Genomic DNA, 72,089 nt, shown 5'->3' with positions numbered 1-72,089 from the left:
CCTAGGGCTATAGGTTACAGAGATAAACATCACACAAAGGTCCATTATCACCAGACCTTTCCACCACACTGGAAATCTAAGCAAAATTTCCAAATCAGCCTTGGAACAAAAAAGGTTAGATCTGAGGTTAGAGTTTTGTGTTAAGCAGTCTCAGAATTTACCCATATAGCAATAATCATTACTGCATATTATTGATACTCTAATTGTGACTAGCAGTAAGTTGCATATATTTTGTTAATGGAGGTTTACTAAGGTAATGAAAGTCCTGTGATTCAAGTCTCAGATTTACAAAATAAAGAATAGACTGTCCTTACATCCTGACAGCAGAGAAGATCAATAGGCTATGAGACTTCTCTTTAAAAACACTTTTAGCTTTTTTCCACTGTTTCAATTCACCAATGCTTCCTTTTTTGTCTTATCTTAGAAGATGCAAAGAAAGAAGTTACGAAATTATTAGACTAGTATGTGGAAATAGTTCAAAAGTATCATAAAAAAGCTGTGAAGAAAATTCTTATTGAGATAATCCTAACTAGGAAATAAAGGCAGCCAATTCTATCAGTGACAACTAGCTCCATTTTCTTAATGCTGTGGAGGACTCTGAAAAACAGAGGTAGAAATCTTCCTGGCAGTGAAATTTTTGATGAAAAAGAACTATAGTGACAGGCTCCAACAATTACAATTCTTCTCTTAGAAGAGAAAAACAGAAGAACTAGCCATCTTGGTCAAAAATACATCTGGCACATAACAGTGGTGTAACCCAATGTTACCCAAATGTAACCCCAAATCAAGGACAAAAGGGAAAGTAATACCTTGTCTTAATGTACAGCAAAAGGAAGACGACTGAAAGAATGACAGAGGGCCTGACAGTACACTTGAGCAGAATAGGAAGAGTTGCTGAGGGAAGGTGTAAAATCCGTGACTGTTTGTTCTTCTGCACGATAATACTTCTTTCCACTTGTTTGTTTCAGAGGTGGCTCTGCCTGGAGGAACCAAGAAGATTCCAGAGCTGATTTTTTATTACATTCATTACACAAGTTAATACAGTTTAATAAACTTTCAATGTATGCTTCAGATGAGCACAAACAAAACTCTTTGTCCATCCAATATTTATTCAGTGCTTGTTTGCTCACTTTGCTTTTATAGTAATGTTTGACATAGGAACCTTCCTTTAGTTTTCTGAGTTCAAAGATTCTGAGGCACTTCAAACTACGAATCTCATGGAAATAAATGTTCAAAGTTCTAAATAACAATAATAGCATAATAATTAATGGACTTCACTGCAGATCAAAACCAGTGCAACTCCAAACAAGAAAATCACGTAGTATGCATGGCAAATCTAAAGGTCATGTGTCAACTTCAAGAAGCTGCAGTAAAGCACTTGACAAGCTCTTAATATTTAAAGGAAACATGATGAGCGTGTTGCATGACATTGAATATATGACATTTCTCTTTCTCTGCTATTTCACTGTGATTTGAATACATTTCTTTTCTCCTTAAACAAGGTTATCTGTATTGACTGACGTCATGATTTAGGTAGCAATTTAATCTTGCCTTCTTTTAAAAATATCATTATATTGAACCAGTATAGTCACTTTGGTGGTTTTACTTCACTCTTTTTATACTGAAATATTTAATGAACTATAAAAACGTACTGAGAAAAAACATCAGTAACTGATGTATGAGTGTTCACCCTATGAAATGAAAAAGCCCTAGTATAATTCAAAGCCCTAGTATAATCGACAGTATAACAGTGCTCAAGCAACACAAACCTAGGCTACCAGCACCACACGTTAGCCTCAAAACTGGACAAAACTGATATAGAAGCATACATGTATTTATTATCTTAGGAATTCCAATGTCCGATGTAATTGTTCAATCTGAATGGAAAATTAAAGTACATATATTTTCTTAGTAGTGAAAAAGTAGAAGTTCAAGTTTGATCAGGTAATAGAAACATTGTCCAAGTGGAGTTTGTGCTATCAGTTGGGACTTTATTAAGCATATTGTTAAGTGACAGAAAACTGATGTAATTTTGTGAAGAATGAATTACATCTCAAGACTCAGTTTCCATTTTTACTCTTTCTACCCAATTGTGCCTCAACGTTATTTGCATACTAATTTTGTTTTGTAAAGTAAATGTAGCTTGGTAATTAACTCTTGGGGATTTTGGTTTAACATTTATTCTTTCATGGAAGTTTGTTATTAAAGAATTTTGATATCAATGTCTGTAGAGATTTTGTAATAAAAAAGAAAACATGTTATCTATTGATAGCTATTGAACTAATACTGATTTCATTTTACAACTTCTGCTTGCTTACTGTTTTTATTTTCTTTTGGATTTTTTCTTCTTGTGGTTAGTAATAGACAGTATAGTAAAAAGTTACAGTAAGTGTGGTTTACTCTTAGAACAAGGTTTTGTTTTTGTTTTTACTGTTATTATATCATTTCTAATAAAATCAAATATTAACATTTTAAGAGCGACCAAGGAAGTCCTATGAAAACAGTCTTTCAAAATATCCTTTCCCCAGGTTTCTAATGAGTCTTTGCTATCATCTACCCAATTAATTACTTTGTAGGTTAACTTCCTGCAAATTAAAAGTCCCAGCCCTGGTTAGTGCTGGTCACTCAGCAAATTCTGTGCTATGGAATAACAAAATCATTTCAACATTGTACTGGGCTAAATATAATTTTTTTAAGGAAAATTTAATGCAAAACTCAAAGCCCTGTGGCAAATTACAGTCAGTATATTACTTTTCTGAGCTGTTTTTTTACATTATGGGGTTACATACAAATGTGGGGATCCTAGAAAAGTAGGGCTCTACCCCATGCATGCCACTTATTATCTCTATTGCTGCAAGCATATTACTTAATGTCTTTCCTCCAGTTTCCTCATATAAAAATGGACGTAAAATAAGGCTACCTCACTGAGAGGCTCAGACATTAATGAGGTAATATATAAAGCCTATAAACAGGTTCTGAAACATATGAAGCACAAACACTGTGGGGCAATTTAAAAATAAATGAATAAATACAATATACTGTTATGTCATTTTATTATATTATATATATATTCAATACTGTGTGTTATACATTACAAAATATATGTTAAAATATAAGATATAATTTTAATGTAGGTGTTATAAACATTACATTTAATAGGTAATGTTATATGCAGCATAATGTACAACATATTTATAGAAATATTATATATTGTTATAAAATGTTATTCTTTTTAAAAAAGATTTTATTTATTTATTTTTAGAGAGGGGAAGGAGGGGAGAAAGGGAGGGAGAGAAACATCAATGTGTGGTTGCCTCTCTCATGAGCCCTTACTGGGGACCTGGCCCACAACCAAGGCATGTGCCCTGGACTAGGAATAGAACTGGTGACCCTTCGCGTTGCAGGCCAGTGCTCAACCCACTGAGCCACTCCAGCCAGGGCTAAAATGTTATTCTTAATGTTATTTTCATAACTGCTATTCCTTTTCTCTCTGAGCTATCATATGTTCTACCTTAGTTATATATTTGAGAACTAATTGCATTTAAATTCATGTAAACTATTTTAAGGTTTATTAATAATGTTATCTGAGTTCTATGTTTATTTTAAAACTTAAATCACAAGATGATTCAGGGGGTATATAAAATAAATATTTTTTCATTGAAAATATTTTCTTTCTTTTTTTTTCTTTTTAATTGAGGGGAAGGGAGGGAGAAAGAAAGGGAGAGAAACATCAGTGATTGGTTGCCTCTCACACATCCCTTACTGGGGACCTGGCCCACAACCCAGGCATGTGTTTTGACTGGGAATCGAATCAGCAACCCTTTGGTTCACAGGCCGCCAGTCAATCCACTGAGAAACACCAGGTTGAAAACATTTTTCTATTCTGCTACCTTTTAAAGAATTTTTCAACTTCAACTATAACTTGGTAAGCACACTCTATTTGAAGAAGAATGTAAGATAAAGAGAGAAATAGAACCATAAAAGAGGAAAATAATACTATAAAATTGACATATAAAACAATTATTTATCTGTCTCTTCTTTCATAATTTCCATCCAAATTGAGCCATTATTATAGCACTATTGCTGCTGCTTTTACTACTGGGTTTATAATAATAAACTAGTTTTGAATATATACATGTGTAACAATTCTACATTTATAATAAATGTGAAAAGAAATTCAGGAATTCTTATTCTATTTTTCTTTTCTTATTTCCAGTGTCTTTAATATATTTGGTATAATTATAAAATTGTAATTCAAGCTGTCATCCTATAGTGACAAAAGGGGCATTTAAAACGCTCTCTGAACAGGAAGGCTAAAGTGGAATAAATGAGGAAATCCTCCCTTTAAAAAATATTTATAAAACTCCAAACAAATGGAATGGACCTCTCTTCTACCTTTTTCATTAAATAAACAGTCTTCTTGGGAAAGCCACATGCCTTAGAGATTACAGATAGAGCACCTTCCCTCTGTGGAGCTCTGAAGGCAGCAGGAAATGAAAACAAATGAGAAATAAGCCTTAACTTCAGGCAGGAAAGCCATGCATCCGGATTCAAAACTTAATGAAGGACAAAGATCCAAAGAAGATAGTCACAGAGAACAGCTTAAGCTGAGAACAATGTCTTGTTTCACATTTTGACCAAGCTACACAGAAAGGACTCTAATTTTCAAGTACCACATTTTACTTAAAAGAGATAAAATTTTAAGAAAAATATCAAATAGAGGTTCTTCTAAAAATTGGATAACACTTGGCTTCTATCATTATCATCATTCTAAAAATAAAAAAATTGGCTAATTAAAAAATTCTTTTAAGTCTTCCCTTAATGTGCAAATTATAGATAATGTAGCTTTTGTAGGTTTATTTTTGTCATCATTATAGAGGAGAGTACATATGGGTATTATTCTGATGTTTTATAATAACCTGTCCCTCACTATGTTCAATCCCTTTGGCATCTACCTAAAAGCAGGATGGGTGACATTCAGAATATTTATAAACAGGGATGTCATAGGCATTAAAAAATCAGAACAGGCACCAGCTGCAAGCCTGCAGCATAACTTCACCTGTGCCAAATGGATGGAGTGTTCCTTCAGCACCATTTTCAAATACAAAGGAAAAACAAATTCCTGTGCAACAAGATAAATAAGTGTTTGCGTGAAAAATCTGAGATCCAAAAGTATCCTTGAGTTGTCTTATTGTATCAACTGTTAGATTTCACAGAGCTAGGAATAAATACAAATACTGAGTAAAAAGAAGTGCTAAAAAGAGTACAATACAAAGAGGTAAGATAACAATATATTTGAAAAATACTTGAAGCTTGTACTTACCTATAAGCACCATGGAAATGTAAATTTGATGAGACTAATTCTTACAGAGCACATATTATTAAAATTTTGTGTTCAGATCTGGGAACCTATTTAATTCAAAATATGTCCAGAGAAAAATGGTGAGGATTGTAAAAAGACTTGAAGCCTTCTGATGAACAAACTGTAAATATCTGCGATGAAAACAAGAATGAACATTTAGGCAAAATATCATGGTTGCTTCTAAGTATTTGAAAGAATAACATGAGGAACAGGAAGCAAAGTTGTTCTATCATCCCAGGAGATAGAATTTAAGAACAAAATAAATCCTTTTCTATTTAGGAAATACCACAATATTCAACTAAACAAGTCTTTTTATAATAGTTTGAGCTGTTCAACAGAGGTTCGTCATTGAAGGTGTTAAAGGAAGCCTGAGCTATGATACTGAGGGATGCTGCCCAAGGCATCAAGCATTGGATGAGGAATCTTACAAGATGATTGCATTAGGATGATTGATGGCGGTTTCCTTACAGCACTAAGACTATTTGATTAAATCCTGCCAAGTAGAGGAGTGAGTTGGAAGCAGGTTCAACACTATAGCTGGTTGATTGGCTTGGAGATGCATGTCTCCTAATGAGAAAGCCTCTCACCTTAAACAGGACCATTTGTAACAAACCAGCAGGGCCTGTTGTAGTTCTTTGCTCTGCATTCCTGTTTAGCCTGTTGCTACACCCATGAAACTATTTTCTGAGCATCTTGCAAAGCCCATTTAGGCTATTGCTAAACAAGAAACAAGGATACCACAATAAAGGAGCAGAAACAGGAAGTTTATTACAATTTGTCCTTATTCTGAAATAGGTTCTTAGTTAGACACATAAATTTCTTAGAGCTATCTTGATCGAGTCTAAAAGAAAATATAGTATATTATTTTACATTTTGATTTTGAGAATTTAAGGCAACTTAATGCATACAGACTACTTGGAATTCTCAAAAGTCAACTTTTGGTATTAAGTCGTGTAGGAAGATTTTTTAACCCTTGTATTAATCTTCTTCCTCATGCTAGAATGCATATGTTAGTATGTTTCTGTGTTTATCTGCAAATCTAAGAAGCCATTATTCTGTGATTGGTGACCTGGGTCCCACTGTTGAACACTGGCCAATAAAATTGATGGACTAGATAGATATAACTCACAAAAATCAAAGTTCTTTGGAATTCTCTATAATTTGTAAGAAGGTAAAAGGATTTTGAGACCAACAAGTTGAGACATGCTATTTTATAATGCACTTAATGTTGCATACTCTTCCATTGTGTGGCTACATGAAAGTCTTTGAAGCCAGTTTTCTATTAATGGGTGTTTATGTTACTTCTATTTTTATTATAAAACAGCACTGAAAATTATTTCTTTGTACAGATGCCTTTGCACACAATACAAAACAATTATTTAGATAAATATATAGAAGTAGAATTGCTGAAGCAAAAAGTATACAAATTTAAAAGTTAATACATATTTATATGTAAGTTTAGACAAAATGCTTGATATTTTCCTAGCACTTTTCTCAACTTTTGGACACCCTTTGGATTCATCATTACTGACAACTTACTGTCCTTTTCTCTCTTCATCTTTTCTTAATATCTTTAATTTGTTTGCTTCTCTAATGTTCCCTTTTTATTTCCTTTGCCTACACCTGACACAGGCAAAGGCTTTTGAAGTTGTACTTGTCCATCACTTGTCCCCTGAAAACAAATGACCCACTCAAAACTTTCCTGCTCTTTGAGTGGCAGCACCTTCTCACCTTTCAGGATTCTGCACTTAACTATTCCCTCTTACTGGAGACTTTTCCTGTTTTCTTACCACCAATAAGCATTCTTCATGATAAATTGTCATGGTTTAATTTATTTCTGTCTCACTTTTGGGGGCTCTATTTCCTCACCAAACCATACATTTATTCAAAGCAAGAATGTAACCTATCTTATTCAACATTATACCTTCAGCACCTGAAATAGTGCTTCGCAGGCACTCAATAGGTGTTTTTGAATTAATAAATAAATGGGTGATAAAATGAAGGTTTTTCTACAGAAAACAATCTCTATTCAATCTCTTCCTCCACAGTAGTGGGTCACTTAATTAGTACATATATCTTACATGCCACAAACCATATTCCTTTGTCTATTTCTTTGCCATGATGTTTTCATGAACTACTTAATGCTCATTGTAGAAAACTGAGAAAACATTAAAAGTATAAAAAAATAAAAATCACTTCAAGCCAAGAAAAGTCTGTCAGTCCATCAGCTGCTCTCACAGCACTTGCACCCATTGCCATTGTGGGATTTACCGCTTTCCATGCAACAGTTGTAAATGGTCTGTTTGCCCAGCTGGATTCTGACCTTCATAAAGACAGGAGGCCTCTCACCTTCTGCCTTCAGACTTTGCCTGCTCAGATTTGCTAAATGAGTATTACCAAGGTAAATGTAGCTCCACTTTTCAAAACAAATCACGGCCATGTAATGTACAATTGACAAAAAAATAAATTGTGTTATGAGTTGAGTTGTACCTCTACCCACCAACCTCCAAAATGTTAATGATCCTCTCGATGCCTCCAAATGTGACCTTATTTGAAAATAGGATCATTACAAATGTAAGTAGTTAGGTTTAGATGAGGTCATACTGGAGTAGGGTGACCTCCTAATCCAATATGACTGATGTTCTTTTAAGAAGATGGTCATATGAAGACAGAGACACACAGGGAGAATTCAATGTGACCACAAAAAGATTGGAGTTATGCAGCTATAAGTCAAGGAACACCAAAGTTCACTAGCAAACCACCAAAAGCTCAGAGGAGGCAAGGAAAGTGTCCCCTCCGAGTTTCAGAGGGAGTGTGGACCTTCTGATGACTCAATTCCATACTTTTAGCCTCTGGAACTGTGAGGTAATAGATTTTGGGTATGTTAAAGCCATCTGGTTTGTGGCAGTTTGCTATGGCAATGCTACAGGACTAATACAATAAGCTATTATTAAATACTCTTCCTTATAGGTTAGTGCCAAGGTCAGAAGTTGCATCATTTTTTTGATAATTAGCATCAGAATATGGGAAGAAATCCAATAGATGTGCTTTTTTTTCTTTCTGTGCTTGATTGAGTTCAAGAAACATAGTTTTTACTAATTAGAAGATGTACAATATTAGGAGAAGCTCCCTCTCTAAATTAGACAATATTTTCACTCTTTTAACTTCAAAATAGTACTTCTGTGAGATTTTTTTTGAAAACTGGGCAATGGGTTTTATATGCCTATCAATTTCTCATTACACATTTATGAACTTAATGCTCTATAAATATTTATATTTTATCCACAGTGCTTTTGTTTAAAAGTGGAAAATCTAAGTGTCTGGAGAGTCCTATACCCTAAAGTAGCTCAGGTTGGAAGAGTGGATGGATACTTTGGAGGGCTATGGTGGGACATCCTACAGGGAAACCAGTTAGGATTTCCAGTCTCTCTACTCCAGAAAAATGAATGTTCTGAACTTTTACTACCTCCTTAGGAGACAGAAGTGCAAATGTATAATTGATGAAAAGAAAACTACCATCAGCCCCCTCAGGGCTTACTCCAATGAGGTATTGTATGGAGCGAAGTCCTGAGTGGCTCCTTAAAAAGAGGGACAAATCTCTCCCTAAATATTTTAGGGAAAGTTAGAATGTGCTAGCTTGATCCCTGAACAAACGAACTTTAATCACAGGAATCTACAAATGTATGTATCTTTCTTTAATGCATACATGTGGATATCTTATAATGAAAGGTGATGAAAACCTTTGGCATAGCATACCTAAGAGCTGAGGACATAAATGCATCAATGTATTCCCTCTTCCCATAAGACTGAAAAATATCATATGAATAGTAAATAGAGGGCTTGAGCTTACTTATCCATACACCCAATTCACAGAACACTTAATTTGTGACCTTCTGTTTGAGTTTCTGACCTATTTATGATAGTTTTCTGTCTGACAGAAATGTTCCAAACTAAGCAGGATTTGAGATTTATGCTATACAAGATGCTACAACATTTCTTTAAGAAAAACAAAACCCAAACTGGTTGGACCTCTGCAGAAACTGTTAACTTTTAATATTTAAATATTTCTCAAGTCAAGAGCCAATGTTTTATTTCATGTTGGTGTTATATATTTAAATTATGTTATTTTCAAGACACTCTGAAATTACTGGCCTTGGAGCACATGACTTTTTAAAAGTGATTTTATTTATTTATTTTTAGAGAAAGGGGAAGTAATGGAGAAAGAGAGGGAGAGAAATATTGATGTGAGGGAGAAACATCGATTGATTGCTTCTAGCACACACTCTGACCTCTACCAAGCCCACAACCCAGGCATGTGCTCTGGCCAAGAATCAAACCGGGGACCTTTTGCTTTACAGAATGGCACCCAACCAAATAAGTCACACCAGTTAGGGAACATAATTTTTTTTAAGGTGTAAAGAATCAGCACCTTCTCTTTTTCTCTTTGCTTTTCCTGAAGTCGAGATTCCTATCATTTCTTGTTGAGTATGATATTTAGTAAGACAGTTTTGTAATGCAAGACTGCAATAGCTGATTTCCATGTGTATAAAAAGGCATAAAAGTGAGTTAACAAATTCTTAAAATTAAAAAAATTATTAAAACTCATCTGCAAGTTAAGAATAATTTTTTAAAATTGTATACAGAGATACAGAACCCTTCAATTTTTTTTATTAGTGGGCAATGTTTACTAAATGCATGGGATGTCAATATGGGTGCAATCAACTTGCCAAACTACAGAACTAAAAATAGCGATTTACGATATTAAAATTTTAAACTAAACTAAAATTAAACACTTAAGAAATCTTCATTTACAAATTTTTTTAATTAAAATCATTTGAAAAACATATGACTTAAAGTAAAAAAGAAGTAATTCCACATAATGTGTAATAACCTTTGTTCCCAATTGAATGATTTACATTTGTCATCACAAGGTATTGCATTCATACATTTTAGGTCATAATCTCAATACAAAGCTAGCTTCCTATAAACTTTACTTCTTTCACTTTAAAAATATTTACTCCTGATCCAATATCTCTGATAAACAGGTGCAAAAAGCCTAAACAAAACACAAGCATATCAAATACAATACATTAAAGGGATCATACAGCAGAATCAATTGGGGTTCATTCCAGGAATGCAAGAATTTTTCAACATCTACAAATCAATCAATGTGACGCACCATATTAACAAATAAAAGATAAAACTTTTACAAGATACAACATCCACTTGTGATCAAAACACTCAATCAAATGAACATAGAAGAAAAGCACTTCAATACAAGAAAGTCCATCTGTGACCAGCCCTCTGTTGATATCATACTCAAGCTTTCCCTCCAAGATCAGGACAAGAGAGGATGCCCTGCTACTGTTATTCAACATTGTACTAGAAGTCCTAGCCAGCACAATTGGCAAGAAAAAAAATGAAAGGAATCCATATTGGGAATGAAGAAGTAAATGATCACTATTTGTAGATGACATAGTTCTATATACAGAAACCCTAAAGATGCTACCAAAAGGCTCTAAGAAAAAATAGACAAATATGTTAAAGCTGGAGAATACAAAATCAATATACAAAAATCCATTGCATTTCTATATACTAGCAGTGAAATATCAGAAAGAGAAATTTAAAAAATCCATTTACAATTGCAAAAGAAAGAATAAAATATCTACTAATAGCTAACAAAGGAGAAGGATCTGTACACTGAAAACTGCAAGACATTGTTAAAAGAAATGGAGAGATATTTCTTGTTCATGGATTAGAAGAATTAACGTTGTTAAAATGACCATATTACCTAAAGTAATATACAGATTTAATGCATTTTTGCACAGAAATAAAACCAAAAAAATTCTCAAATTTATATGGAACCAAAAAAAGACCCCAAATAGCCAATGCAATTTTGAGGATAAAAGAACAAATCTGGATGCATCACATGCCCTGATTTCAAATTATACTACAAACCTACCATAATCAAACAGTATGATATTGGCAGAAAAAAACAGATAGACCAATGGAACAGAATTAAGAGCACAGAAATAAACCCATACACCTGTGGGCAAATACTTTATAACAAAGAAGCCAAAACCATACAATGGGGAAAGAAAATACTTTTTAGTAAATGGTGTTTGGAAAACAGGAAAGCCACATGCAAAAGAATAAAATTTGACTGCAATCTGATGCCATACACTAAAATTAGCTCATAATGGATTAGATAGTTGATTATAAGACCTGAAACTATATAATACATAGAATAAAACATAGGCAAAAACATATGGGTCTTGGTCTGAGAAGGTTTTTTTTGTGAACTGGAACTCAAAAGCAAGGGAAGCAAAAAGAAAAGAAAATTAATGGGACTACATCAAACTCAAAAGTTTCTGGAAAGTAAAAGAAACTGTCAACAAACAAAAAGACAACCGAGTGAAAGAAGATAGTTTCAAATGATACCTCTGATAAGGGGCTAATATCTAAAATATATAATGAACCCATACAACTCCAACAACAACAACAACAACAACAAACGACAACAACAAAAGCCCCAAAAAATCCCATTAAAAATGGACAGAGAACCTGAATAGACAATTTTCTAAATGAGACACACAGATGGACAATAGATGTATGAAAAGATATTCAACATCACTAGTTATAAGGGGAAAATGCAAATTGAAACCGCAAAAAGGTCCACTTCACACCTGTTAGAATGGTTGTTTTCAATAAGACAAGAAATAAGAAATGTTGGAGAAGATGTGGAGAAAAGGAAACCATTGCTACTGATGGGACTGTAACATGGTACAGTCACAGTGGAAAACAGTATAAAGGTTCCTCAAAAAATTAAGAATAGAGCTACTATATGACCCAGCAATCCCTTTTCTAGTTATACACCCCCAAAATTTGAAAACACTTTTCATAAAGATAAATGACTATGTACCCCTATGTTCATTGTAACATCATTCACCAACACTAAGACATGGAAATAGTCTCTTTCAATGGATGATTGGATAAGGAAGATGTGGTACATATATGCAATGGAATACTGTTCAGCCATAAAAAAGATGAAATATTCCCATTTGCAACAACTTGGATAGATCCTGAAAGTATTGTGCTAAGTGAAATAAGCTAGATGGAAAAGAAAAAGAACCATATGATTTCACTCCTATGTGGCATATAAAATAGGAAGTAAAAAATGAATAAACAAAAACACAACAAACAAACTCATAGATACAGAAATAAAAATGGTGGTTACCAGAGGAGAAGGAATTTGGGGGAAGGATGAAGAGGGTAAAGGGGGTCAAATATATGGTGATGAAAGGAGACTGGACTTCGAATTGTAAATACACAATAGAGTATACAGATCTCATAAAGTTGTACACTTGAAATTCACATAATGCCATTAACCAGTTACCCTAATAAATGTAATTTTAAAGATAACCAAAAAATTGTTCAACTGTTTAATACATAAATGCGTATAAGACTATATCAAACTATACATCTGAAATCTTACTAAATTAAAATTATTTAGCAAGATTAAAGTTTAATTCATATGCACATGCACACAGGCTCACTGAGACTGGAATGGTTGGGTTAAAGCACATCTGTTTCCTAGGGTGTGAGAGAAGTTGCTTTTTAAACCCCAAGACATTTTGGTTAGCAACTGAGTGGTTCATAATTTCTCTTCACTAGACAGCTCAGTAAGACTAGAGCAGCTATTTGTTCTGTAATCACAGAAACAGCTGCACAAGGGCTTGCTCTGCCTGTCTGTGCCTTGTGGAGTTAATTTTTCCCAGCTAGAATTACCAAGAAATGCCCAAGTCTACAAAGAAATTCAGTAAGAACTGTTACTCTAGGCATGCCAATGGGAGTTAAGGTTGTAGGGAGAGAAAAATCTTTTTTTTTTTTCTAATCATTTTAGGTTCATTGGCTGGGGCCCTATAAATTAAACAAAAAAACAGGTTAATGAGCAGGAGCTCATTAACATGGATACTACACATACACAGGGGAGCACCCAGTGATGAGTGACTCAGGATGATTAGGACATGGGTTTAGATGGCATCTTAATGAAAGCAAAATAATTTTGCAGAGAAGTGACAAGACAAAAGAAAAAACTTCAAGCTTCTAGAGGCAGCAAACTGTGGAAAGGCAGATATATGGGGAAACTGTGGTAGATAAGGGCTAGTTTTAGCAAAGTTTGTTTTTATATGATGCAGCCTCTGGACTGAAAAGGGTCTGGAGTTGTCTTCAGTGATTAACTGCTGTTCTTCCTGAGAGAGAGGAGAACAGACATCTTTACAAATGCATGTCCTGCTTTTAGGCAAGTAGTGGGATTGCAGAGATCTTTTCTTATTTCCACTTAATTGCCTTGAGCTCAAAAAAGAAATTCTTTATGCCAAAGGGGTATATTTTGGGATGGCATATTATGCCACCCTTCAAGGTCATCACAAACCTTCTTCAGTGACACAGTCCAGGGCATGTATTTCTTCATTTTATTAAGGTCTTTGCATGGGGAAAAATTTAATCTGTGTTTCATTCATATGCTTAGATTTAAATAAGGAGAAAAATGCATTTTTCTGTACTTCATCTAAAAATAATTTTATAGTATCACCCACCCTGAAAGTCTTGTGTGTTTTATTTTCATATATATTTAAGTATTGAAAACACCAATAATAAAACAAGGTCTCTTGTGATTAGCATATGCTCTGTGGAATAGCAGATGTTACAAAGTACCCTGAGGACAAAAGAAGCTGCCAAAATTGAACACATCAGTTTTAAAAACTCTGCAACACATTTTTGCCAAGTGTTTTAAATACAGGAAATGACTTGAGACACTTTGTATTTTTTTTAATTTAAACTATGACTAAAGGTTGAATCTTTCAGAAGATGTGAGGCAAATAGCCAGTGGAAGCTATGCACAGACCCGTATATATGTTCTCTACAAGACACCCGCCTCAGAACAAAGATACACACAGAATAAAATAAAGGGATGGAAAAAGATATTTTGTGTAAATGGAAAGGGAAAAAAAGCTGGGGTAGCAATAATTACACCTGACAAAATAGACTTTGAAACAAAGGCTATAGTAACAGACAAAGGGGACATAACGACAAAGGGAGTGATCCAACAAGAGGACAGAACCCTTGCAAACATTTGTGTGCCCACCATAGGAGCACCCACATACTCAGAGCAAATCTTGATGGACAGCAAGGGAGACAGTGACAGTAATACAGTCATAGTAGAGGATTTTACTACCTCATTGACATTAATGGATAGATCTTCCAGACAGAAAATGAACAAGGAAACAGCAGCCTGAAATGACACACTAGATAAAATGGATTTAACTAATATCTTCAGGGCATTTCCTCCCAAAGCAGCAGAATACACATTCTTTTCAAGTGCACGTGGAACATTACCTAGGATAGACCACATGTTAGAACATAAAACAAACCTCAATAAATGTAAGATTGACATCATAACAAGTATCTTCTCTGTCTATAATGGTATGAACTAGAAATCAATCACGAGGAAAAAAACTGAAAAACACAAAAAGACATGGAAGCTACATAACATGTTACTAAACAATGAATGGGTTAACAATGAAATCAAGGAATAAATCAAAAGATACCCTGAAGTAAATGAAAATAACACAACAGCCCAAAATCTATGGGGCATGACAAAAGCAGTCCTAAGAGGGAAATTCGTAGAATTACAGGTCTACCTCAAGAAACAAGAAAAATCTCAAATAAACAATCTCACATTATACCTACAGGAATGAGAAAAAGAAAAACAGAGTCCAAAGTGAGGAAAGAATAAAGATCAGAGCAGATATAAACAGAATGAGTCTACAAGAAAATCAACAAAATGAAAAGACACCCTACTGAATGAGGGAACATATTTGCCAACGATACATCTGATAAGGGATCATTATCCAAAATTTATAAAGAACTTACACAAATCAACACCAACAAATAAACAAACAATTCAATTAAAAAATGGGCAAGGGACATAAAAAGACACTTCTCCAAAGAGGACAGAGAGATGGCCAATAGACATATGAAAAGATGCTCAATGTCACTAATCATCAGAGAATTGCAAACTAAAACCACAATGAAATATCACCTCATGGAATAGTTATCATCAATAAATCAACAAACTAAAAATAATGGCGAGGATGTGGAGAAAAAGGAGTCCTCATGCATTGGTGGTGGGAGTGCAGGCTGTGGAAAGTGGCATGGAGTTACCTCAAAAATTAAAAATAAAACTGTCTTATGACCCAGCAATTTCACTTCTGGGAATATATCTGAAGAAACCCAAAACACTAAATCAAAAAAATATATACACCCCTATGTTCACTGCAGCATTATTTACAATAGCCAAGATTTGGAAGCAGCCCAAGTGCCTATCAGTAGATGAGTAGATAAAAAAGTACTGGTACATTTACACAATGGAATACTATACAGCTGTAAAAGAGAAAGAAATCTTACCCTTTGCAACAACATGGATGGACCTGGAGAGCATTATGCCAGTCAGAGAATGACAAACACCATATGCTTTCATTTATATGTGGAGTCTAATCTAATGAACAAAATTAATAAACAAACAAATAGAAACAGAGAACAGACTGACAGCTGTCATAGGGGAGGGGGTTGCAGGTTTGGGTGAAAAAGCTGAAGGGGTTAAGAAAAAAAAAAGCAATCCTCATACAGACAACACCTCAGTGATTACCAGAGGGAAAGGGTGTGGGGGGAGGTAGAAGAGTGTAAAGGGGGCATAAATGGTGATGATGGAGACTTGACTTGGGGTGGTGAACACACAATACAATATACACATGATATATTATGGAATTGTACACCTCAAATTTATATAATTTTATTAACCAATCTCATTCCAATAAATTTTTTAAAAATGCAAAAATAAAGCTCTCCCCATTTTTGCAAATTTCTCTGTGAGATTACTGTGTACAATAATCCAAAATGTTATTTCTTCAATTACCCAAATAGGTTGATGATAAGACCCCCTCCTCATATTTTCAAAGTTATTTGCACTGATCCAGACAATATGGTCTAAATTAGAAAGTATGAATAAGGAATTAGAGGAAATGTCAAAATATTTTTAAAAAAATATTTCAATGTGATATTTAGTTTCACATCTTTCGTTCTTTGGATTATAAACCTTGTATTTATGCTTTCATCCAAGAAAGGATGATTGTTTCTATCCAACTCACATTCATAATTACAGATACCTAAGACACACTTATGGGGCATGGGAATTACAAAACCTTAAATAAGCTATAATTATTTTAATGGATTAATTTTGTTGGAGTAGAAATTTGCTTAAAGGAAAAACCAACAGTACTGTTGGACATGTAGCTTGCATATATATGCATATTTTTATGTTTGAACCACAACCATTGAACCATTTTGACAGTTTATTCTCACATGCAAATGAAGATCTTATGTTTAGTTTTAGTGTGCAACAGATGAATTTCTTTTACAGTCTCTGACAATGCCCTTAATTCTAATCATATTGTTCACCCATTTATTACCAGAGACAGAAAAACAAGTCAAAGTACGAGCAGATTGGGCCAATCATTCATTATTTGCATATTCAAGCAAGTCTTTTAAATTGTGCTTACTTATCTCTGTCACATGTCCAGGTGTGTTGCCAATATAATCCTAGATTATATGGAGGATATAAGGAAGGGAAGTTGTTTTCAAGTGGCTATATACGTGTGTGTACATGAAATGTATGTAGTGTAAATAACCCCTGAAATTGTCAAAATAAAATTTTAAAACTAGGAAATAATGATTCCTTTGTTCAGGCAAAAACCTTACCTATCTCTCAGAATCCAGCTTAGAAGTCATTTGCTTTGGGAACCTTAACTGATCTGTTCTGCATTTACTCTCATCTATACACACTTTGTTTTCTGTTGTGCTACTCTGATGTATTTTTCATGACTCCTATACTTACCCATCTATTGCAATTTATTTATTTACATATTTGCTTGTCCTATTAGCTCATAAGCTAATTATTAGGGATGAATGTCTAGTGTCTCGCTCAATGCTTTGTACATTGAAAGCATTCGTTGAAAGGTGTTAATGTATATTGCTAGGTAAAAGGACCAAGTCTGAAAAGGCTATATACTGTATAATCCCAAATACATGACATTCCAGAAAAGGCTGAACTACAGAGACAATAAGAAGATCAGTGGTTCCTAGGGGTTTGGGTGGAAGGAAAGAGGGGGGAATAGATGGAGCACAGAGGATGTTTAGGACAGTGAGACTATTCTGTATGATACTGTAACGGTGGATATATGACATGCATTTGTCAAAACACGAAGAATTGTTCTACACAAAGAATGAGCCCAGTGTAAACTATGGCCTTAGTTAATAATAATGTATTTATATTTGGACACCCATTGTAACAAACATGCCACACTAATGCAAGATAATAATGAAGGAAATATGCAGGGTTGGGGCTGGGGCTGACGAGTTGGGGGAGGGGAAGGGTACATGGGAGCTCTGCACTCCCTGTTCAATTTTTCTACAAACCTAAAACTGTTCTAAAAATTCAAGTCAATTTGTCTAAGAAGTGTAGTGAAAAATAAAATATCTAGAGGGTATGATTTTGTTTTAAGTTACTGAGCAAGGTAATTTTTTTTCTTGACCAGTACCACCTCCTTGAGAGTATTTAAAAACTCTCAGGTCAGCATACTAAGATAAATTTGGCCAAGCTGTAGTTTTAATTTCTCAGATTCCTTAGATTTCTGACACAATACCAGTAATCATTACTTGGCAATGCGAGTATCTCCTTGAAGAATCTTCCCTACATGTGAACACACTTTCTAGGTGTCAGCAGCCACAGTCTGTATCTGGTGGTGTTTAAAGTGTGTGTGTATCCAAAGGAAGGGTTTTGTGTGTAGGACTGAGGATTTTATGTGGAATTTTTATAGCACAAATTTCTTACACCAATAGACTGTATTCAAATAGTATATTTCAACTCAAAATCTATAATTGCTTAGTCTATTTTCTCTATCAAGATAAAGTTTTTAAATATTGCTCCAATATATTCCACTATTGTGTACTCAATACTGTGAAACTGAAAGAGAATGATGTAATTAAATCTTCTCTAAAATTGTAAGTTAACTAGGACCTCTTAATCTTCCAATAAATGTTTCGGGTTTTTTGTTTGTTTGTTTGTTTTGTTTTTTTACTTACAAAGTAGCTGCCAGGACATGTGTGAAGAGCTACGATACAACAGATTATCACATAGTTCCTACCATTAAGGAGCTTATGTTTTCTTGAGGGTGCAGGTTTTTGTGTGAAAATATTTTCAGCTCCTTTGGGTAAGTACCAAGGAGCATGATGGTTGGATTGTAAGGTAACGTTTCATTTTGTGAGAAAGCACCAAACTGCCCCGCAAAGCGGCTGTCCGTTTAGCTTTCCCAGCAGCACTGAATGGGAGTTCCCGTTGCCTCTGGCTCAGCAGCACTTGCTGTCGTCAGCGTTCTGGATTTTGGCCTTCGAATAGGTGTGCAGTGGTATCTCGTTGTTGTCTTAATTTGCGTTTCTCTAATGATGTGCGCCGATGTAGAGAAATGTTTTATGTGTTGATTTGCCACCTGTGTAACTTTGTAAGTGAAGTATCTATTAAGATTTTGGGACCGTTTTTACCTTGGGTTGTTCTTTTTCTCATTGTTGAGTTTTGAGTTCTTTGTCAGTTTTGGATGACAGTCCTTTATCAGATGTGTCTTTGGCAAATAGTTTCTCCCAGCCTGTGGCTTATGGTCTCATTCTCTTGAAAGTGTCTTTCATAGAGAAAAAAAGTTTTGATTTTAATGAGGTCCAGCCTATCAATTCTTTCACAGATTGTGCCTTTGGTGTTGACTATATAAGGTCATTTGAGTTTTCTCCTATGTTATATTTCAGGAATTGTATAGCTTTGCATTTTGCTTTTAGGTCTCCGATCCATTCTGAGTTCATTTTTTGAAGGGTACTGTAAGGTCTGTGTCTAAATTAGTATTTTTTTCATGTGGATGTCCATCAGCCCAGAAAGGACTTTGGGTGGGTCTGACTGAAGAAAGGGGCCCAGGTAATGAGACATGGTTTAATGTACAAGCAGTGAAGGAGTAACTTTGTGATGAGGCCATCTACCAGAATTGAACCCATGTATCAGAACATACACGGTGGGAGATTTCCCACAAGTGCTAGAAGTGTGGAAAGCTTAAGTGAACAGCTCCGTGCTTTTTAATCAGTCCCGAACGAGGCCCTTGCCAGATCTTTGTCACTGCCGTTGCTGTGGCATAAGCCTTTTCACTTCTGCCACCTGGTGGGTCCCTGCCATGTGTATTAATCACCCCAGGGTAATAAAAGAAGGTAGATGTTTCTTTTTTCTCTCCCATTCCCTGGAGGAAAATCATGAACAGTCTAAGTTCACTGTGGGGGTTCTCATTCCTCACTCTCTGAGTAATTGGAGCAAGGTCTTGAACCCAATTTTGACCAACAATACCTAGTCTGGATGTTGCTGGCACCTTGCAAAGGATTTTACTTCTTCCAGGTTTGGTCTAATTTGCATTGCTGACAAAGGCCATCTAGGAAAGATTACAGCCCTTTGTGTGTTATTTTGTGGCTTGGATTCCAGTATTATTTTGTGGGTGCAGAGGTCCCCCTGAGAAGGAAAGAGTTGTGATCATCTCCAGTGCTTAGGGGAGAAGAAGAACTGATTTTCCCTTTCCTGGGGGGGGGGGCGGGGCGGTGCACATCACTCCCAGCACTACTAAGGAAAAGCTGATCTCCAGGTGCAACCATGAGTCCTGATGTCCAGAATTCATTCGCTGGTGTCACTTGTGGTAAGATTGCCGGGGCCAGGCTGAAACCACAATTGGAACAGAAACACTGAGTGTGATTAATAGGGTCTGGAGGAGACAGCATCTAACTAGAAAGGATGTGCCTCTTCTGAAAGTGCATCTGCAGAAGCGCCAGTGACTATGGCTGCATGAGATGAGTGTGTGCCCTTTGTGCCGGTGTTCTTCGAGCTGAGGTCATTGCCAGAGCAAATGAGGTTAGTTTCCTCCTGTGGCCTCTGAACTGTTCACCTCAAGGCCATTGCTACACAGTCAAGGAAATGAAAACACAGAAAGGGGAAATCCCGTAGGCCAAGGATATGGCTTTTACTACCCAGCAGGAATTTTTGTTGACTTAGATAGAAATGCTCCTTATTGCTTGCCAACACTGCCAGCCACTAATGGAGGGCTGCCCTTCCCAAGGCAAAAAAACAGAGATGGTCAAGCCCATGCAGCGTTGCCAGACCTGGTTTCTTAAAAAAGTAGATCCAAACCTTTATTGAACCATTTTTATAAGTTTTATTGAGATATATCTGACGTGCTCTAAATTGTGTACATTTACTGTGTGCAATAGGATTAGTTCTCACATACATGTAAACCCATGAAACCATCATAATTATACTAATGAACACACCCATCACACCTATGTTTACCATGAGCTCTTTTATAATCTCTCCGTGATCTCATGGGTACTCCACCCTACCTTGTTTTCCTTTGTTTGGCAGTAAATTAGTTTGTACTTTCTGGATTTTTATCTAAATAGAATCATAAGTGTTTGCTTTTTTTATTCTGGTATTCATCATCATGCATCAGTATTTTAAGATTCATAAATGTTACTTATGTGAATAATTCATTATTTTTTGTTGCTGAGCAATATTCCATTGTATGGCTATACCACTATTCATCTGTTAATGGACATCTGGGCTGTTTCTGATTTTTAGTTATTACAAATAAAGCTGGATATTTAAAGTGTACAATCTGATGCTTTAATGCATGCTTAAAACCTTGTAGACAAAAGTTTCTTCTTGCTCTTGTTAATACATTCCTCGTGACATGAAATTACTGACACAAGGACGTGCGCTATCTCGGGAAGGGATATTTTCCGGTGTACACACAAATGGAGAGAATGTGCTCGGGGGCTCTCTGGCGCGTCCCCAATCTCCCATCGCTATCTACTATCTCGTGGCCATTCCTCTCTCATCCGTCTCCACCACATGACTGGATTATTGTATTCATAACCCCAGCCATCATGTCATTTAAGGTATAGCATATTCAGAATGCATTTCTAAAATGTAACTCCATAACTTTAGTAACTATCATACAAAATAAAAATATTTCAAGTATGACAAAAATGGGTAAGGTAAATGAATGAGTAATTCATAGAATAAAAGTAAAATAAAATGATGAATAGACATATGAAAACTATCAAACCCTACTAAAAATAAAGAGGCACAAATTCAAATAAAAACAACTATTTTACTTTGTGCCCACATTTGGCAAGATTTAAAAGTGTTACAGTATTAGAGGGTTAATAGAGAAATGATCACTCCCATATGAACTGGTAAGAATATAAATTGGTCTCATATGGTACAGTCCTTCCACAGAATATTTTGATATTTAAAATAATGCTGTTAATAGGATAGCAATTCCATTTAACTTCATTTGCTAAATTTTTACAAACCATATGAATAACCACATGCCATGGACAAAAATGATAAAATCATTAAAATATGTATGTTTAATTAGGGACCACATTATTATTGTGTAATACAAATAAACCTGCTTCATTTATATGTTTAAATGTGAACAATATGTCTAATATTATTAGCAAAGTCATGCATCTGTTAGCAATATTTTGTAAATGGCAGTATAATTTACACAATAAATGTTCATTTAATTACATTCCCTTTGTAGGCCACAAGAATTTAATAAAAGAGAAAGACTTTTGAAGTATAATATGTTTCTAAGAATATGATAAAAGGTTGCATGTAGTTTTATAACCTTTTTATAAATATTTATATGTACCAAATATATGATAATATTTATGTGCACCAAAATATTTATAAAACTATGATTGGTAGTAATAATAATAATAACAACATAAAGGTAATGCAGTACTTGTAACATGGAGAATCAAAGAAAATATTTTCTGGGGTTATTCTGCAGTGATCCATCACACCGTAGCCCTGCTAAATTTTAATTATGACTGTTATGCTGTACTCACATAAGAGAATGTCCTTCCTTGTTGCCCCAAAACATTATGGGACCATGGGCCATTATGTCAACAACTTACTCTCAAATGACTCTCAGGAAAAAAGTTTCTTGTATTATTTTTTGGACATTCTCTTAAGTTCAAGATTATTTCAAAATAAAAAATACTTTTAAAGTCTTACCAAGGGAACTCATTTGTAAATCATATGTGCAACTTACAGCTCACTGGCACATTTAACAGGCTGTATTCCTGTAAATAATTTTATTTATAATAAATTGCAGTATAATTTTAATCTAAATATCTTGTCAGTATGTTTCAAAGGATGAATAAACTCAGTGTTTCACAAGGTCACATATTGTTTACCAGATGTAAATATAACCATATCTTCATTATAAATAAATTTATCCCATCGTATACTCTTCAAAGGCAGATTTGGAACTTGTTAGTTTATTAAAAACAAAAAAGGGCTTTTCATTTACTAAAAAAACTTTATGTATGCCATTTACCTTGTGCATTTTACTTGGAATGTAAATTTCTAAAAGGAGAGAACTATTAATAATGAAATTCTATGCTATGTTACCATTATACCTTTGCCATTTTTAATGTAGTGTGTATCTTTTTGAAACTGATAGAATTTTACAAAATGTTAATTTTAAAAAGAAAGTTATTAAACCAGAGTTTTTCCTCATGTATGCCTTTCTCAAATTTAGACTTTTTTACGCCTACCTTACTTTTTGGTCTGGGAATTATATTAGGTTAGTTTGGCATGAGAAATTCTTACTGAACCCAGGCTGGCTCCTAGTGGTAACCATTGTGCTTCAGTAACAGCTCAAAAACAATTGGCTCAATATTCAAGCATAAAATCATGCTGGAGATGGATGTCAAATTCATCCCACTACAACTTCTGGAATTTATCTGTGCTAACCTCTCTCCCTACCCCCTGTCCCCTGACTCTCATCTTACCTGTCATTTGAAACAACCATCTGCTCATTTCTGGGCTTTAGGCACCTGTCATGCTCTCCTCTGAGTTTGTACACGGCAGCTCTTCGATCACTAAAGAGAATGCTTAGTTATGGAAGAGTGTGTGGATTGATAATTAACTCATTTGATAAATATCCAGGTGAGCCTTTAAATCTTCCAAATTTGGGGGGATCTCCAGAACAAGTCTGCTTTGTTCTTTCTGGTTCAAATACTGCTCTCCTGGATAAAAACACTACAAACAAAATAGCAGCATAGAAGTATGGATACTTAAATATTCACTATTACCTGTTATATTGGCTACTCTAGCTCCTCTCCATATATATATATATATATATATATATATATATATATATATATATATATAAATATATTTTATATGTTTGTTGTGATTTGTTTTATGTCACCTATTTTAAAGACCATTTTTACAACCTGCCTCATGATTTTGAAATCTCAGTTCATGTCTTCACACAGCAGGCTCTTTCTTATTTCCTTCTCAACTCCATGTCCCTTCCTTAGGGGGCTTCTGCTCACTGCTGGAAATCATAGAATCCTTCTTTTTATGCCACCCTTGTCGCTCTACCTCAATCTTGTTTTATTTATTGTTTTTGTATCTCTTATCACACTCCCTGAAATAATTATTTTTTTGTCTCCTTTGACTAGAAGGTAAGCTCTGTGAAAGCAGGGATACTAGTATTACCCCAGGGCATATTACTGACCCAAGCACATGATCAATGTCATGTAAATATCAGTTTAATGCACTGCTAATATTAAAAACATTAACTGGCACAGCACAGACACTGAACAACCTGAGCAGATGCCAGGTGTGAACTGGGGTTTACACTGCTGATTGAACACTAGCCTTAGTTAATGGAAAAGCAAATCTAAGCTTATGTCACTGGCCTCCTGTCCAGGAACTAATTACTGCTTTCCATATTGGATTTTTAAGTTTAGAATACTTTTCAAATTTGTACCTGTAAGAGTGATCATTTTCAGTTGTAAATCAAAACTTTATTATGGCAAACCTCACAAATATTTTCAGTATTTTTATTGATCCTTATTCATGATGTAATTTTCATATTTTCTCTGACTATTCTATAATCTGACTATTGAAAGATGATTTCCAATTTCACTATTTTTTCTTTAGTCAATATGAATACCAAGACGCCAAATGTATTATGTAGTCCCAGCATACAACTCGGTTCTTCCTTTTGGACTAGAATTTAATACCATTATACTATTCCTTTTTCACTTCGTCTATCTTCAGAGACTCAAAACTGACAATAAGAAGTTAAGTATTTTTCTCATGCTTTTCTCTTTCAGTTGAAATGAAACTAGGCGTGTGCTTTCTACACCCCTGGCCTGCTTCAGATCTATTTCTTTAACACACACGATACCCTTACCCAGCCGTATCCCTGTCTGACTGCCATCTGCTAGTCCATAGTAACAACTGTGAGGCACGCAGGAGATCGTGTTTACCTCTTTATGGTCAAATCTGAATTTGATTTTACTTACTACTCACAATCACTCACATTTTCTGGCGGGTTTTTGTGTGATTATGCTACTACAGTTGTCCTGATTTCTCCCCCCATGATGCCTTCCATGCAGCACCCCCCACTCCCTCAGGCAATCCCACCACCACCGTTCACGTGCATGAGTCATGAGTATTGGTTTTTTGATTACTCTATCTCCAAAGCTGTATTTTACAACCCCATGGTTGTTCTTCAACTACCTATTTGTACTTCTTAATCCCCTCACCTCTGTCACCCATTCCCCTACACTTCCCTTCCATCGGGCAACCATCAAAATGCTCTCTGTAACCAGGATTCTCTGTTCTTATTTGCTTATTTTGTTTTTTAGATTCAATTCTTGCTAGATACGTATTTTTTGCCATTTTATTGTTCCTGATTTTGATCTTCTTTTTCTTAAGTTCCTTTAACATTTCACGTAATTATGGTTTGGTGATGATGAAATCCTTTCATTTTTTCTTGTCTGGGAAACTCTTTATCTGCCCTTCAATTTTAAGTGATAGTTTTGCTGGGTAGAGTAATCTTCACTGTAGATCCCCATAAATCCCATTAATTCTCTTTCTTGACTTTGAATACATCTTGTCAATCCCTTCTAGCTTGCAAAGTTTCTTTTGAGAAATCAGCTGACAAGTCGTGTGGGAACTCCCCTGTGCTAAGTAAGTTCTTTCATCTTGCTGCTTTTAAGATTCTCTTTATCTTTAACCCTTGGCCTTTTCATTGTGATGTGTTTTGAAATGGGTCTCTTTGCATCGACCTGTTTTGGGCTTTTCTGTGCTTCCTGGACTTGCATGTCTATTTCCTTCACCAAACTAGAGAAGTTGTCTTCCACTACTTTTTCAGATAGATTTCCAGCTCTTTCTCTTCTCCTTCTGGCACCCCTATGATGAGAATGTAGGACATCTTGAAGTTGTCCCAGAGGCTTACACTATCCTCATTATTTCTGGATTCTCATTTCTTCTTGTTCTGATTGGTTGTTTCTTGGTGCCTTATGTTCCAAAGCAGTGATTTGATTCTTGGGCTTCATCTACTCTACTGTTGTTTCCCTGTCAATTGTTCTTCATTTCAGTTAGTGTATCCTTTGTTTCTGACTGGGTCTTTTTTATGCTGGAGCATTCCTCACTAAGTTCCTTGAGCATCCTTATGAATAGTGTTTTCAATTCTGCTTGTGATAGACTGCTTATCTGCATTTTGTTTAGCTCTTTTTCTGGAGTTTTGGTCCATTCTTTCATTTGGGCCATGTTTCTTTGTCTCCTCATTTTGGCAGCCTCCCTGTGGTTGTTTCTCTATATTAGGTAGAGCCGCTTGGACTCTGTGTGTTGGTAGTGTGGCCTAATGTAGTAGGTGACCTGTAGGGGCCAGTGGCACAGCCACCCCTATCACCCAAGCTGGTTACTAGAGGTGCACACTTTGCATGGTGAATACACTCTCCTCTTGTAGGAGTCTTGGTTGCTGTTGGCAGGTCAATGGCAGGGATTTACCCAGACCAGTCAGCTATAAGGACTGGCTGTGATCACTGAAAACCACCCTTCACCATCCATGGAGGATCAGCTGTGCAGAGGCAGGGTGGTGGTGCTCTGATATGGTCTGTAGCTGTCCACTGAGTGTCCTGGCCTTGGGGTTTCCCAGGTAGTGCAGGTCAAGGTCAGCCCCCACCTGTGTTTTGCCTGGGGCACCCTGCCTGAGCTATAAAACAATCTGAGAAGGCTGATACTTTTGCTGGGCTTGGAGATTCCCAGCCTGAAGCCAAGATGTGAATCTAATCTGGCTGCTGCTAGGGCTCACTAAAGCCAGCTGGTGTGGGTTGGATAGGATTTAGGAACGTAGACTAACCATTTATATAGAAGAGCTGCTTGGGTGGGCCCATAAGTTGGGTGGGGCAGAGCCTCTGGAGAACTCTAAGGCAGTTCAAACAGTGTTAGCCAGGTTGATGGAATCTCAGATATGACACTAGCTTGCCAGCTCTGTAGGACAAGGGTTTAGCAAAAGGACAATGGCCTCTGCTCACCTTGATGGCAAACACTTTCATTCCTCCCTGTATACCACTGGTGCCTTTCAAGCTGCCACCCTGGTGCTGGAGCTCAGAGGGAGTTAGTCTGAATAGGAGTGAGTCCCTGTGTGAGTTCCTTAAGAGGAACTGCTTGTGGCTCTAGCAGTTTCTTCCACTGACTCAATCCCTGTTGATTTTTGCAGCAGAAGTTGTGGGGACTTATCTTCCTGGCACTGGAACCCTGGGCTGGGGGTCCTGGTGTGGGGCTGGGACTCCTCACTCCCAAGATATCCCTCCTGAGTTTTTATCCACATGGCAGTGGGACCAGCCAGTTCAATGTCTATGCCCTTCCTACTGGTAGGATGGACGTGGTTTCTTTAATTCTGCAGTTGTCAGACTTTCATTCAACTCGATTTTGTGGTCATCAGTCTTCCATTCAGCTCGATTTCTGACATACCTGATTGCAGGTTGTTCTATATTTTAGTTGTAATTTTGATGTGGTTGTGTGAAGAGGCAAGCCATATCTGCCTATACCACCATCTTTTCCAGAAGTGGGTAGATTTCAGTATTGATAAATCCCATTCATTCTCTTCAGGAAGGCAGCATAAAATGTATTCCCTGGGAACAGTGAATATAGCTTCTAGAGATTCCCCAGAACAAGCAGTTCTTTCCTGGCCTGCTCCCATTCTTTGTTTTCTATTTGTAAGGAATTCTAACCCTGGCTTACAAGAAGTATGGGGGTGGAAGGAGGGAGAAAGAGAGAGAGGAAAAGAAGAGGAGGAAGGCAGGGGATTGGGGAAGGGAGGACAAGCAGCTTCCTTAGAGAGATATAACTGGGCTTTCCTATCACCCCGAGCCCTAATATAACACACAAGAAAACAGAGGATCTAATTGGTAGATACCCACATAGCTCAATCTCATCAGCCTGTATGAGGGAAAATTCCCCTGACTTCAAAGTCACAGACTGTAGAAGTTCTGCATCTGGTTTTCTGTTACGTATTATAACTCTCAGAACCAAAAACAGATTCACTGATGATTTTTTTCTGACCTTAATCTATAAGGGTTATTAAATTTACTACCATATAAAACTCTATGAATTTATGAAACATGGGAAATCGTGTATTAAAAGATCTCTTCATTCAAAAAAGTGAAAAATAAAATTCTCTTCAATGCCTACACAATAAGCTTCTAAAAGGTTGCACTACCCTTTCCCCTCGCCTCTGGACTGCTCCTAAACATCTGTCGGGATGCACCAGAAACAGCACATCCTACAGGAGCCTTCTCTCGCCTCGCCCTGACTCACACCATTAAGTCTTTCTGACTCACACTCCTATGTTCCTGCCTGTGTCCAAATTATTGTCTACCTCCCCAGCCAGCTTAGATTACAAGCTCTATTGTGTAGGACCAGTTGTTTTATTAACTGCCTGTCTTCAATTCCTAGTGCAAGACATAGCCTGGGTGCCCCCCAAGTGTTTGTTGAATAAACTGCACAAATTATATATGTTTAGCATATGAAAAGGAAGTTACTTCACAGCAGTTGTTCACAACTGATGCCATGCAGTGTGGGGACACAGGGCATGGCAATTATTCAGAGGTTCCTCTCTCTCTGTCCTCAGGTCACCTTCAAGAGGGAATTTTTTTCTCCCACCTCCACCTCCTGTCACTGCCATGTGACCATTTGGCAGCTGAAACCATGACCATTCGACTCTTGTCCCATTTCTCTTGTGTTCCACTTCTTCCCTTCACAGGAATGCGATGCTTTGTCAACTACAAGTCTCAAGTCTGGCTCAGTCATGAATGCATTTTTAAGGTTCCCCAATATAGTTTAGTCAATAAAAAGACGTCAGTTTCTAAATTAGAAAAACTGTTATGAGATTAATTGTGCCCCTCCCCAAATTCATCTGTTAGAAGCCCATGCCCCAGGACCTCAGAATATGACTGTATTTAAAGGTAGGGCTTTTAAACAGGTGACTTCCATGAAGCTGTTAGGCCCTACTCTGACCCAACTGGTGTCCTTGTAAGAAGAGGAATTTCGTTCGAACAGGAAGGAAGAAACCAGGGGCTTGTGTACACAGGGAAAACCACGCGAGGACTCAGCTGGAATGTGGCCGTCTATAAGTCAAGGAGAGAGGCCTCAGAAAAAACTGAACTTGCCAACGCCTTGATCTTGGACTTTCAGCCTGCAAAACTGAGAAAAAGAAATTAAAAAGAAACTTCTGTTGTTTGAGGCACGCAGTCTATAGCGTGTTGTTAGGGAAGCCAGATGAGACTAATACCTCGGGAAAAGTTAAAATCTCTCACATGTACTCTGGAGCTAAAAATCTACCCTTATCATCATTGCTCCATCATTAACTAGGTGTTTATCTCTAAATCTAGAAACAAATACAAACATCAAGGAAGAACCTAATATTAGTTTATCAATCACCAAACAGGGCAAGGCACTGTACTGGTTGTTCCATGGAATGTCAGTGTGTTCCCCATGTAAGAGCTCAGGAAACTTGGGACCACAGAAGTTGATTAACCAAACCGTGATCATACAATTAGCAAAGAGGGAGAGACTGCATTTGAATATACGTTTGTCTGAGAGAGCTGAGTGTGGTGGGAACAGTGAAGGCTTTGGACCCACATGAAGTTTAGCACAGCTTTGTTGCTAAATTTCATTGTGTCACCTTAGGGTAGGTCACTTGTCCTCCATGGGCCTCAGTTTTATCTGTAAAAACAAGAATCATAATATTTACCTTGCAGGGTTAGTAAAGGGGTTCCATGAGATAACATACAAAGGAAAAAGAATGCAGTAGATATTCAAGAATAATAGCTCCTCTGTTGTAGCTTGTGAAGGCAAAGCTAAGAAAAAAACTCTAGACCTCAATACTTGCAGAAACTGCCTCATTTACTCAGGGCCTTTGGTTTTAATATATAAAAAATGTTATTTCTGTACTGCTTTATATGTGATCATTTAAAAATGAAGTCAGCTTGTTATTTATGAGGTGACCAACCTATCACTCTGAGCTGGGCCCGTGCCCAGGTGACATTGGGAACTCTGTGTCCCCTCCTCAGCATAGGACAGAGGAGAATCGAGTTAAGACTGGCCTGTGTCAGCAGGTTAGAACTGTGAACTAAGACCAGTGTGTGTGTGTGTGTGAAAATGCATATTTGATCATGGAATTGCAGTTTAAATTTGTCTGTTTTTAACTTGTATTTCTTAAAGAAATCACTATTCAATCATGGCTGAAAGTACTGCTTAACTACAATGATGTCAAAATAAAGAGTTCAATTAAAAAAAAAAGAAGTGCTACTCAGGAGCCGGTCACACATTGAGTCAAAGCCTCCTCCTTCAATATTCTAGGTAAGCGACGTTGGCCCAATTCACTAGCCTCCTCAAACCTGTTTGCCTCATCTGTAAAATGACCATAATAATAACTACCTCACTGTTGGTCTGTAAACAGTAAATGCAATTATGTATGTATAGTGCTAAGTGATAATAGCATTTATATAACATTTGCTATGTGCCAGTCACTAGTCTAACCACTTGATTTGTATTTATTTAATTCAGTATAGACGTCATAACACCTTTATTAAATAGGTACTATTTTATTGAAAATATCAAAACATTCTTCTTCATATCAATGTATTTTTTCTTTTTTTTGGTATTATACTTAAGATTACAGTTTTATTATACAGGATACACATAGGACGAGTGTTAGGGTGGTCAGTGATGCTGGCTGTAAAAGAATTCACAAAGAGAAGAAAGTGTAGAGAAAGTTTTCATTCCTTCTCTAAGAAAGAGGGCCATGGTGTGGAGAGATACACCAGTGTTGAGGATGGGGGTTTTGAGCTTTTACTGGATTATAATTGGGTTAAGAAAGGGTTGGGGGTTGCTGCTGTGTGGCCCCCAGACTGCTGGGGCATTATAACCCAAGGCTGCAGTTTGTTCCATCGTTATCTTCTGCCTGTGGCTGTAGGGAGTGGGTTCATCCTGTTCTTGCTTTCCAGGAATTTCCAGTTCTTGGGACATAAGCTCAGAGGAGTAAAATGGCAGTCATGTTTAACAAGGTCACAGGCCTCCTCTGCAAATGGCGCCACAATAGCAAATGGGGATGAGTTTACCCTTTCAGTGATGTGTGGGAGGGATGCAGGGTTTCTGTGCCCTCTGCAGGAAGTCCAGCTGTATCACTCTTCCAGCACACTGGTGTGCTCACCAACCACAAAACTCTACTGAGCTTTGGTGTCCAGGGTTTTTACTGAGGTTTCATTATACAAACATGATTGACTGTATCATTGGCCATATGACTGAACTCATTCTCTAGTTACCCTCCCCTCCCCAGAGGTAAGACTGGCCAGAAGTTTCAACCCTCTAATTATGTAGTTGAACTTGCTGGTGATTGATCAGCCTTACCCTAGGGTCTCGCTGAGAGTCACCTCATTTGCATAAAAATATATCACTCAGGAAATTCCAAGACCTTCAGGAGCTCTGTGCTAGGAATCCTGGACAAAGATAAGACACATTCTTTATTATAGCACAATTGGGTTTGGAAGACTGAATAATAGTTCAGTAGGCAGACTTTCCAAGTGAGTCACCAATTTTTTTTATATGACTCCGGAAACTCAGTGTCTGAATCATCTCTCTTCACTCCAGCCACCTACCTCCACGTGAGCAAAACACTGTCATGTGAACCAAACAAGCCCTTATTTCTCTGAGCCTCTGTTAGTTGAATCTTCTGTTATATGCGTTTGAGCCCATTCCTGACTGATATGAGGTCGCAGGTCTAGAATTCTAGATACTTATTGAAGATCGACAATGTATAAAGCACTGTGAGAGGTGAAACACAGTCATGCCTCCCAGGAATGCACAGCACTAGAAGAGCTCAGGGCACATTGTGTCCTTTTTGAAGGCAGAATGGTCTGCCACTTACACCTGTGTAACCTTGAGTGAGCTCCCAAACTTGGTGATCTCATTCGCAAAACGGGTAATAATGCACTGTTTATTGTGGACTATGGTGTGGAGGTTGAGAGTTAATTTTTTAAATTTTATTTGTTTAAATTAAATGTATTAGGATGATGTTGGTCAATAAAATTTTATAGTTTTCATGTTTATAGTTCTGTGATACATGATCTGTACATTGCATCATGTGCCCACCACCTGAAGTCAAATCATCTTCCATCATCGTGTATTTGACCCTTTTACCCTTTACTAACCCCCTACTCTCCTTCCCCTCTGGTAACCAACACACTGTTGTCTGTGTCTGTGAGGTTCAGTTTTATATTCCACATGTGAGTGAAATAATATGGTTCTTACTTGTTTCAGACTGGTTTATTTTGTCTAGCATAATATTCTCAAGGTCCGTCCATGTTGTTGCAAATGGCAGCATTTTATTTTTTCTTATGGCTGAGTAGTATTTCACTGGTCTTAGAAAATATTTTATGAATTTGACCCCAAAGGCAAAAGAAGTAAAGGCAAAAATAAATGAATGAGACTATATCAAATTAAAAAGCTTTTAATTTGCACAGCAAAAAAAAAACCATCAACAGAAGGGTAAACCAGCCGAACAGGAGATGATATTCGCAAACAACAGTGCTGACAAAGTGTTACTATCCAGAATGCTATATAAAGAACTCATAAAACTCAACACTAAACAAATGATCCAATTAAAAAATGGTCCGAGTGTCACAGGTGGACACAGGTAACCAGGTTCTTGGTGATCAGGACAAAGAATTGAACTGAACACCCAGAGTTTATAGCAGAGAACATGGGAGCAGGCCAACTCCAAGCAGAGATTGACCTCATGGACTGGAGGGACTCTATTTTATAGGGAGGATCTTCCCTGGCTAGTTTTGGTAGGCTTTTACTGCGCATGTACAAGTAATTATATTACTTTAAAGCTACTGCATATATGGCCTCCCCTGATTTTCCCTGACTGGCCACCAGGGAAGGGGATCCCACAATATTACCGAATGGACCCCCCCTTCTCCTATGGTCCCCCTGTGCTAGGTTCACTTTGCCCCTTGCCAGAGAATTATAGCTCTCCAAGTTAGAGATTGGTGAAAAGGAAAGGAATTATTTATTCAAGTTATACAGACTTAAGAATAATGACTTACTGTCTTCATCAAAATACCAAAGTCCCTTAAAACACCTACAAACACAGAGTCCTTCCTTCCCCACTTTTCCCAGTCTTGGATACCATATCACAGATGTCTGTGGCTCAGGCAGTCCCAGGTTCTTCCCAGTAATCCATGCTTGGCCAGCAGGCCTCCCTTGATTCTTGCCACCATCAGCTGTGTCATAGGGATCTCCAGTTCTTATTCCAAAACCACATGGCACCTTCTCATGGCCCACCAGCAAGAGTCCTTTCACCCCTTTCCTTCCTGCAGCATCTCTCCTGTGTTCTTCCGAACTGCTGAGAGAGAGAGAGAGCTCTGCATCACTGCTACATCTTGCTTTCTGGCTTCCTAAGCTGAGTGGCAAAGGGAGACCCAAAGCCTCGTGGTGATTCTTGTCATGGCTGCTGCACCTGTGTTTAAATCCCAGCACCAATCTTCCTCTGTAGCCCCATTTCCAACTTCTCTCACAATTGGCTACACTTGCCAGCACTCCCGTATTTTCCAGCTTTTCTGGTCTGCCATAATAAGTCCCAGCAGGCATGGCCCTGTGGCATGGAGCCAATCATCTCCAAGATCTCATGCAGGCTCTGTAACCAGGGGGAGTTGCCTCCCAGTTATATCTTGGGTGGAAGTCACTCCCTTTTCCCTGGCTCAAAGCTTGGACACAGCTATTTAACATATCTACAAAACCAGTTAAAGGTTACAGATATGTTAAATGACTGTTCTAGAGGTTATCTGCAAAACTCTTGCTATGTAAAACAACTCAATGGCCCTGCTCCATGTATCCCATCATCCAGCTCAGACATGTGGGGGTGAAGACATCCCATATTTTTAATATTTCCTGGACACCCTGAGTTCTGGACCCCATTACAAATCCTTCCTTTGGGGGCCCCCTGGCTGCACCTTTTTACAAGATGACCTGAATAGACACTTCTCCCAAGAAGACATACATATGGCCACACATATATGAAAAGATGCTAAATTTTACTAGCTATTAGGAAAATGTAAAACAAAACTGCAAGGAGATACCACCTCATACTTGTTAGAATGGCTATTATCACAAGACAAGTAATAATAAGTATTGGAGAGGTTTTTCAACAAGGAACCCTTGTTCATTGCTGGTGGGAATGTAAATTGGTACAGCCACTATGGAAAACAGTATGGAGGTTCCTCAAAAAATTAAGAATAGTTACCATATAACCCAGCAATCATTCTTCTGGGTATCTGCCCCCCAAATTTGAACCTCAAACTTATTTGCAAAGACATATACAGCTCTATGCATTATTCATGGTGACCAAGACATAGAAACAACTCAAGTGTCCTTCAGTAGGTAACTGGATAATGAAGATTGTGTGGTACATATGTCCAATGTATTTTTTTCAGTCTTCCTTTTAAGTCATGTTAAAAGGAAACCATGGTGTATAGGAAATCTCACAGTCTAGTTCCAATTTTCCTACTTCTCTAAGATGGGGCAGGGGGGAGGTTGGCAGATATGGTTCACCTCTTCACACAACCACATCAAAATTACAACTAAAATATAGAACAACCATCACTCAGGAATGTCAGAAATTGAGCTGAATGGAAGACTGACGACTACAAAATCGAGTTGAATGAAAGTCTGACAACTACAGAATTAAAGAAACCATATCCTGCCCTGGCTGGCATAGCTCAGTGGATTGGGTGCGAGCTGCAAACCACTGAGCTATAAATAAATAAATAAATAAATAAATAAATAAATAAATCTTAAAATAAATACATAAATAAATAAATAAAATCTTAAAAAAAAGAAACCATATCCAACCTACCAGTAGGAGGGGCACAGACACCGATCTGGCTGGTCCCACTGCCATGTGGATAAAAATTCAGGAGGGATATCTTGGGAGTGAGGAGTCCCAGCCCCACACCAGGACCCCCAGCCCAGGGTTCCAGTGCCAGGAAGATAAGTCCCCACAACTTCTGCTGCAAAAATCAACAGGGATTGAGTCAGTGGAAGAAACTGCTAGAGCCACAAGCAGTTCCTCTTAAAGAACTCACACAGGGACTCACTCCTATTCAGACTAACTCCTCTGAGCTCCAGCACCAGGGTGAGAGCTTGAAAGGCACCAGTGGTATACAGGGAGGAATGAAAGTGTCTGCCATCAAGGTGAGCAGAGGCCATTGTCCTTTTGCTAAACCCTTGTCCTACAGAGCTGGCAAGCTGGTGCCATATCCGAGATTCCATCAACCTAGTTAACACTGTTTGAACTGCCTTGGAGTTCTCCAGAGGCTCTGCCCCACCCAACTTATGGGCCCACCCAAGCAGCTCTTCTATGTAAATGGTTAGTCTATGTTCCTAAATCCTATCCAACCCACACCAGCTGGCTTTAGTGAGCCCTAGCAGCAGCCAGATTAGATTCACATCTTGGCTTCAGGCTGGGAATCTTCAAGCCCAGCAAGAATATCAGCCTTGTCAGATTGTTTTATAGCTCAGGCAGGGTGCCCCAGGCAAAACACAGGTGGGGGCTGACCTTGACCTGCACTACCTGGGAAACCCCAAGGCCAGGACACTCAGTGGACAGCTACAGACCATATCAGAGCACCACCACCCTGCCTCTGCACAGTTGATCCTCCATGGATGGTGAAGGGTGGTTTTCAGTGATCACAGCCAGTCCTTACAGCTGACTGGTCTGGGTAAATCCCTGCCATTGACCTGCCAACAGCAACCAAGACTCCTACAAGAGGAGAGTGTATTCACCATGCAAAGTGTGCACCTCTAGTAACCAGCTTGGGTGATAGGGGTGGCTGTGCCACTGGACCCTACAGGTCACCTACTACATTAGGCCACACTACCAACACAGAGTCCAAGCGGCTCTACCTAATATAGAGAAACAACCACAGGGAGGCTGCCAAAATGAGGAGACAAAGAAACATGGCCCAAATGAAAGAATGGACCAAAACTCCAGAAAAAGAGCTAAACAAAATGCAGATAAGCAGTCTATCACAAGCAGAATTGAAAACACTATTCATAAGGATGCTCAAGGAACTTAGTGAGGAATGCTCCAGCATAAAAAAGACCCAGTCAGAAACAAAGGATACACTAACTGAAATGAAGAACAATTGACAGGGAAACAACAGTAGAGTAGATGAAGCCCAAGAATCAAATCACTGCTTTGGAACATAAGGCACCAAGAAACAACCAATCAGAACAAGAAGATAAGAGAATCCAAAAATAATGAGGATAGTGTAAGCAGCCTCTGGGACAACTTCAAGAGGTCCTACATTCTCATCATAGGGGTGCCAGGAGAAGAGAAAGAGCTGGAAATCTGTCTGAAAAAGTAGTGAAAGACAACTTCTCTAGTTTGGTGAAGGAAATAGACATGCAAGTCCAGGATGCACAGAAAGCCCCAGTTATGATGGATGCAAAGAGGCCCACTCCAAGACACATCATTTTAAAAGGTCAAAGGTTAAAGATAAAGAGAGAATCTTGAAAACAGCAAGAGAAAAGAAGTTACCAGATGGTTGCCAGATGGGAGGTGAGTTGGGGGAATGCGTGAAGAGATGAGGGGATTAAGAAGTACAAGTAGGTAGTTACAGAATAGCCATGGGGATGTAAAGTACAGCACAGGAAGGGGAGTAGCCAAATAACTTATGCACATAAACATGAATAACGGTGGAAGGATTGTCTGAGGGAGGTGTGGGCACTGGGTGGAGGGGGGCAAAGGGGAAAAATTAAGACAAATGTAATAGTGTAATTGGTCAAATATAATTAAAGAATGTTTTTCCCATTTCTTTTGATTGAACACCCATCTCATGTTTATCTGGAGTTTATTAAACAAGTACAAGCACATATTTTGGCTGGTTGCTGGAGATGTCTAGAGATAAAGACATAGCTCTCCTTGAATACATTCAGAGATTATGTGATAATCACGACAATGGGATGGGGTATCCCCCTGTGGAGTTTTCACAGTTGAGTTGGAAGACAAGTGAAGAAAGTGGGAGCGGAAGGATAGTCAGGTGAGCAGACGCTCTAAGACAAAGGCCTGATGCTGGGAAAGTGGGGTAGGTTTTAACCAACGGGGTTTCCGGCCATGTAAAAAAGTGGCTACAACACAGATACGGGGCACAGACTGCCGCCTCTGCAATGCCCTGAGGTTTAAATATGTTAAGGATTTAAAAAATGAAGATGTCTGAACAGGATCAGATCTATGTTTTAGAATTTACTTGGAGGACTGTGGAAATTGAATTGGTTTAAGAAATTCGGGGGCAAAGAAGTAACTCAGAAGGCTAACTGTGTTGCCATCATCACAGGAGAATGCACACGCCTGGACAAAAACTGCAGAGTGGAAACTCAGAAGAAAGAGTCAGGGGCACTAACTATGCCTTAGATCCCAGTCTTCCCTACGTGGTGAAGACAGACAAAACAAAACAAGAACAACAACAAAAGACTGTCTCGAATTTTTCTCTATCTCACATGTATTTTGATAATCCAGAGTAATTAGTTAGAAGTAATGTTTACTGTGCCTTCTAAACTTATTGACACCAGTCATCGGCACAGAAAATTCAAAGCATTTCTTTTTTCTATCCCTTTTTTCCTTATTCTCATCGGAACACTTTGCCCCATTGACCACTCCTGTCTTCTCGGAACTACCTTCCCCACATGGGCTGCATGACTTTGCTTTCCCAACGTGTTCCCCGGCCACTCTCTTTCATTAATTCTTTCCTGATAAAGGAACTGTTCAGTTTCTTTCATGTTCTGCACGTATTGCTGGAGGGATTGGGTTTGGTTTGTTTCATGGTATTTTTTGTCCTGTGGTATTCTCTTTCAATATCATGCCTCAATGTATTCTTCACATTACAATTTTAGTTATTGTGATAGAATGTGAATTTCTTGTCTTAAATTCTCAATGTTTTTTCAAGGCACATTTTCAAAGCAACTTTGAGGACCTGCTCCAGTGGCTTACTGAAAACCTGTATCTCTCTTACACAGCCACACTAAACACGCCTTCTCCTGCTGGACCAAGTACTTTCCTCCTGTGTCCTGTAAGCCGCAAAGAAGTACACAAAGCTCACCTCCCCAACTGTTTAGATTTCTCTGTTCATATAACAAATGCCAACCACATGAAAAAAGAAAAAAAGAAAGAGTGAGTAGGTCAGCACACTAGCCTTGGCTGAATGCATCTGGGCACACAGCTGCCTCTCAAGTTCCTGGAGGACGGGGAACCTCTGTGTCAGAGTTAACTTCAAGCCCCGAAGCGAGTATGATTCATTGAACAAGCATTTCATTGAACCAACAAGTCACCAGTCTGACAGTGACCTGGAAGTTCTGGGCAAGCAAATGAGGACAATTCTTGCAGAGTGCTCTCAAGATGACACACAACTGATACTGATTTGAAATGGAAGTGTCAACAGACTGCTGAAGTCCCAGCCATGAAAAAATAGATTCAGGGATTTGTGGTCAGAGCACAGTTCACTTATTATCTCCAGACTCTGTAAAAGTCCGCCAAAAACACAACAAAGTAAAAAATAGGGGTGTTACTTAACTCAGCTCTCCCCCCCCCACTGCAAACGCTGTGAAATTAGAATTCATACAAAAGCTTAGATTGTGCAAAAGAACAACACCCCTAAAATTTTGCTTTGTTTCCTTGGTGGGGGCGGGGGTGGCGTCTTGGGGGCAAGGGAGCAGAAGACCTGGGGGCAAGCAAAATAAATCAAGCTCCCAAGCCTCTCCTCTGCCCTCGTTTTATGGAGGTGGTCTTGGGGAACTGAGGGGAAATATTTTATTTTATTTTATTTTATTTTATTTTATTTTATTTTATTTTATTTATTTTTCAATCACTGTTTACGTTCAACATTATTTTGTATCAGTTTCAGGTGTACAGCATAGTAGTTACACAATCACATACTTTACAAAGTGTTCCCCCTGATATTTCCAGTACCCACCTGACACCATACAATATTATTGACTGGAGGGAAATCTTTAAAATAACCTTTCTGCTGTTCCGGTCGGCTCGCCGTCAGTAACGAAGCCAGAGGTTGCTGAGTCAAGAAGGCAAAGATCGCGCAGCTTGGCGCCCGAGAGTGTTCAGTCCAGGTGACAGAGTCCTGGGTGCCCCAGGGTTGGCCTGACAGTTTCATCCCCGCCCACTTGCAGGAGAGCGCTGGGCCGGGTCGCTAGCGCTCCAGGAACATAAAAGCCGCTGCGGCGGCAGCGGCGGCGGCGGCGGCGGAGACGCACAAGCTGTGGCCACACCATGCACGTGAACGGCAAAGTGGCGCTGGTGACTGGCGCGGCTCAGGGCATCGGCAGAGAGTTTGCAGAGGCGCTGCTGCACAAGGGTGCCAAGGTAAGAGCGGCATCCGGCCGCAGAAACTTCTCTGCTCACCCCGAGACTCACCCTCCACCCTCTCCAAGCCACGGGGCTCCTGGGGAGATACGGAGGTTGCACCCCAAGTGCCCACCTTGCCACTTTCAAAAGCTATTGAGGCTGAGGCTCTCGTGAGAAGCAGACCTTGAAAGGGTCTAGGAGAAAATCTGACCTTTAACTGCAGAAAGTCAGATCCAAAAGAGGAGCTACCTGCTGCTAATTTACTGTTTGTGTGTCTGTTTAACGAGCTGCGCAGGACCTGGACTCCTCTCCTCTGTCCATAGGTAGCGCTGGTAGATTGGAATCGTGAAACAGGTATGAAGTGTAAAGCTTCTCTGGACGCGCAGTTTGAACCTCAGAAGACTCTGTTCATCCACTGCGATGTGGCCGACCAGGAACAACTGAGAGGTAAGAGAGGATCCATCCATCAAGGCGCTACACACCTTGAACTAGCAATAACCTGAAGGCAGCCCGGGGCTAGAGAGCCAGCCAGGAGTAAGCAGGCAGCTGGGACTCCTGTAGAGAGCCTAGAGATAGATAGCTTGGAGTGTTGTGTTCCTGCTGACATCCCAATAGCCATAAAAACAGAGAGAAGGGCTGGGGGATGGGGAAATCCAAGTCAGCTTGAGAAATCCTTTTATTTTAGTCATTTGGCAGTGCATAATGTAATCAAAATTCCTTCGTGAATTCAAAGACAGTACTGCTAACAGTAGTTATTAAATGATTAAAACTGCAGATGGAACTTGGAAAGTTAAAGATGGACTAAGGGACTGTGACAAACGACTTTCCCCAGAAAGCTGGAAGACACAGAGTCCAATGACAATGAAATGTGGCAGGTTTCTCTCTAAAATGTACTGGAGTGCAAGCTCAAGGGGTATCATCACAGACATGCTAGATACTGTTAACCACATGTTCTCTTTGGTTTTTCCCCTATGAGATGGTGCTTTAAAAGTATTCATGGCTGTGCTACAGAAGTAGAATGGCAGAAAACAAGTTTCTGTCAGACTTTCCTCAATGCTTTCCTGTTCCCGTCTACTCACTTAGTATAGAACAATCTACTTGTGAAGTATCAGGGACACTATTGGCATATAAACAAACTTGGTCATATAGAAGCCAAATAGATGTGCATGAAAACATTTTTTTTTCTGGGGAGAGAAGAGAAAATTAAAATATTTGTATCTCACAAAGTTTTATTGAAAGACTGAGTAAATTGTTGGGCACATTTTTTTATCAAGGGAGCAAAAAAACATCTGTGAAAGTCACCCTGATACTTCTGTTCTTAAAGGAACACTGAAGTGTGACTTTCTTTGAAAATGTTGGGATATTCTGTAAGAGAACAAAAATAGAGCAGAATGTTAGAAGGGAGTGTTCCCTACACCCAAGGGAAATTGTTTTAAAGGAAGATGTGTAATTAAAATCTGCAAATGCTAATAAAGATGTGTAACATGGACTACGAGCATGAGTGGAAGAGATCTATAAACACTGTGCTGGGGGAACATGTTTTGCCAGAGGATAAAGTTTTGTTGATTGCACATGATGTTTTGGATGAAGAATAGAGACATGTCAAATCTCAGCATCCATGTGGATGGAATAAGGAACAGGATAGACCATCTGTAAGCAATTTCTGTCTGAATTTATGTAGTTTCACATGTGACATTTAACCTTAATTGTTGTGCTTTTCTGTATTTAAAGTTAGTACCTTGGCTGTAAACACATTCCTTAAGGATAAATGACTGTGGAGGAGGAAACTCAGACACATAATAAGTGACCAGGAGGCGTGTGGCCATGAGAAATCCACATGCCATCTGGACATCAGCACTTATTTGCAGTTCAGGAAAACATGGCATTGCCTCTTCCAATTTCAGGATTAAGTACTGCCTACAGCTGTTGAAACAATTTAGACATGTGGCCAAAGGAGACTTCATTGAAATCATAAAAATACAGAGATGAAAATGTTTGGAGGTGAACAAGACATAACTCATTTTATATATGAAGAAATGCATCATGGGGGTGGGGGGAGGGTAGGTAAATGATAAATAGTACCACAGCATAGAAATGCCACCAAGAGCTAGATTTTAAGTTGCTCGAACCCCAAATCCAGTGTTATGTCAGAAAGAAGATGGTGTATTATACATTGGTGAGGGTAGAATATAAGGAATACAGTGGAGATGAAAACAAGAAAATTAAAGAAGCTATTAGACATATATATTCAACAACCTAATTTCCTATAAGGTGGTTGTGGAGTTCTGAAGAGAATGTTCTTAAGAAGGGATGCAAAAAATATATTTTTAAAGGTTTTTCTCTTACTAGAGGACCTTTCCTAGTATCAATTTGACATCTTAAGAAGCACTTAGAAGTTCCTGAAAAAGTAAAGTTTTTATTTTGTTGTTTTCCATTCCAGTATGGTAAAGGGAACATATTAAAATATCTTGGCCCAATTTTTGACAGTTAACTTGCATAATGATTTATCTATTTGGGAACTGATTAAGCCATGCCCTCCTCAATATATCTGGTGATTATTAGTAATTCTATGACTTCATTTGAATCAAAATAAAGTGTGTGGGGATGTACTTTCTTCAAGGAACTCACATGTTGGGCCCAAAACCTTAGAGTGCGGAGTGTCGCTTAGAAGAGCAGCCACAATTAGTATCTATGGTCCCAAGTAATGGAATGAGAACCAGTGTTAAAGGGCCTGGGGAGACAGTTTAAATCAACAGAACTATGTAAAAGTCAACTCTGAGAAAGAATGTGTTTCTCAAAACGCAGGGAGTGAAACCTAGCATGAACTGGCTTAGGAGGGTTTGCAAGAACTGGATTTGTAGCTGGATAATGGAATGAGTGACCTTCAGGCCTCAGAAGCTGTGCACACTTTACCTTGATTGAACATAGTTTTTACACAAAGGAATGATAACAGTGTGAGAAAGAAAAGAATGAAATAGTACATATTGAAGTTATAGTAATCGAATAAATCGAATAAAATGAAAAGTTGATTTTACTCACTAGGATCTTAAAACGCCTTGAAATTATGAGATTGGATTTGAATACACAAGAAGATGTGTTTAACATTACAGTTTGTAAAGATAATATGACTTATTAAAAAAGGGTACTCGCCCTGGCTGGCGTAGCTCAGTGAATTGAGCGCGCGCTGGGAACCAAAGTGTCCCAGGTTCGATTCCCAGCCAGGGTACATTCCTGGGTTGCAAGCCATAACCCCCAGCAACCGCACATTGATGTTTCTCGTTTCTCTCTCTCTCTCTCTCTCTCTCTCTCTCACTCTCTCTTTCTCTCTCCCTCCCTTCCCTCCCTAAAAATAAATAAATACAATCTTAATAAAAATAAAAAAAAGGGTACTCATCGTAGTCTGAGCCCTACAGCTCCAGTAACTTCTTAGGGACAGAGAGACGATGGCTGCCCACCTGACTTCTAAGAGCTCTTAGTGTAGGAGGTTCGGTTCTCTAAAATTTACACCACTAAGTTACTGCTAAGCAAACTTCAGTGTACAGGCAAATCATCTATGCATCTTATTAAAGTTAAGATTTTTGCTTCAGTAAAGCTAAGATTTTTGGTGGTCACATATTCTACCTTTCTAATAAATCCCAGGTAATGCTGATGGATGCTGCAGGCTCACAAACCACACTTGGGGGAACAAGGCATTCAGTTGCTGTCCAAGAGTGTAATTTTCATACCAGGGTGGATAAATAAAAATTCATTTCATGGCATAGGATATGATGTAAATGTGTATGTGGAAAGTAAGAACATACCTGTAATATCTCTCTTTTGACGTTAGATACTTTCAGAAAGGTTGTAGACCACTTTGGAAGACTGGACATTTTGGTCAATAATGCTGGAGTGAATGATGAGAAACACTGGGAAAAAATGCTGCAAATTAATTTGGTAAGCTATCGTAACCATGTTTATCACCCAAAATTATTTAATAATGTGATGTTTTTCAAGGAAAATGGTTTTTATATTCATGGAAACAACACAATGACTTACAGAAAAAGTTACAGAAAGCTAGAAATAAGGTGATTCCTTTTACAAATAGGAAGATAATTGAGATTTTTAATTATGAAAATAAATCTCTCCTAAAATGATACATATAAAATGTGAAAGGGAACAGAGGTTCTTGCATAATTTGGGAGCTGGTGAACTATGGCCCACAGGCTGAGCTAGCATGCCACCTGCTTTTGTATGACTCATGAGCTAAAAATAGGTTCTATAGGGCTTGAAGAAAGTGAAAAGAAATGCAAAAAGGATGACAGCCATAGTCATTCATTTGCACGTTGTCTGTAGCTACTTCCATGCTCCAGTAGCCGAACTGAATAACTGGGACAGAGATGTATGATACACAATGCATAATGCATTTGCCATCCTGTCCTTTACAGGGAAAAAAATTGCCAACCCTGGCTTACTTATTTATTTAAAAAATAAATCTTAATTCCAGAAATATAACAGAAAACAAGGCTAGAGTGACTTTTAGACTTTGTAATTATTAAGATTTTTATCCCGAAAGTCAGTGTGTGTGTTTGTATGTGCATGTGTGTGATTGTCACCATGTTTGGTGACTACCTCTTACTTAAAATGACAAAAGTATGGAATTAGGAAGTAAAATTTCTGTTTCATTCATTGTAAAACATTTTCACTGAATATCCCATTTTGTAAACACATTTGACAAGATATTGGGGTTTAGTAAAACCCAAACCTTAGCTAAAGCAAAATGTCCCAGCTGAGCTGTGCAGGAGGTCACCCTGCCCTTGCTAAGGTCATTCTCGCCTGGACAGCCAGCCTAGGTAAAGTCCAGGGAGTGGCCCCTGCTTCATGGTGTCTAACTAGGAGATTATAAACCCCCAGAAAAGGAACTGTGTTCTGTTCTTTTTTATTCCTCTCTCAGTACTCAGCCCACTATCTTAAAGACAGTGCTTGGTTAATAAATGTTTGACTTGAATCAACATTTTCAGCGGTAATTACTAAATTCTATTAATAATGATGGAAGCAATGAGAATTATACTAGTTTACAAGAGAGCTGAATCTGTAAGCATAACTTTGATAAGGTTACAGAGCTACTCCCAAGTTGATAGATGTCTAAAGTCCATTAAGTGAAAAGAAAAGCTACTATTTGAAAGAACAAACACCCTCCTGGAATTTCTTTTTGAAATTTTTCTCAAGTGTTCTTGGATATCACTGTATTTCAAAGTAAGTTTAAGACCCATTTGTCAAGTTTCCCTCAAAATGTTTCTGGTGTGTGTGTGTGTGTGTGTAGAGATACTTGACATCTGCTTTTCCTGAATTAAGACAATCCTATGATTTTTCTTTTACTTTAATCTAGAACCATAAGTAAAATGAGATGAAATATTTTCTCATTGTGAAACTTACTTATATCTCTTAGCTAAATTATACCTTATGATATATCAATGTTTAATACACCATTGAATTTGCTTAATTATACCTCATTTAATTTTATATTTTGTCTCTCTGCTTATAAATGATTGTAGCTTGCAATTTTATTTTCTTTTAATATTTTTTTGTTTGCATGTCAGTTTTTCCTTTGCTGACTTTTATCTCCTTGATCTATTTCTGAACAGAACGCAGTTCTATCTCAAATGACAGATGTTAATCAACCTGGCTGTTAACATTTAGTTCCTCTACTTTACTTCCTAGTTTATACTTACTAATTTTTTTTGGTTTTGTTCTTTTTCTATATACTTCTTAAATTCCATTAGTTAGCTTTAATTTTCACCTGCTGGTAAGAAAACTGTACATTTGATATTTAATCTTTGGTAATTATCCTGACTTATCATGAACCATATTTCATTACATCCTTTGGTTGCCAAATAAAACAAAAAATTAATATACAGCCAGTTGGAAGCTTCATGAAGTTTTAAGAATATGTTTTCATAAACTTATGCTACTCTCCAAAACCACATAGAGACAAGACTTCTTCTTCTTCTTCTTTTTTTTTTTTGCATCAAGCAGCCCTAGTGAGAAAGCACACGTCGTCCCTCAGCAGCTCTCTCCATTTGGCTTCACTTTTGAAGTTTCTAATAGTTTCATCAGTAACACATGTCTCCAGGTATTTTATAGAACAGGGTCACTAGGGCATAAAGTTCCTATACTCAGTGCAGTCATAATGGGCACCTACTGTGTGTATACTCTGAGAAAGCACATATCCAAAAAGTGTACAATGATTAGGGTCAATATAAGAAACGTGAAAATAGTGAAAAGATTGTCACAAAGGATTTGAATGATCTGCCTTCCCCTAGCTGACACAGGCCACTCCTTAGTTTAGCACCAGAGACTGATCACAGTTGTTTAATTATACATAGGACAACAAGATATAACCTTTGTCACCCATATATAACAAAAAAACCTGTTACGTCCCTTCCTGCTTAATTTACACCCATTGCAAGAGTAAATTAAATTCTGACCAATCTTTGTCCTTCCAACTTGACTATCTCTGTTAGTATAATGCAAATATTTGCGTGTGGTTTATTGAATAATTTTTTAGACACTGTTCAGAGTGTAATTTGCCTCCTCATACAATCCTGTGCGTTCTTTTGCACACTTTCCTATGTTCCTGTCCATGTAAGAGAGTAACCACTTATTTAAAGGACCTTCCTACCTACCTATCTGTCCCTCTTCTGAAATCTCATGCAACATGTTTATACCATTCTTATATGATATACCAATTTTTAAATTTCCTAAAAATTAGTATTTTAGAATGATTTTTATACATGTATACTTTATGATAGTGTGCTATGAGCTCTTTCAAGGCAGAAAATTGTTTTGTGTACAGAGTATAACATTTATTGGATAAACTGCGATTCTATAATACTTTACATCCATGGATATTCAATTTTGCATTTTAATACAAAGTTTGGATAATTTCCTAATACATCAGTGTTGCCAAACAGTACTATCTGTCCTTCTGTCCTTCCACTTTGACTTCTTACCAAACTTACCCCTTCCTTATTCTCTGATCTCACCACTCTTCCCATACAAGAGATACACAAAACCTCTTCCCAGTCTTTTGTTTCCATTAGGTTGTTCTGTATTTCCTCCTTAGTCCGAAGCCAACCGCAGCAGCCTTATTTATAGCTGCTCAGAACTATAAAAGAAGTCTTCATAATAATTATCAGAGGTTACATTGGCAATTGGGCAGAGGTAGATTTAACTTTGAATATAGATAAGGACATTCTGTAATGTACTTATTTTGCATTCTATAGCTTTAATAAACTTAAATAATTTATCTCCACCCAAGTGGGATTTATAACCTAATTTGGACATATAACTAACATATTAAAATTCCTTAGTATATTCATATAATAATTAAACAACATAGATGGCTATTGCTGGTTTCCCCCCCCCCCCCCAGAAATACAAGAGTTGATTAAATATTTGAACTTGGAAAGGACACACATTTAGAATTAGTAAAAACTAGATTTTAGTCCAGAATTTAGAATTCGTGAACTTTTATTTTTCTGATCTTGAATATCCTAGTTTGTGAAAGGATGAAAATAACTTCTTAGGATAGTTAAGCTTAAGTAAACCATAATTTGTATGAAACATCCAGCATAGTGCTACTACAATATTGTCCACCCGATAAATTGCATTTCTTCTCCAAGGTATAGAAACCTATATTTTCTTCATTCTCACTATCTCATTTCTGTATGAGTTGGGTTCCTGTGTCCCAGCTCATACCTACCTCTAGGAGAGTATCTAGGTGAATGATCATTCTACCTCTAAATGAAGAGTTGGAGGAATGGATAGAAACATTGCTGTCAAATGCACTCCCTTTCCTTGGCTACCAAGATGTTGATTACAAATTAAATTAGTAACTACTTTCTGGTATTGCTACTCTATAATATCTAAAGATCCAGTTGAACTATTATTACAGATAGATAGAACTTACTAAATCGTAAGTAACTCCCACAGCAGGAAGACAGTACTACAGCAAAAATGGAAAAATATTGAACCTGAAAGATGAAAGATGACACTGAATTTCAGAAAAAGGGATCATGTAGATCAGTGTATTTCTTGAGAACTGAACTGAAGAAGAGCCAAGAACTGAAAGGCAAAGCATTAGGCCTTGTCATGTGGATTTATTCCAAGAATATTTTCATTGAAAAGTTACGCAATTCTTATCCTGATAATGGATGAGAAAATTATCCTTCATCCTCCTCCTCCTCTACCAAAGACCTGGGAATCAATCTTGCTTTAAAAAAAAATTAAAATAAAGCTTACACATTCCCAAGTTTTCTAGATGTTTGCATCTTGTAGGTGCTGAAAACACAAAAGTGAGGTGTCGGCAAGCTGTAAATACCTGAGAATAAAAGCATAAAGCCAACACGTGTAACCAGAAGTTCTGTTCTGACATGCTGGAGACTTGGGCGGGAGCTAAGAGCATCTAACTTCAGTAATTTCAGCAATCTACATTTTTTCCTTCTTATACAAACCATTAATGTTTTGCGTTTCCATTTTAAAGAGTATCATGTGGATATTTTACTCATGCTCTCTAAGCCTACTTAATACCAAACTGACACACAGCTTAAGTGAATAGAATCTTCGATTTACTTCTTTGTAAATTCCTAGGAGGCAGAGAGGCAAGTCTGAATGCTTTTCAAAAAACTCCCAAAGGACTTTTTAAGTTATAAGAAGGTAAAGACTAATATGTGCCCTCAGTTCCAGACTCATTATCTGTTGTATCATTTTCTTTGCAGTATTCCAAAGAATGAAAAAAAGTAGGAATTAAGATGTCAAAAGGAAATTTTCACCTTTGCCAAGTCTGAGCTAGGAGAGAGTTCTTAAATTAAAAGGGAAAATAGGATTTCAAAGAGAAGTTTCATATCACAAGTTGTTTTGGGTAGGGGTGAATTCTTAAATGTTAAAATAAAACAGAAAAGGTGCGTACATGTGGTGACGAGTACTGAAGCTGAGTGAACCATGAAATGTAGACTCATAAGCTGTGACGAACACAGTTAAGTGACGACCATATGCCCCAAATGACAGAAAGTCTCCCACTTGAACTGGTGAAAGTTGACCTCACACAACAGAACTTCAGTGTCAGGACTGTTTGTGGCTCTGTTTCAGTTTCTTATCTGCTCTTCCATCTGCCATCTTTTTTGCTGGTTCATCATAAAGATGATAGTTAGCAATACTCAATGCAGCCTTACAAAACAATGACAAGGGAGTAATGTAATAATTTCTTTCTGGTTTTCTTAAGAGTAACAAAAATTTTCTCTGATTCTTAGCATTTTTGTTCCACCCTTCTTCCCCAACCCTGACCCCCCCTCCACTGACTACTCTTCAAGCCTCACTGGCCAAAAATGGGTCACCTCCCAGCTCCTAAACTATTCACTGGCAAGGAGAATGGGATTTCCACAGCTGAATTACATTAACCAGTGTCTACACTAAAGCTAGGAGATCACCTTCTTCTATATTACATGGGGAAGAAGTAGACACAAATGCAAAATAGAGTTTTTATTAGGGAAAATGAAGCAAATGAAAACTAGGAAGTTAAGGGTATCTACTCTTATATATTGCAAGATCTAAGATAATTGCATAGGGCAGATGGTTGTGGACTCCCTGGACACGAGGACCATATGCTTCTAATAAGGATAAATAAATTTTATATCCAATATTTAGAAAAGAAAAAGAATATGTAGAATTCTTAGAGATACTGAGAACTGAGTTAACATTGACAGACACTACAGGGTAAAAATCTTTATCATAAAATCTCAGAGTGGACACCTAAGTAAAGTTCTGCAGAGATGCGATAGCTCCACAACTTCAGGCAAACAGGGGAATCCAGGTCAATGACTAACTTTAAAAAAAAGCCATTTCAAAACCCTTCATTAATAACAGTTGCGGGAATCTACATTGGTGCCTGGGATAGTGGTGGAGAGTGGTGGTCACTGGTGTGGGATTGTATGACAGAGTGTAATGTCTTTGTTGCTTTTCTCCTTCCTGCTTCTGGGCTAGGTTTCTGTCATCAGTGGAACTTATCTTGGTTTGGATTACATGGGGAAGCAAAACGGAGGTGATGGCGGCATCATCATCAACATGTCATCTATGGCAGGTAAGGATGCTGGTTTTGTTAATAATTATTTATTGGTGATTTGAACCACAAAAGTAGATTGTCACAGTATATACATTAGCATATTGGGTTTGAAACTGAAACTTTAATTTTTGCTTTCTTAATGGCTCTAAAAATTAATTTTATAAATTTTCTATTGCATATCAAAAGTTTGAACTGTTTTTTATTACTGTTAAATTGTGACTCCTTATTTTACTATTTTAAAAATATGTATTTATATATTTTCCCCCCAGTGTTAGTGTTTTTCAAAGGTGGTTGTGAGATTTCTGATGATAATACATGTGGAAGCACCTTTGACAAAATGAAAGTATAAAACAAAGTTAAGGTATCTGTACTCCCATGTGATTTTAGAAAGAATGTGAGGTTTTATTTTTTTATTATTTTTTAAAGATTTTATTTATTTATTTTTAGAGAGAGGGGAGGGAGGGAGAAAGAGAGAGAGAAACTTCTATTGGTTACCTCCTGCATGCCCCCAAATGGGCGGACCTGGCCCACAACCCAGGTATGTGCCTTGACCAGGAATCGAACCAGTGACCTTTAGGTTTGCAGGCCAACCCTCCATCCACTGAGCCACACACACCAGCCAGGGCAGAATGTGGAGTTTTAAAACACATCAGAGGTACTAGTTGGGATATGCTGTCAGGAGGCTGTACTTTACTTCTATTCTCTTAGGTTCTCTGTGTGGGCCTGAGAATTAGGTTGATGTGAGGTAGATTCACTGGAGAAAAGCATACAGATTTTTACATGTACATGGGACCCTCTCGTGGAAAGTGGAAACCCACAGAAGTGGCCCAGAAAGCACTTATGAACGGTGAACAAAGAGAAGCAATTGTGGAAGAGTAACTAAAATATACGGGGAGACTAGAGGAAGAGTTATTTTATTTTAACAAGGTCTATACAGATTTCTCAGCCTTGACTCCCAGTCTCTGATGATAAGAATGTTTCTTTCTCGCTGGTGTAGGTAGGGCATCCTTTACATAGATTTTTAACTCCTGCTTTCAGAAAGAAAAGGGGAGGTACCAGTGCCTTTCTTGCACCCGCTGTTCTTCAAGTCTTTTTACTCCAAAATAATGCTCACTCAAAAACATGGCATATTTGGGGGCGACCTAGTCTGCCACTCGTCAATGTTAAACTGCTGTAATAAATAGACCCAAACACATAATGGCTGAAATATAAGGTACACATAGTTCTCACTCACGCACATCAGCCCAGGCCGAGGTTCTTGCTGCAGGGAACCTCTGCTCTATGCAGTTATTTGGAAAACAAGGCTGGCAGAAGCTCTCTCTTCACCATGGAGCTTTCAAGGTTCACTGTGGCATTGGTGGATTCTTTCTCTCCAATGGAAAGATAACTCTGAGAAGGCACAGCTGCTCTTTTGAACCCCCCTCCCCCACCCAGTAAAGGCAAACTCCACTGCTGCTCATGCTCCAGTGTAGAATTTGACCTCATGGCTCATCTAACCATAAGAGAGTGTGGGAAATGCGGCCTAGCTGTGTGCCTAAGGAAAAAGTAGATTCTTGTGGGCAGTTAATCTCTATCACAACATGCCATCTAAACTGCTTTACTCAGGGCAGAATGATTTACTATCTGCCAATATCATATTACTTGGGTAGGAACTTTTCAAGCAACTTAGCCAGATCCCTCACTTTTAAAATTCTAGGGAAAAAATCAATGGTTCTTGAATAGTTCAAGGGCTCTTAAGAAATTTTAGAATTCTGATCAATAATGACAGCAATTCTAAGCTATTTATATCCAAAACTAGTGAGACCGTCTTAAAATATCTGGTTGATTTCTGTTAGTATGGTCATTTTAGCATGATAGGTGCCCCTGCCCCGTGCCCTGCACCTCCCAGCTCCAGTAGTATCTGGGGAGTCATGTTTGCTGGGACCTGTGACCACACTGGTATCTGATTCTCAGCATTTTTCTCATTCCTCCAGGAATCATTCTCAGATGGTCCTTGAACCACTGAAACCTGCCTCCAATGGAGACTTAGAAATTTCCTTCTGTAGAAGTTCTCAAAAAAAAAAAAAAGACTCATTTTCTGGGTTGCATAAGGTCAAAATGGCATCCCTGAAGTTATTATATAACTAATTCTGTATTTTTTTTCAGGATAATCTAATTATTCTGAATATGACATCCACTTATAAATTATAAAATATATTTTTTAATTTTTTAAGATTTTATTTATATTTTTATTTTTATTTTAGAGAGGGAAGGGAGGGAGAAAGAAGGAGAGAGAGAAATATCAATGTGTGGTTGCTGGGGGCCATGGCCGGCAACCCAGGCATGTGACCTGGCTGGGAATCGAACCTGCGATGCTTTGGTTCACAGCCTGCGCTCAATCCACTGAGCTAGGCCAGCCAAGGCATAAAATATTTTAATTCTAAGAATACATTGAAAGGTAAGAGCATGGGCAACACTGAAGATATTTAACCTCAGAAAGGACCACATTTTAGATGCCAGGAGGCCAAAACCCTAAAGACAAGTTGTCAAGGCTAAATCTACATGGTTTTAAAATAAAACCATGAGAAAAAGTACATACATAATTAGAAAATTAACAAAAAATTAATGTTTTATTTAAAATATAAATGTAAAACAACCTGGGGTAGTAGTGAAGAGAGACAGTCCCATAGATTCTCTCTCTAGAACTAGGAGAGCTAGTAAAGCTTGAACCGTGAATGCTATACAGGGAGCCCCTTGCCCTGTATCCCAAGAGACACTGATTTCTTTTTAGGAAGGCTGGAGGTCCTCAGGATTGGATCAGTTTAGGACTCTGGAAGAAGTTCTGTACCATACAGGAGGCTTACTTGCCATATAGACATAAATAGATAGATGCAATATACTGCCTTTTATCTAATTAGAATATTTAAATATATAATAATTAATATTCATTGAGCACTCACTGTTTACATTATATTGTTTTAAATATTGTGTATGAGATTATCTCATTTAATGTAGCAACCCTATGAAATAGATTTATAATTTCCACTTTATAGATGAGGGAACCGTGGCAGGAGAGTTTGTTTCTTGCAATAGTTTTTCCATCAAAGAAGCAGTAGAGCTGGAATTCTTGTGCAAGCAGCTTAATGAAAGACCTCATATCTAATCACTAGAGTATCTTCTATCTATGGGTTTGTCTATTAATTTCTCCAACTATGTCCATCTTTGCCTGTTAAGTAAAAAGAAAAGAACTACAGCATGATTAAGCCAGTGTAATTTGCTAGTATCTTCAGGCCTCCTCGGCACTGCTTTAATTTTTTTAATGCACTATTGAAATTTTGTTGGGATATATTTATTAACAAGAAAAATACCTTAGCTTTCTTGAGGTCTATGGTCCTTTTTTGTGGAGCAGATATTTCAGAATTAAAGTAAGAATGAAAAATATTAATATATAGTGAATATAACTGATAATAAACCTGTATTATCAATAAAATGGGTATAAATGTAAACCTACACTTCATAGAACAGATAGAACAAATGGCTAATTAACAGCAATAAATGGTCAACCTCATTAGTAATCATAATGATGCAAATGAAAGCCAAAATAAAATGTAACATTTTAGCTATCAGATCAGCATAGGTTTAGTGTAAATACTCATGACTGGCCAGAATGTGGGGAAAAGGGATCATCAAATACTGCTAGTGTATGCAAGCCACTGCTTCAATATGAAAACCACATTACTAAACCTTCAGTGACATCATAAGCTTTTACCCCCATTTGACACACAAAGTAAAGCCCTGCAGACATTTGGGGAGCTTACCAAAGTCTCCAGTCAAAACACGCCATTGAGGAGAGCAATTTAAGGATCATAATTAGAGGTCCACTTCGCTTTGTTGGCTAAGAGTTTGGTATTTATTACACAACCCATACCTGGGTGTTCATTCTCTTCTTACCTGTCTCAGAGCCAATTTTGGGGCCACGCTTGGATCTCTCTCTAATCACACAGATAGAACAATGAGTGGATGTAAATTCAGTGATAAGATTGTTCTGGTTTTAAGTGATCTGTCTTACCACTCTTATAGTTAATGAGTGCCTCAGCATTCCAAACTTCTCCTCCCTCTGATGCTCTACCTGACAGGCAGGGTGACTCTGTTTATGATGATTAAATAGTTTATCTTTGTCCCTTCTACTTGGTTCAGTCCCTTCATCAGTAGGAAGGGAAGCACCCACCCTTCTTATTGCCAGGCCTCCACACCTGGTGCATTTATACTGTTTCCAGTGGCCAACCTGGACAGCCCCTGCTTCCTCTCCACGCACCAGGACTTGGTCACTAAGGAGCCCTCATCTCAATAAGAGTATTACAACGTATTTCATTTTATCCACTCACTATGAACTTCTGTTCTTACCATGATGAGATTGGTTTGACAAAATTCAGAAGTTTGTAATGGTAGAAGATAAATGTCGCTCTCTCTGGCTTTGCACTTTCCTCTGGAACGTTATCAACCATGTCATACCCTGGAAGTCATAGCATGTGGGTAGAGGTCAGATGACCAAAACAGTCTTTGAAGAATTCTAGAGTCAAATTCGTTTTCAACCAGCTTTGTTGAGGTATAATTCACAAAATTGTAGGAAAAGTATTTCTATTGTTTGTTCCCTTTTGGTTTCCAAACTTTCCTTCCTCACAGATTTTTCTTGTTTCCCCCCCACTGCTCACTCTGTTAAAGGCATAGTTGTGGGTTGCATTCAACCCAGCCAGTGTGTCATCACGATCTCGTGCATAGATTCAGTGGAGTCCTTCACTGTCATCGTAAGAACCTTGGCACACTGGTTTGGGCAGAGAAGTTAATGAGTAATGACCACTGACGCAGTCCGAATATCAAATGCAATGAATAAGTTTAACAAACATAGGAGCAGTTAAAGTGGAGGGTGATTCCTCAGCGTATTGAGGGAAGGGCGTGCTCCAGTCTGGAGGCCCGGAAGTTGTTCTGATCATTGTTACCCACGTAGACATTTCTATATGATTTTTAATTTGTAAACATAGTATGGAAATCTGTGCTCGTTTGGTCACATCCATCCTTAACCGTTAAAAGAGAAGTTGGAAGGAACAACAGAGAAGAGTGAAGCCTGGTTTAATGCAGATAATTAAATGTCAGAATTCCCATAAAACATCCCATAAAAATCAAGCATGCTTTTTATATACTTAATTGCTAAAAACTGTGGGAAGGACAAAGTAGTTGTCAGAGGAAAAAGAATTTGCCTATAATCCTGCCTTCCACCTGCCTACATACTCAACTACTGAAGTTTCGGTATTCCGGGGGCATTTGCGCCTCTGGTCACTCAGTGGCATTTTGTGGGAGATCCCATGAGAGCCTTATTTACTCTGAGTTGATATATTAGAGTCTCAAAAAAATATTTGAAGATCATAAAAAATTTTTAGCATGTCTTAAGTAATCAGCCCAGGAACATACTCACATGAGCTATAACTTTTATCTAAAACAATATAATTAGCTTGCAGTTTGTGTTAAGGTGAAACTGCTAAAGTTACTACTTTAAGGAGCAAATTCAAGTTAATCAAACATATGTTGAGCATTTACAGAAAGGAAATGGGGAAATGAAAGTAACTAGGCAAAGTTTCTACCACAGAGCTATATAATCACTATCTTGTATCAATATGGTGGAATGTAATTGGACTCGAGTATCATGACAGACCAGAAATTTCAGGCAAAAAACATCGATCACCTTCCTTCATTTGCAGGCGAAAAATAAAATCACATGGTACTACCTGTGCAACTATGGCTGATATGAGGCACAGGGCCTTCCATAGTTAGCAACTGCCACGTTCCAGGCATTGTGATAAACCATTGGCTCTATGGTATCACATTTAACTTTCACAAGTCCCTATGATGGACGCCAACTTAAAAATCTTCAATTTAGAGTTGAACAACTGATATCAATCAGGCTTCCTCACTTGGAAAATATGGTGAGAATTAGCAGTAGTAATAAAAACAACTTTATTTTGCTATACTTTAGTGTATGTCATAGAATGGATGAACCTACATTTTGGGACATCAGTTGGTCAGATACCAACTATTATGAATAGGTGAGCCCCCTTTCTTGCTGAATGCTGACAAAGTTCTCCATGGGGTTCATTTTGTTGTCTATGGCTTGAAATTACTAAGAAGGCTGACTAAAAGAAATAAGTAGGAAAGATTAACTACTTTCAAATTGGCCTCTTAAGGAATGGATAAAAGATTTAGGGTTTCCTAGCCTGGGGGATAGAAACACTACTAGGAAATGAATAGTTCTGAGAATTTATCATGCATGGATATTGCCTAGGGACTTTGTTCCTGTGCAGATTATGACAGAGGGTCTGGGGTACATTCTAACATTCTACTCCAGGAATTCTGATTCCGGTCCTCCGCCTTCAGTTGCAGGAGCCAGCTCCCAGGTCGCATGGTGATGATCTTTGAGTGGCTAGGAAGCTCGTCTCTGCCTAAGCAATGCCTGAACTTTTAGGGAGGTGGATTTTGGTGGGATATTGGGAGCAGTTTTCTAAGAATTAACTGTTAATTCTTAAAGTTACCTTTCGGGGAAGATTTTAATTATAGAAGATGTAGTAGTTTTATGGAAGCATATGTCACTTTTTATGTCCAGTCACACTTCAAACTTTCTGTGTGATGGCAAACATGAGACTGAGGGGGAAAGCAGCCTCTGATACAATGTTCTGTTTTGTGGGAAAATCACATAATGAGGAAGTTCACCACTCAATTCTGTCAACTGCATGAACATAGATTCTCAGTAGTTCTCCTTTTTACCTCATAGTAGAGAAGTGATGGTTAAAAACAGAAAGATGTGTAGACAATTTTTTTATGGTAAAGAAAATGTGAGGAATTCAGATTTCTGCTTTTTGTCACTTCTGCTAACCTCAAAGATCAGGCAAGGGTCAGTGTCCTTAGATTCTCATTTTATTTTCCTAAGCTGAATTTCTTTAGCATTTCTGTATAGTCTATTTTACAGGATTCCTATTTATTAAAAGACAGTATGTTTTATGATTGCATACAATTGCCCCATCTGAGCAGATTTCAGTTTTTTGCACAATTTTTTGAGCTGTTCATCTTCTATGAGATGTAGAGATTAAAGTTATCTTTTTGAAATATGGGTAGAAAGAATATTAAAGATGAAAGAACAAATATGGCAATGGAAATTATGTTTTATTTTTCTAAATCACTTCCTTATTTCTTCTATAATTACATATGTAATTTTCAGTCATTTATTTTTTTATAATTATCTCATCAGTCTGTGGCCATTTGGTCATATTATCCTGAGTGCTTATAGAAAACATGTCTCTGTTTTGTGGGTAGAATTTTTCCCTCTATTGGTATTGTTTTCTAAATCCACAGTTATGACAGACCTAATAAGCCTGTTACTGACTAGACATGTTCTATTTTGAGGAGAGCCATTTTACAATTCCTCAAGTAAACTTGCAAAATGATGGGCCTAGAATAAGACCGAAAAAAAAAACTATCCCTTTTAAATGTAAGTTACTCATTTTTAAATACAAATAAAAGATTTCTCATGACATTTAATTAAATGACATTTCTTCAGAGACTCCTTTCTCACTGTCACAATCTTTTGTTTTGTTGTTCCTCTTAGATCCTTTTACATCAAGGCAAATGGGTGCCCTGTGAATGTGGGAAATAATTTGCAAGGTTTAAAAAATCCAAATTAATTCCAACAACAAATTGGTCCTGTGTCATTATAGCAGCAAAACTTCCTGAAGTTGAAGAGGATTGTCCTGACTATTAGACCCATAATTGCTACCCTACCCCCGCACCAGGGTTCTTCCCGTGGGTGTTGCACATTTCAGTAGAGTGTTGTTAAATGCTCCTTTGTTGTACTTTGTACTTTAGATGTCCTACATATATAGGTCTTAAATAAATGCACTTCTGTAAATCCTTTTGAACTAGGATTAGCAACGGTTCACAGTTTGCCAAGGTTCCGAAACCAAGCCAAGGTCAGACTCTGTACCAGATTGTGACATTTTATTGCAAAACACACATTTTCCCAAGAAGGTGCAGGTAGATAAATAGATACATAAGTCAATAAAACAAGACTTTAAGATGTTGCTTTTCAAGTAAAAATGTTGAACTTTATACTTTTATAAAAAGAATAGCAAATAGTAGCGCTTAGTATAGGGCAGGCCCTGTTTTCTGTATTTTATGTAAATTAGGTCATTCAAAATTCACAGTAGTGATTATTTATACTCTAGTTCTCAGAAGAAAAACACTGTGGCACACAGCAGCTACTCGTCCAAAGCCAACGTAGCTCCTTGTGGTGGGTTGAGGGTGTGAGCTCAGTGAGCCTGGCACCCAGAGTCCAAAACCACTGTGTTGTAATCCCTCTTGATAAACTTGATTAAGAGGACATTTTTTAAACAGCTGAACATTATAAGTAACATTCTGGTAAAACGGTGCTCCTCCCATTGGTTCTATATGTTTCAATTGACTGCATTTAAAACAATATTTTCATTTTATTTGGCACTTAATTGGTGCCAAACACATATTTCTAAGGTGGTTCACCCCTATAAAACCTTTTGAATTAGCACACACTGTATTTTAGGAAAGAAAACAAATTGGGCATTAAAAAATCCAAATTTCCTTCTCTGGAGTTCCATACAGAGTGAGAGACCCCAGCTGGAGACCTGGAATTTAAATCTGAGAAGTTTGTGTGCATGTGGAGATGATAGATAGATAGATAGATGATAGGTAGGTAGGTAGATAGATAGATAGATAAGAAGGGAGGAGGAAGGGAAACAGGGACCTTGAGAGAATGAATTTAATCCCAGAGAATGGATAAGGTCACCTAGGGAAAGAGGGTGCATAGAGAAGCAGAGGGCCAGGGACCGCTCTGGAGTTCCCCAGCATATCCATGGGAATGGTCAAGGGGAAGGAGCCAACAAAGGACAGGAGAAGGAGCTGCTGGTTAAGATCTGTTTGCCTGGAGTCGGCAGATGAAGGCCTCCTTAGAGTGGGCTGTGGAGCAAATGGGAGGTGAGGCATAGAGATGATGACTATACTAACTCTTCTGGGTACCTTTTGTTGCCAAGAGAAATGGTGTGGTAGCTGCAGAAAGATGTGAGACCAAGAAAGAGATACTATTTTCAGATGAGTGATACTGACACCTGTTCATACCTTAAAGAGAGTGATTCTCATTTGATTCTCCACTTGATAACACTGGCCACTCTAGGTCTGTTAAAATACTGTTATCCTTAATTTCTATGACCCAACATTTAGCTTGTTTCTTTTTTTTTTTACTTCCACCTGCTCCTCTTTCTCTTTCTTGCTCTCTCTTTATTGAATATATTGGGGTGACATTGGTTAATAAAATTATATAGGTTTCAAATGTACAATTTTATAATACATAATCTGTATATTATATTGTGTGTTCGCCACCCACAGTCAAATTTCCTTCCATCAGCATTTATCCCCCCTTTACCCTCTTCTACCGCCCCTACCCCCTTTTCCCTCTGATCATCACCATACGGTTTGTTTTCTGAGTCTGTGAGATTTGTTATTGTTGTTGTTGTTGTTGTTTTATCTTTTAATCCCTTCACCTTTTCTCTCTTTTGCTTGGCTACTCTCCTCTACCAGAGAGGTCTGTCCTATGTAGTTCTGTAAGCTGTAAACTGCGCAAACATTAGGGGTGCTGTTTATACGAACTACCACATGAGCGGTGTCCCTGGACTCACACTGTGCACGGTCGGCATACTTGGCACAGTTCTCTGCATTGGCCTTTATTACCAGCATTAGAACACAGTTTTACCTGAAGCACATAGAAACATTATGTGTTGGGGTATGGGTTTAAGGTAACAAGTATGGCTAATTGATACTGAAGCTGAACCCGATTAGCAATAGTCCTATACCTGTGGAGGGAAAATGTGTCTTGAGATCCAATAGAAAATGATTTCTGAAAATTTTTCATTTCAACTAAAATCATTGTCACAAAAAAGCTTGAAAAAGAGCTCTTCTCCCCCCATTTAACCTACTTTTTCAAAGCAGCAAACTGAGATAGAGATAGTAAATCTCTACATTTACTATCCAGTCAGACTTTACTATTAAAGTCAGTTGAGCTCCTTGAACCTGAGTCTTGGCTTCTCACCTTCTTCCCTGAACAACATGAGTTTCAACACCTGCTCCAGCTTCTCTACAAACCACCTGACCCTGGGCTACATGAAGTCACCCACCCACCGGGCCTGGCTGACATCTGTGCAGGCACTGGGGGTTCAGGCCCCAGGTCTCTGTGTCCCGCTCCACCAGCATGCAGGACAGCTGGGGCCTGGGAGCTTGGCTTCGGAGATGGTCGGGGTCTGGTGGGCATAGGGGGCATCCAGAGTGAGAAGGAAACTATGCAATACCTGAATGTCCACCTGGCCTCCTGCCTGCAGAGGGTGAGAGGCTAATAATTGGAGACTGGAGAGCAAAACCTGGGAACACCTGGAAAAGAAGGGACCCCAGGTCAGAGGCTAAAGGCATTATTTCAAGACCAACCACCAAGGACCTGAGGGCTCAGATCTTTGCAAGCTCTGTGGACTATGCCCACACATCATTCTGCAGATTGACAGGCAGGCAGCAAGTGCCTGTCTTGCTGCTGATGACTTCAAAGTTAGTAAGAGACAGAGCTGGCCATGTGCCATTCTGTACAGAGTGACATCAGTGAGCTCTGAAAGGTGACCATTATCACTCTGCTGCAGCTGGAGCCAGAGATTGAGGCTCTGAAAAGAGCTGCTCTTCATGAAGAACCACAAGGAGGAAGTAAATGGTAAAAAAAATTCCAGATTGCCAAGCTGGGTTGACTGTGGAGTTGGATGACTCCAAATCTCAGGACCTCGGCAAGATCATGGCAGACATCTGGGCCCAGGATGACGAGCTGGCTCAAAAGAACCAAGAGCATCTAGACAAATACTGGTCCCAGCAGACTGAGAAGAACACCACAGTGACCGCTGAGATAGGAGCTGCTGAGATGACACTCATGGAGCTGAGATGTTCGGTCTGGTCCTTAGAGATCAACCTGGACTCGAAGAGGAATCTGCAGGCCAGTTTGAAGCACAGCCTGAGGGATGTGGAGATGCGCTATGTCATGCAGATGTAACAGCTGAGTGGGATCCTGCCTCACCTAGAGTCAGAGCCACCCCAGACCAGGCCAGAGGGGCAGTGCCCAGGAGTGTGAGGCCCTGCTACACATCAAGATCAAGCCAGAGACAGATCACCACCTACCGTCGCCTGCCGGAAGAAAGGGAGGGCTTCCATCTTGGTGATGCTCTGGACAGCAGCAACTCTATAATCCATCCAGAAGACCACAAAGTGGTGTCTGAGGCCAGTGACACCAAAGTTCAGAGGCATTAACGCAGCAGAAGTGGGGCAGGCAGCCAAAAAAAGTTCAGAGATCCTTGGAAAAGAAAGAAGGAAGAGAGTCAGTTGGCAAGTTGGGAAAAACACTGCAGATTGCTAACTCATCCTACCTGTTGGAAACATAAGAAGCAACAATTAAAATTCTACGTGTACTGTAGATGTAAAAGCTATTTATCTAAATTAATTCCAACTTTCCTAAATAATTGGAAAATACCTTTTTACTTATAATTCTCCTAACTATAAAGAACCCACATATCTATCAACAGGTGAATGTACATACAATTGATGAGGTTAACCTTCCACTGAAATAGTGTTCACAAAAAAAAAAGAAAAATAAGCTATTGATACACACTGCCATATGAATGAATCTCAAAATAATTACCCTGAGTAAAAGAAGTCAGACAAAAGTTTTTGCTGTATGATTACATTTATATAAACTTCCAGAAAAGGCAAACTGATGTACTGTGACACAAAGCAGCTGATCGGTGGCAGGCTAGGGGGAGGGAGAAGGCCACAAGGAAGGGGTGACAAAGGGACATGAGGAAACTTAGGGCGACAGATATGTTCATTATGCTAATTGTGGTTGTGGTTTCATGGTGGACCCATATGTCAAAACTTTTATTGTATGTTGGTAATACCTCAACTTCTGCATATCTAAAATTAATTCATGAAGCCTTTGCTCTAATATCAGAAAGTGAAACTATGCAAGAGTAAATCTGTGGCAGGATAGCAATGAAAATGTCATTAGAACATTACAACAACATTCATAAAACCAAGTGCCATTTTAAAAATGCAAATTCCTTCATGTTCTGGTTGCATTTTCAGCTCTACCTTTAAAGGAAAGTGTATGTCTTGTGCTTGCTTCTTAAACAGAAACAACATAAACAGTATTTGATTCATTGCAGTCCTGTGACACTTTGAACTAGCTCAGGTTCAGAAGTTCAGTACCTCGACATACATGACAAAACTTCATTCCAAATTCATCCTTGACAACATTTAGGAACAGCGGCCTTATGCTTTTTACAGCGGTGTCAACTAGCTTATCTCTGATGAAGGTCGCTCTGCATTTCCTGCAGCTGGTGAACACCACCCCACAAGCACACTGCCTTTGAGAAATGTTTAAGGAGAAGGTAAAACAGCAACTAACTTAGGGAGTAAGAAGCAGCAATGTCTGGTGCAGCTATTTATTGCCTGTATCTCAGCTCCTAATACAACTGTGCACCCTGTGCAGGCATCATGACTGCTTGATGACTGATTTTGCCAAACTTAATTAAATTACACATTTTAATTAACTTCAAAACAAAACAAGATGAGAACTACCTGTTATAGTACTTTGAGATCACTGGGTGGATGCACAATGTGTGAACTATCATTCTCAGGCTTTAAACTGCTCTTGGGAAAACATAGTTTATAAATTGAGACCTGGCAGGCACCCAGGGAGTGGTTAAGGTCTGCATTTATGGCTGAACGTTGGCACAACATGCTCAGCTGATTGGTGGTGTTCTGGGACTAGTTAGCTGGGCAGAGATGAGCATGCCTCAGCGGAATAATTGAGTATTACGAGCATGACATTTGGTGGTAATAACATTAGAGTAATCAGGGATCGCTGTTTCTTGACTCAGAAATCACAAATTTCACAACATGTGAACATTGGTTACTTAAGAAATTAGTTAAAAAGCAAAATATACAAATGGCTCCAGTTAAAAGTCTTACTGCTGATTAGATGGAGAATTGACAATTATGAGAAACAAGCTTGATGGCAACAGTTACTACTGTAAAATGTGCTTTCCTTGTTGTTTAATGGGGGCAGGGGGATTGGAACCCAGAGGTAGGGGAGAAAAATGCTATACTGCCATGATACTGCTTTTTCCCCCAGGCCATGAAATGAATCATATTTTTGATTAGTCACTATTGTGTATATGTAGGAAATTAAATACTAACATCGCTTGACTTCTGTTGTCGAGTACATGATGATGCAAGGAAATAAAACAGTACCATAGATTTTTATTTCTGATTTTCTTTTCTGAGGTCATAGGGCAAGAAGATCTAGGCATTCTTACAGATTAAAATGAAAAGGAGTTAACTTTTAATTTTCTTAAATACTTTGAGGTGTGACTGTTGACAGGGAAATGCATACTAATTTATAATGAAGACAAATAATAATCCCTAAATTCCACTTGAGCAATTTAAACCTCTTAAGTCACTTGGAAGTCTTTAAAAAATGTAGAATACATACTCTTAAAAATCTAGACTGAAAAACTGAAAAGTAGATGGTAACTTACTGAACTTAAATATGATTCTCTTTATAGCATTGACTTCTCTTGACAGAAAGTCACAGAGTCAGAAAACCTTACATAGCACTCTCGGCTGCCTCTCTAGGCTGTAACTTACCTGCCATGAATTCTGGACAGTGCAGTAGATAGAGGTTATGGAAGGAACAAACCCTGCTAAGACTAGTGAGTTTTACAAAGCTGTCTGGTAATTATTTTGGTGTATTTTCTAGATCAATTTTTAAATGAACAGACACAAATTATTCATTTGCATAGCAATTATTGGGTTCCGTCTGCTTATTGTTTAATAAAATTGTTTCAATTTTGTGTTTGTTTTAGGACTCCTGCCAAGTGGACAACAGCCTGTTTACTCTGCTTCCAAGCACGGTGTAGTTGGATTCACGCGCTCGGCAGCGGTGAGAATATAACACCCAGTATCTCCTTTCCTCTCTCTACTTATATGTACCATGAGTTCTATCCAATCAAGAGGAATAAATTCTGAATTCAATACATCTGAGTAAAAGATGGAAAAATATTATACTTCAATCTTTTATAAAAAAATAGTATCAGATCACATGAAAAAGGACCAAAAAAACCCAGATAATTTTAAAATGAGGTAGAGTCTAGGTGCAGTATGTTATTGAAAAATATCCTCAGGCTGGCCCTGGCTGGCGTAGCTCAGTGGATTGAGCGTGGGCTGCGAACCAAAGTGTCGCAGGTTTGATTCCCAGTCAGGGCACATGCCTGGGTTGCAGGCCATGGCCCCCAGCAGCCAGACATTGATGTTCCTCTCTCTCTCTCTCTCCCTCCCTTCCCTCTCTAAAAATAAATAAATAAAATCTTTTAAAAAATCTTAAAAAAAAGAAAAATATCCACAGGCTAAATAATAGGAAAAAAGTCTTTAATTTTAAAATTGACTCCAAATCTAAGCCATATTAGCTTCAGCCTTCCTTAAGTAGAATTTTCAGTGTGCTCAGTAATGAGCTTAGACTTTATTCAAAATGAAACCATCAATGGGATTTTTTATACACAGCGTGGCAAGGTCAGATTTCTATTTCAGCGAGACCATTCTGGCTGCTGTTTAGAGAGTGTGTGGAGAGGACGGGTGTAGGAGAGGCGAGGACATTGGGAGGTCCCGGCCATGGTGAGTCTAGAGGAGACAGAGAGAGAGACCAGACAGATGGAGAGACACATAGTAATGACACAAGAAATACTCAGGTTAAATAAAACACATCTGTGACCAGTACATGTCTGATCTGAAAAGGAAGATAAGCAGCTCTCACAATCTTCATTTAAATTGATTGGAAATTTTAAATTAATTTCCAAGGACTTAATCTTTAATTCAATATTTAATGAATACATAAAGGTGTTAAAAAAAACAAAATAAATCTCAAAGACCAGAAATCTCCTATTTACAGTTATAAGACTGGAAATTTGTACAATCAATTCTTATTTCTGGTACTTAATGTTCGATAAAATCACTTGCAAACATTGAATTAGAGAAGTTCCTTCGAGCCTCTGGTCACAGCATTTTGATCAGTCAGTCAAAACATATGCGAATTTCTGTTTAAAGTTTCCCTTGAGTTTCTGTTTAACAGTGCCTTATTTAATATGTGTGGTATTGACATTGAACTCAGCCAACAGCACTTACATCTCAGGCTTGCATTTTCTCTGTGAGGCACATCACAGCCTTCTTAGGAACGCCTGACAGCATTTCAACATTGTGCTTGGGATGGGGAGCATTTTAAATAACAAAATCACAAACAAAAAGCACAAAAATGAGAAAAGCATGGACTAAATACACCGTGAAAAGGACACTTGTTTGTAGTTAGAAGAGCCGAAAGGAGAAAACAGTGTGTTGTTTTGTTTGATCTCAGCTGGAACATTCGCATTGGGCAACTCACATTTCTCACTGCTCCTTGCCTGTCCACAGATGACCCCAAAAGCTCCACGCCTATTGATTTTGGGGGGTTACAAATAAATTTTAGTACGTAATTTTAGTATGTGAACAAAGAGACTCTTCAAACAATCAAGTACATTTTATTTTACAAATAGTTCAAATAAAATCAATAGGTTGAAAATTAAGCCAAAGATTGTTAGTCTGAAGATACTTAAATTGCCTTCCAGATAATTAAGAGTATCTTTACAATCAAGGTCCTAAAACTTTCCATTAACAATATCTTTTAAGCAAATATTCTCTTATACAACACCCATTTTTTAAACAAAACTTGAGATATTAATTTTAAGCCTCAGCTTCTTACCTTCAGGCTCTTGCAGAGTTCAATAGATAAGAATAACTTAGATAATTGTTTTCAGGAGTTGTCTAGTAATATTGATTTTTTAAAAATTAATTAGGTGAGGCCTTCAGGAGTTAATTCAGCACTTTAGATACAAATTCTTTTACTTTTCACTACCCGCCAACTGTAATATTGTCATTATTATGAGGCCAGAAGGATATCTGATTAGTACTTTTCTTATCAGAATCTTTTGAAGAGCTTTAATTATGCTTGTCCTATGCTCTGCATTTATAAAACTACCCAAACCTGCAACCTTCTATTTTCAATTGGTAGGTGACTGCTAATCTTATGAAAAGTGGTGTGAGAATAAATGCCATTTGCCCAGGCTTTGTTAATACCCCGATCCTCGAAACCATTGAGAAAGAAGAAAACATGGGACCCTATATAAAATATAAGGATCACATCAAGGATCAGATGAAATTCTTTGGGGTTATGGAGTAAGTAAAACTATACCTACCTTTTTTATATGATGGAGCAAAATACTATCTACACGTAAGCAATAGAAAGGGAGAAATGAGGTTTTAAATTTGAGGAACAAATGCAAGCTTCAAAGTTTTGGTTTGGCAAACTCTTAAAAGAAAATATTCTTCCTGGGTTTCTGAATAGACTATGCTTCCACATTATGAATTTTGCTTGAAGATATAGACAATGTATCATTAATACCTTCAACCATAATCAGATACTGTTTAAAAAGGTGATGTTTTCTTACCTTTACAAGCAATGATTCCCTATCTGCCTAAATTCCAAGCAATATTTACATGTAGCCTTTGTGAAATTTCATATGGTTCCCTAACTTCAACCATTTTCATAATGAACAATGGATCATCACACAAGTTCAGTGAACAGTGTGTGAGTTAGAGTGGTTGGAGTTTCCCAGTACAAAGTCGTAGCTATCGCACTGATGGAATCAGACCATCTGGGATCAAATCCTGGCTCCACTTCTGACCATGAACTTATCCATCGAGCTCAGTTTTCTCACATGTAAAAGAGGGCTAATACTAAAACAATCTTCGGGGAGTTTTGAAAGTCCACAAATAAGTTGGTACATGTAAAGATACAGCAACAGATCAGTAACAGACATTCAATAAATGGTAGCTATAATTCTTATTTCTACTCTAATAACATTTTTATCTGGCAAGTCTACAATATACTGATAGGATAAAGATGAAAAAATAATATTTTTGTCAATGTAAATAATAAATATAAATTCATAAAACCTTCCTGTCCACGTGACGGAAGTTTAGGCATGGGAATCTACCCCCCAAATTTATCATATAATTTAGTTAATACCAAATGGAGAAAAGAGAATGGGGGTAACAATAGCTTCCTGATACACATTTTCCTATTACATATTAAAGGTGGTAGATTATTCAAAAGCAACTCAAAAATGAAGGGAAAATTATGCCTGTATCTTTCATTTTAAAACACCAGTGTTTCCTTTGCTTTTAGCCCATCAGTGATTGCCAATGGATTAATAGCACTCATCGAAGATGATGCTTTAAATGGCGCTATTATGAAGATCACAAATGCTAAGGGGATTCATTTTCAAGACTACGATGCAACACCAGTGCATGTGAAAGCTCAGTGAACATCTTCTGCATCAGCCATCTCTGCAAATAAACACAAGCGGCTTATACTCAGACCATATCTTCATTTGAATATAGTTTTTTAAGTAAAATGTTATTATTTTACTCTTGCCTTCATGCATTTGATGTTAATTTTTCCTATGCAATTAGTCAAGTATACAGATTCAAAAATAGAAACCATCAAAAATATAATATGGACCAAAGCTAGATTTTGATTCTTATAGTTCGAGTAATGATTACGACAAAGGATATTCAAGGAATATTCTGCTTTTCAGAAAATGTATTTAAATCTGTGGTTCATAAATATTAATGTTTTTCAGAACATCATTTTAAAGGAGATACTTGAATGTTATTGAAATCAAGCCAGATGTAAAAAAACCCACTCGTTTCAATATTAGCATTTTAAAACAGTGAGGCTACTTTCAATGGCAAATCTTTAGTAACGATAACTTTTATTTATATGCCATCTTTCAGCTGAACAGTTCAGATCTTTAAAAATGTGACACATTTAGGGGCCAGTAGTTAAGGAATAAATTACAGTGTCATGTATCCTAGATGAAAAATCTGATGTATGGAAAAATGACGGAATGTAACTGGCTGAGATGTTGATTCACAGCTCAGCTTCCCATCTGGGAAGACATTTCTTTCCTCTTTGCTTACTTTAAGAACTTTCATTGATTCCAAGAATCTCAGGAATGAAATTTTTAACAGTTACAGCAAAAAGGATAGTTGTTGCTCCTAAAATGTTATGTTTAAGATATGCCCATTAAGAAAAAAAAATGTTATTTTTTTCAGATTACTTCTTTGTTTATTTGTACCAACTTCAAAAGTGCCTACCTGATGATTAAACTTTTTTTTCTAATCTCCAGAAATTCTTTAGCGTTCTATCTCTAGCTATGAAGAAGAGGAAACCAATTTTGTCACAGCCTGAACATGTTCAAAGCCATAATCACAAGAGGTAAAAATAACTGTGATTTTTTTTTCTGTTTTCTGTCAGGGATTTTAAGATACAATCATTAATTACACCCACATTAGGCAACCCTATTTGCAAGCAATAATTAATGCTAATAATAGCAAAAGCACAACATTTTTATTCAACCATTTCTTCTTATCATTTATAGAAAATACAAAATAGGAATATTGTATAAGTGATTCACCCTGTCAGCTAACTTTAGAGCTCTCAGCTTGGAACAAAATCCGTCCATGGGAGATGAATACGTACTTCCTAGAGATGCTGGAGTGCTGCCGCGTGTTGCTCTGTTGTAATTCTGCATAGAGAACAAACTGTTTACTTCTAAGAAGGAATTTGAATACGAATAACAGTTGTCTAGCTCTTTACATAATGTTTTTTTAAAATTTATTTATTTTCAGAGAGGGAAGGGAGGGAGTTAGAGAGAGAGAGAGAAACATCAATGTGCGGTTGCTGGGGGTCATGGCCTGCAAGCCATGCATGTACCCTGACTGGGAATCGAACCTGCGACACTTTGGTTCACAGCCTGAGCTTAACATAATGTATTTTTTAAAACACACCAAGGAATGAACATCAGCGAACATCTAATAAAGTTATGTGACTAGGCACAGACTTGCTCATGCATTGTGGCAGTCACCAATTAGTGAATGATATGGGTACTATATGTGGTGGACATATCTAGTGGACAATATCACTTATTGTCTATATCTTTCAACTGTAATGTTCAAAGTTGTAACTGAAACTTTTCATTTATGGATAACTCTTTGCATTGGCAGCTTTCTGTATACTTTCTACTTTGATTTTTTTTGCCAAATCCATAAACTATGTCGACATTTAACACTGAGTAGAATTGAAAAATATAATTTATATTTTAAAAAGTTCTTTTACATTGAAATTTATCTTCTATAAATAGCTTTAAATGAATCTATAATGTTATATGATATCTCTATGTACTGGTTGAGAAAATAAATATTAAATTTGGGAGGAGATTTGTTTCCTTAATTTTTTTTTCAGTGAAAGTTCTAATGTGAATAATATGTATTTTTTAAATAAATAAAGTGGGGCTTGCAGAGCAGCAAAACTAAAGATGTGTGGATATTAAAAAAAGGTTGAGATTTGATAATGACATTGAAATATCCAACTCATTATTATTTTTATAGAAAAATAATTTTAGGTACTTGTAGTACCATTGAAGATACAAGTGATTATGTAATGACCTCTGTCTGGTTTTGCTCTATTTGTTCATAAATTTAGGATACCAAGGAGATCTGAAAATGTACATTTTTAATAAAATATAAACCCTTTCACATACTAAATAGCATCTGCTAGGTAGCTTTTTTTTACATTAGAATTTCAAAAGACACTTTTGCAGGTGCTCTGGAAAAGGAGACTGGACCCAAAGTCACAAATTTTGTCATCAGTCCTCCCCCATCTCCATCCTCTCGTTGGCTCTGCTCCTAGGCAGCTTTCTCCATGCAGTGCTTCCACGATCTACAGCCTGATCCTCACCAGCTTCCAATCTGGCAAAACAAGAACTTGTTTTTGGCACCAGAGCTCATTTGCCTTTCTTAGCCCGAGTGACTATTACTGAGGTATCCTTTGTAGTCAGAGATGGCTACTCTACTTGACCAGCACCAAATGACGTGCCCCCCCCCCCCACCAGAGCTGTTAGAATTGGAGAGCATTGGGGAACACATAAGGTGGGCAGGATATTGGCCTGAACCCTACGGAGTAATAAAAGGAAAGGGATAATTTCTAAGGGGCAAATTATGCTGCCATTACCAGAAAGGAGGTGAATATAGGCTGAGCTCAGAAAAACAAGGGATAGCCTCTGAGGAAGAAGACAAGAGTGAACAAAAGATTAGTTTTGCCTTAATCTTAGATAAATTTTCAGAGATAATCATGGTTCTTATGTCTAGACCCATGTTTTTCAGACAGTATGCATCATATTGTCATATGGATAACAGCATATTGGATGGGATGTGACAGACTAGAAGAAGATGAGTGGAAATGCAGCAGGCAGCTCATGCGTGTATGGTTGTGCTCATTCTCCATGTAAAATATATTTCTTACTGTTGGTCAAAGCGAAAGGGTTCAAAAGCTACTTGTTTTAATATTGACTGCAATCCTTGCCTCTAGATCTCCTTCATTTCTGAATTTCTGACTATGTTATCATTTTAATCCTGTAGTTCCATTCAAATTTCTTAGCACCACTTCTAATCACTCTTACTAAAATTTCATCATCAGTATATAATTACATTGAATTCTGGTAGGAATTTGGAAGTTTAACTTTGAAACATGAAACTATCCTTTCAAGTAACACTTCTACCCATATATTCACTCATTCAACAAATTTAATTACTGAACAATTTGGGGGGCAAAATTTATATACACATTTTAATATAAATGTGTTCTATGTAAACATTAGTGCAGACGTATATTGATTAAGGTCTGGTCTGGAAAATGGCACCAAAATCTGAAGAAATCTACTGGTTACTTCCAAAAGTATTGGAAGAGAAGTAAAGAGCCAAACATGGAATGATGATACAACTTAGGGTCAACTGGAAACCAAAAATGACTAGGTATTCTGTCCCCCAAAATGATTTATTGAGCAAAAATAAAGGATTGCAATCCAGAGCACACAGACATGGTGAGCAATATGTACACACTGCCCCCAGACGAAAGTAGAGAAGGAGCGTGTAGAAGGGAAAAGGAAATAAGGGGGTGGACAGTACAACCATAGAGCTCTGCTGAAATATAGGGTTCCTCCTATAGGATTCCCGTGATGACACAGACTACTTTTATTTGAAATTGCACTGGGTGGTCTATTCAATGAAATCAGGCAATGAAAGGAAATGGCACTGTAAAAATTGGAAAAGAAAAACTATCATTATTTGCAGTGGAGATAAGTATTAATATACACAAGTCCAAGAGACTTAAATATTAGAATTCATGATGACTTTAGCAAATGTTATAGATTAAAAATATGACCACAATTCTTTGTAGCTTCTCTCAATAAGAGGCAGAGTCTATCTCTTCATCCTCTGAATATGGGTTGACCTTGTGACCTCCTTTGTCAGAACAATGCAGGAGAGTCAACAGTGTGTGATTTCTGAAGAGGGTTTTGAATGCATGCTTCTGCTTCTGTGTGTGGAATCCTGCCATCTCATAAAAAAGCAGAAGGACAACTTGTTGGTGCATGAGAGACCATATAGAGAAAAACCAAAACACTTCAATTAGCCAGCAACAGATACTTGAGTGAGCCCATACAAGATTAGCCAAGCTTGACTTGGAGCAACAGATCTGCTCAGCTGAGCCAAGTTCAAATTGCCAAGCCACAGTATTGTGAGATAAATAGTTGTTTTAATCCATGAATGCATGGGTTCTTTGTTATAAAGCAAATGTGAACTGATGCAGAAAGGCTCTGAAAACAGATACTAAAGGAAAAGAGTGAAAATTCTAAAACAAAAGAAGGAAAACATTTAAAATAAAGTATGTTTAATAGCAGAAATTACAAAGTAGCTTCTGGTTTTGTTGGGAAGATGGGGGCAGGGGGAGAGGGAGAGAGAGAGAAAGAAATGAAGGAAGGAAGAGAAAGAAAGAAAGAAAGAAAGAAAGAAAGAAAGAAAGAAAGAAAGAAAGAAAGAAAGAAAGAAAGAAAGAAAAGAAAGAAAGAAAGAAGAAAGGAAGAAAAGAGGAAGAAGAAGAAAAAAGAGGTGGGAGGGAAGAAAAAAGGGAAGGTAGAGAAAGAAAAAAACTTAAAAACTTTTTGATCAAATGCAAAAAGAAATCTCATTCTTATTGATGTCATAGGATAGAAAAGCTATGCAGACAATGAGAATTTGAGAGACTAAGATGCTGGAGAAAAGAGAAGCTCACTAAAATGAACGTGGTGTTTTTTCTTCTTTTCCATTAAGGCCAATTTTTAAATTCACAGAGATGCTGAAAAGCTGAGCAGAACATGGCTACTAAGTTACAGAGAAGTAGAATAGAACAGATTAAAGTGTTATAGGGTTGGGGGGGGGGTGGTGAGAATTGGAGTTTAAAACTACCAAGACACAGAAAGTTGAGAGGAAAAGACTATAGAGATAAAGGAAGCACAGAAAAGAAAGATCTGAGCGTTTCATTACAATTCATTCAACATTCCATAAAAAGCTTGGTTTTGTTGGTGGCAAGAATGACACCAGA

At 37.8% G+C, this 72,089-nt stretch overlaps 1 protein-coding gene across 2 annotated transcripts; it reads left to right on the top strand.

Moving 5' to 3' along the window:
- The first annotated feature begins 39,040 nt into the window (after positions 1-39,040).
- On the top strand, positions 39,041-67,788 carry HPGD (15-hydroxyprostaglandin dehydrogenase). Of its 2 annotated transcripts, XM_028521959.2 has the most exons (7): positions 39,041-39,315; positions 39,621-39,744; positions 43,124-43,230; positions 49,315-49,411; positions 63,388-63,464; positions 65,619-65,782; positions 66,795-67,788. In XM_028521959.2, exons 1-7 carry the CDS (start codon positions 39,223-39,225, stop codon positions 66,931-66,933), a joined length of 801 nt encoding a protein of 266 aa, XP_028377760.1. In that variant the 5' UTR covers positions 39,041-39,222; the 3' UTR covers positions 66,934-67,788. The 2 variants fall into 2 exon arrangements, with proteins under 2 accessions (XP_028377760.1, XP_035887905.1); XM_036032012.1 differs by lacking the exon at positions 39,621-39,744 and having other exon boundaries at positions 39,225-39,315.
- Positions 67,789-72,089: the final 4,301 nt, after the last annotated feature.

The sequence above is a fragment of the Phyllostomus discolor genome, chromosome 8, assembly GCF_004126475.2.
Source record: "Phyllostomus discolor isolate MPI-MPIP mPhyDis1 chromosome 8, mPhyDis1.pri.v3, whole genome shotgun sequence".
Lineage (NCBI taxonomy): Eukaryota > Metazoa > Chordata > Mammalia > Chiroptera > Phyllostomidae > Phyllostomus > Phyllostomus discolor.
Note: the sequence above shows the minus strand (reverse complement) of the source record. Positions and strands in the feature narration are given on the sequence as shown.

Bases quoted from the DNA above. Each gene is read 5' to 3' on its own strand.
- HPGD (XM_028521959.2), top strand. From the start codon at position 39,223: ATGCACGTGAACGGCAAAGTGGCGCTGGTGACTGGCGCGGCTCAGGGC. The intron at 39,316-39,620 runs GTAAGAGCGGCA...CTCTGTCCATAG, and splicing joins TGCTGCACAAGGGTGCCAAG to GTAGCGCTGGTAGATTGGAA. The intron at 49,412-63,387 runs GTAAGGATGCTG...TGTTTGTTTTAG, and splicing joins CAACATGTCATCTATGGCAG to GACTCCTGCCAAGTGGACAA.